We start from the raw sequence: 72,089 nt of genomic DNA, 5'->3' as shown, positions 1-72,089 counted from the left end.
TGAAGGTATTCGATTGTGTCTCGTATGTTAAAGTTAAAAACTCAGAGAGAGACAAACTAGAGGCGAAGGAAAGGGAGTACACCTTTATAGGTTACGGGTTGGATGGATGGGGTATCGCTTCTGGGATAACGAGAATAAAAAGGTTATCAAAAGTCGGGATGTGGTGTTTAATGGAAGTGCTCTATACAAGGATGAAATTGCAAAGAGCTCTGGCAGTGACAAACAACCAGAAAAGAAAGATCAAGTTGAGTTAGAATAAATATCAGATGATGACAACGTTGTAAAACCAATCAGTACTCCAGAGATAGGTGAAATTTCAGGAAGTAGTGGGAGGGTATCATGGAGATTCTAGATGAGCATTTGGGCGATTTTCGTTATGAGATGGTGGCGATGATGGGAGCTCAAATTTTGACCTTCCATGAGTTCTAGGCATGTGGAGCCCCAGAGTTCTTCGGGAAGAAGGACCCAATTGTGAGCAGGCGTTGGTTGGATGACATCAGGAACACCTTCTGATCTAACCTCTGTATCGAGGAGGCGAAGGTCCGACTTGCATCCTGTCTTCTAAAAGAAAAAGCTCAAGACCAGTGGGAGGAGGTTGGAAACACCTTGGGAGGCAAGGTGGTTGAGTCGATGACTTGGAAGGATTTCGTGACAAGGTTTCAGGCTGAGTTTGCACTGGTGATTGACGTCCAGTAGTTGACATGGGAGTTTCAGGACCTTTTTCAGACTACTGAGACGGTGGCAAAGATCACTATTATGTTATGAGAGAGGGCGTTACTAGTTCCATAGTATGTGGCGGAAGAGGAGATGCGGAAGGCGAGGTATCATGAGATGTTGAGGAGCGATATCAGACAATTTGTGAGTAGATCCAGTTGCAAGACACTCGATGACATGATAGCACGAGCCAGAGAGAGGGAGATTACCCACTCTTATTTTCTTCTTGAACACCCTTGAAAGGGAAATTTCCTTCATGAAAATTGAATTCTCTACTAACTATTATTTTTCTGGTCTCAGGTCAAGAATTTTATAACCTTTAGTTCTAGGAGGATATCCAAGAAAGACCCCCAACTTCCCCCTCTCTTCAAACTTGTCTCCTTTCGTTTCGGTGTTTTTAAAATAACGTAGACATCTAAAAACTTTGAGAAAATCATAACTCGGTTTTTCATTCCAAATTATCTCAAAAGGAGTTTTGTTTTTAATGACCTTAAATGGGAGGCGATTAATCACATATGTCGTGGTCAAAATGCATTCTCCCTAAAACCTTTTTGGAAGATTTGCACCGATTCTTAAGGTGTGAGCAGTTTCGAGTAGGTACCTATGTTTCCTCTCAACAACACCGTTTTGTTGAGGAGTATGGGGACATGTTGTCTCTAACAAAATTCCCAATTTATTGTAAAACTCAAGCATGTCGTTAAAGGTGAATTACCACCATTATCACTCTTGGCCCTTTTAATTTGTTTCTCAAATAGAACCTCAACCATTTTGTGAAGTTTTTAAGACATTGGCTTACCTCACTTTTGTGTTTAAGAATAAATATCCATACCGCTCTACTAAAATCATCAACTATTGTAAGGAAATAGTTAGCTTTTGTATATGATGACACTCGATAACCTCCCCAAATATCACAATGATTTAATTCAAATGGAGCACTAGTTTTAATAAAACTGGAAGGAAAAGGTAATCTAGTATGTTTTGCCTTAGCACAAGAATCACAAAAATTACCCAGATCATCACTATTTGTGTTGAGAAAATCCATTTTAGCAAGCTTTCTGTTAAATGTGACTCGAGCATTTGGATCATGTTCATGGACCATTTGGAGCACTTAAACCTCAATGGAGCACTTGGGTTTAATGGATCATGTGACAAAGGAACGGATCTTTTGAGAAATGAAAGAATCATCAGAAAAAGGAACGGATCAAGTACCAAAGGAACGGATGATGTACAAGGGGGTTTCAAGCACGTGGAAGAGGTTTGGAGCACTTGGAAGTGGTGTGGAGCACTTGGGAGGGATATGGAGCAACAAGGGGTCCTTGTTGTGCCATTTGATAAAGGGATGGCCCAAGAGGGATGCTCTTGCGCCATGACACTCCCTCTTGAGCCATCTTGTTCTCTTTTTGCGCCATGATGCTTCTTGTTGTGCCATGCATGGCCTTGTTGCTCCATGCATGTGCCCGTTGCTCCATGGTGATGTTGTTGCTCCAATATTGATGTTTGTGTGCCATACTTGATGCTCTTGCTCCATTTATATCCCTGTTGCGCCATCTAGAGTTGTTGTTACACCATCATGGACCATCTTGGTACATGCGCCATATTGATTCCTTTGTTGTGCCATGTTGATCCAAATATGCCTAGAAGATGATGATGCTCAAGAATGTTTAAGAAGATGTTGCATGGCGGATTGTGATTGGTTGATACCTTTCATGGGCCAATGGGCTTGGCCCATTATGGTTTTAGTTCTGATCCCTCAAGTATAAATAGGGATGAATGCTAGGTCATTTTGTATCTTGAAATATAGAGTGATAGGCAAATTTCTATGTAATTGTACTTGTAACCTCTATTTTAGAGTTTTGAAATAGAAGAATACTCCCCTCTTGCCTGTGGACGTAGGTCACCTTGCCTGAACCACGTAAATACTGTGTCTTGTGTGATTTTATTTTTGCTAGTTATCTGTTTTTCTTCCAAAAAAATGGTATCAGAGCTGCAATTTGTATTTATGTGATTGAAGATGTCTACACACTTGTTTGATTTGGAGAAGTTCAATGGTGCAAATGACTTCGCTTTGTGGAAGGTAAAGATGGGGGCTCTTCTCGTTCAACAAGGATGTGCGGCAGCACTAGAAGGAGAGGAAAAACTGCCAAAGGACATGGCGGCTGATAAAGAAGGTGGACATTCCGACGAAGGTACATAGTGACATTATGTTGAGCTTAACAGATGAAGTACCGAGGTAGGCCGTGGATCAAAAAACTACTTCTGGGCTCTGGGATAAAATTTATGACAAGTACCAGAACAACTCTTTGACAAACAGGTTGTATCAGAAGCAAAGGTTGTACACTCTCAGAATGTATGAAAGTACCCAAGTGAAAGATCATTTGGATAACTTCAATCACATGATCTTAGATCTATAAGGTGTTGATGTGAAGATTGAAGATGAAGATCAGACACTCATTCTCTTATGTTCTCTTCTTAACTCATATGAGAATTTCGTTGATACGATGCTCTATGGTAGGACAAAAATTATTGTGAATGATGCGAAGGACTCTCTGATGTCCAAGGAACTGAAAAGAAAAGTTTTAGGTGGAGAGGAGGTGTCCAGTTCTAGTTTGTTTGCAGGGAGAGGAATGAAAAGATAGAGGAAAGGGGAAATAGAAGGAGATCACGTTCTAAATCGAAGTCTAAAGGTTCATCGAATGCCAAGTGTTATAATTGTAAGGAGAAGGGGTGCTTCAAGAGAAATTGTCCATAACTACAGAATGGGAAGTCCAAGAGTGAATCAAGCAACAATAACACTGCTGCTGTGGTTCAGGAAAGTTCTGATGAAGGGGATGATGGTGATGTACTGACTGTATGCACATCAAGTTCTGTTGATGCTTGGGTCTTGGATTCCAGAGCATCCTATCACATGATGTATAATCGTGACTGGTTCAACTCCTTCAAAGATTGGGATGGCACAGTCAAGATGTGTGATGATTGGGTGAGCAGTATCAAAGGTAGTGACATCGTGCATCTTGATCTGCACCATGCCACTACCTTTGATACTACTCACCCAATCATTACCCATCTTGACTGTGTCATCCCACTCTTTGAAGGAGTCGAACCAGTCATGTTTATACATCATGTGATAGGATGCTCCGGATGAACCAAACATTCATGCAACATACAAGGTACACACCACAACAAAATGGAGTGGCAAAACGAATGAACCAAACATTCATTCAACGTACAAGGTGCATGCGGATATTTGCTAACTTATCCAAGCAATTCTGGGCGGAAGCAGTTATCACTGCTTGCTATCTGGTGACTAGATCACCATCAACTGCTATTGACTTGAAGACTCCTTAAGAGGTATGGTCTGGGAAACACTCTGACTATTCTAGTTTACATATATTTAGATGCCCCGAATATGCTCATGTGAATAATGGTGCATATTTCTAGGATATGTGATGGGAGTAAAAGGTTATCGACTATGGTGTAGAGAAGAAGGAAGAAATACTAAATTTATCATGAGCAGAGATGTGACCTTTGATGAATCTGCCATGGGTAATTAGGAAATAGGTGATACAAATCAATTATGGAACAAAGATTAGGGTGATAGCCAGAAGGTGGAGTTTGCAACTCAAAATCCAGGCAAAGTTGTGATAATTGACAAAGAGCAAGGCAGCAGTGAACAACCTGGATAAGATGAAACCCAAGAGCAACCCATGGTATCTTCGTCCAGTGGTGATGATGTCGGGAATGATGATGGGTCTGAATCAATAGCAAAGAGAAGGTCAAGTAGGGTCATTTGACAACCTGATAGATATGTAGAATGTTTGAATTCAGGTGAACTTGACTCCATTGCTTTTGCTTTAGCAACTGGAGAAAACATTTTCATTGAGGAGCCTCAATTGTATAAAGAGGTTGTGGCGAGTAAAGAAGCTAATGACTGGTTGATGGCCATGAATGAAGAAATGTACTCTTTAGAGAAGAATGAAACATGGGATCCTGTTCCATTACCAAAAGGAGCGAAGCTAGTGGGATACAAATGGATATTTAAGAAGAAGGAAGGGATACCAGTAGTTGAACCAGCTAGGTTCAAGGAAAGGTTGGTGGCGAAAGGGTTTTCTCAAAAAGAAGGAATGATTATCACGAGGTGTTCTCACTGGTCGTGAAACATAAGACAATTCAGGTTCTTTTGGCCATGGTGAGTGCATTGGATCTGGAGCTTGAGCAGCTCAATGTGAAAACTGCATTTCTTCATGGGAATTTAGAAGAGAAGATTTATATGTCCCATCCAGAAGGGTTCCTTGATTCTAAGAAGGATCATATATGTTTGTTGAAGTAATCCATGTATGGTTTGAAGCAGTCTCCAAGACAATGGTTCAAGAGATTTGATTCATTAATGATCTCGAATGGCTACACTCGGAACCAGTTTGACAATTGTGTTTACTCATAGTAATTGTCACCAGCTTCCTACATATATCTGTTGTTATATGTTGATGATATGCTCATTGCAACCAAGGACATGGATGGAATAAATGACTTGAAGGCTACCCTGAAGGATGAGTTTGAGATGTAGGATTTGGGAGCAACAAAGAAGATACTGGGGATGGAGATTCAAAGGGACAGAAGATCAATGCGGTTATGTATTTCTCAACAAAAGTACATTGAGAAAGTCCTGCAATCCTTTAATTGTGATCATTCCAAGCCAGTTGGAACTCCTTTGGTGGCTCACTTTAAACTTGGTCCAAGCACTATACCCACTACTAATGAAGAAAGGAAGTACATGAGCAGGGTTCCATACTCAAGTGCTGTTGGAAGTCTCATGTATGCTATGGTCTGTACCAGACCTGATTTGGATCATGCAATTAGTGTGGTTAGCAGGTTTATGAGTAATCTAGGGAATACTCATTGGGGAGATGTAAAGTGGATCTTGCGATACTTGAAGGGAACAACATATGTTTTCTTGGTGTATGGAGCAAATACAGAGAGTGACTTGGTGGGATATGTTGAATCTAATTATGGTGGTGACTTTTCGAAGCGCAAGTCACAGACGTGCTACATATTCACTTTATTCGGATGTGTGGTCAGTTAGAAGTCAACATTACAAGATATCGTTGGTTTTTCCACAACTGAATCCGAGTACATGTCCATGACGGAAGGAATAAAGGAGGAGATATGGTTGAAAGGGATTATTTAGAGTATTGGTCTAAAGGTGGAGAGGCCTGTCTTGTATTGTGACAGTCAAAGTGCTTTAAGTCTTGCAAAAAACCATGTGTATCACGGGAAGACGAAGCTCATCGATGTCAGTCTGAATTTCATTTGGGATATTCTGAAAGGAGACAAGTTTTTAATACCAAAGATTGATACCAAGGTCAACCCAACATATATGTTGACAAAGTCGTTGCCCGCAGAGAAGTTCAAGCTTTGTTTGGACTTGATTGATGTTTACAGGAGATAGGTCCCTTCGGGGACGAATGGCAGGAAGGGAGAGGAAGTTCTTGTTCGAGGTGGAGTTTAGAGGATGCTCAAGTCAAGGTGGAGATTATTAAATGTGGCTCAAGCATTTGGATCATGTTAATGGATCATTTGGAGCACTTGGACCTCAATGGATCACTTGGGATTCATGGAGAATGTGACAAAGGAACAGATCTTCTGAGAAAGGAATGGATCATCAGACAAAGGAACAGATCAGGTGACAAAGGAATGGATCATGTACAAGGGGGTTTGGAGCACCTGAAAGAGGTTTAGAGTACTTGGAAGAGGTTTGGAGCACTTGGGAGGGATATGGAGCAACAAGGGATCCTTGTTGCGCCATTTGATAAAGGGATGGGCCAAGAGGGATGCTCTTGCGCCATGGCACTTGTGACATCCCCATTTTCACAGCCAGAAAAGACCGATTTTGTTTTTGCTTTATAAAAATCAGAGTATCTCTTTTAATCAAAATGTTGCAGAATTTGTTCCCAGTAAAACATGATAAATACGTTATCAAAGCATTTTCGAAGAAAAGTATTTTTATTAATTTTAAAACATTTGGGATGTCATTGTCAATACAGAAACATAAGCATAAACAGAACTTACATTCATTATCACTAGTGACCTATATCTCCTAAATCTCTTAGTGTAATGTGACTTCTTATCAACATCTGTGATATAAATAAACTGAGTGGGTCAGGTTGGGAAACCTGGTGAGTACATAGGGTTTTCAACCCACAATAATATAATTATTATGTTTACTTGTCAAACAGTTAACCCAATTACCCATCCTCATTATCTTCTTTACTCTTAAGGGTCTACCCTAAGAATCAGCTACTCCTCGTTAATTCATTCCTAAGAATCATCCTATGGAATCGGCACAAAATCCATCGTTGCCAGGGTTTACTCAACATGCACTAAATCCATAGCTTCCAGGGCTATTTCATTTATCGACAGTATCCGCTCGCAATACATGTCAATGAGTTTTTAGAGTACACCAGTGAACACATCGTTCACAACACCTACAGGTTGCGAGCCTGCTAGTGTTCCACTAGACTGTCTAGAATAGTCTGTGGTTGTCATCCATACTCTGCTGAATGACGGGGCCATCATTTGGGAAAAAGGCTTCTCACATCGTCCACCTCTCACCCTCACCTCACGGTCTATTTCATCTCTCAACGCATCATCCAACTCATACTCCATCTATTACATCTACCCATGTTTTACCCCCAACATTATCATAGATATAAAATACATATATAGTTTAAATCATTTAAAACATGTATAAAATCATTCATCCAGCATAGATAGCAATTATACAGATAATATTCACACATAGCACGTAGTTTATATAAAATACTTCATATCTTTGTGTAAGATGAAAATAACTATGCACTCATTTGATTAGGTGGTGGTTCCGAACTCAGACAACACTTCGTTATCTCAAAACAATTTTCCTCGACAAAACCTAGTATCAATACCACTAGGGTTTAGTTTTTAACGTTAACCGCGACTAATTAATAGTCTAGCTATTATTACTATTATATAAGCGTTAAATAACACTCAATATAACTCATAATAATAGCCCAAATAATTATTTTAAGGTCCTAATAATGTTACTATAATTAAATAAAAGCTATATTAAAAATAGTATAGGCGTAGCTCACTTACAGCGGGTTTTTATTAAAAATCGGGCTTCTCTGGAGCAGCGTTTCCGAGCCGAAAGCTTTTCTTCTCGGAGCCGTCGGGTGCTCCGGGGCTTTCTTCTCATGTTAGGGAGGTTACCTAGACTTGGGAGGGGTTTAGGGAGGTTAGAGAGAAATTAGAGAGAGAAAGAAAGGCTTATGGTGTGAATAAATTATGAAGAGTTCATCTCTTATTTATAGGAATTTTATAGTAAAGTAGTCTCCAAGCTTCGTCCGTATCTTTCGCGTACGAGCTCCGTTTTCTACGTTCTTTATATACACCCATTGGCATTTACGAGTACTACACCTTTCATTTAGACCCCGTCGGCTAATTCTCCTTCTATCTCATATTTACAAAAATTGTATCGAATTCGCCACGCTCGAAAAGTAGAGACTAAGCTTCGTTCATAACTTTCGCATACGATCTCCGTTTTTGTCGATATTTATATCCACGCGTTGGTATTTACGAGTACTACAACTTTCATTTAGACTCCATTGGCTAATTCCATTCTATCTCGGATTTACAAAACTGTACCGAATTCGCCGCGCTCGAAAATAACTTTCACATACGAGCTCCATTTTTGACGTTATTTATATCCACGCGTAGGTAAAAATAAAATCTACAACTTTCCTTTTTACTCCGTTGGCTAATTCTCGACCGATCTTAAATTTAACAGTAGGAGGTGATTACATTGTTAAATGTCCGCGTAAAATTCATAACTTTTACATACGGACTCCGTTTTCGTCTGTCTTTTTGTCGTTGAGTTCCTATTAATGAGATATTAAACTCTCATTTAGTTCGCGTAAGCCAAAAACCGCTCGAACTAAAATTCGAGTTTCGGACCATGCACCGCTATGCCAAATCTTAGAAAAATCATAACTTCCTCATACGAAGTCGGATTTGGTCGTTCTTTTTATGGACACTCTCGGTTTAACATTTTCTACGACTTTTGTTTAGATCGCTAAGGATAAAATTCGCTCTATCGTAAATTCACTATTTACACTTCCCGGTGCCGTGCTGGTTCCGTCGCGAAACTTCGACGGGTCATAACTTCTTCGTTATAACTCGGATTTCGGCGCTCTTTATATGTACGGAAACCTTGTAACATATACTACAACTTGGTTAAGATTATTTATTCTAAATAATCTTTTGCCGAAAAATCATTTTCGACCCCTATTATCTCTAAATTGACTAGCCCGGATCTACGGGCGTTACAACACTCCCTCTTGCACCATCTTGTTCTCCTCTTGTGCCATGATGCTTCTTGTTGTACCATGAATGGCCTTGTTTCGATATGCATGTGTATTTTGCTCCATGGTGATGTTGTTGCTTCAAGATTGATGTTTGTGCACCATACTTGATGCTCTTGCACCATTTATATCCATGTTGCGCCATCTACAGTTGTTGCGCCATGAAGAAGTTGTTGCGCTATCATGGAACATCTTGGTACATGATGCTCCATATTGATTCCTTTGTTGCGCCATGTTGATCAAAGTATGCCTAGAAGATGATGATGCTTAAGAATGTTCCAAAAGATGTTGCATGGCGGATTATGATTGGTTGACACCTTTCATGGGTCAATGGGCGGGCTTGGCCCATTAGGGTTTTAGGTCTGATCCCTCAAGCATAAATAAGGATGAATGTTAGTTCCTTTTGTATCTTGAATTCTAAAGTGATAGGCGAATCTCTGTGTAATTGTACTTGTAACCTCTGTTTGAGAGCTCTGAAATAAACGAATACTCCCCTCATGCTCGTGGACGTAGGTCACCTTGGCCAAACCACGTAAATACTGTGTCTTGTGTGCTTATAGTTTTGCTAGTTATCTGTTTTTCTGCTTAACACTTTCATTTAGATGCATGCCTAAGTCTTCTATGCCACGTCTCAATGGTAGTAGCCATTGCCTTTCTTCCTTGACACGTCTTCATTTGGTATAGTCCCCCTCAATATCTCCCCGCACCAATCAATTTCATCTTCTATAGACCCTGTATGACATAAAAATCAGGGAAAAACGATATGGAACATTGAAGATCATGACTAAGGCAACTAAGAGAAAGAAGATTACATTTGAATTTTGGAATATAAAGGACTCCATTCACTTTTGTTACCCCTGGAAGGATGTAGTCCCATTTCCCTTTAACTGGGATGGAATCCCCATTAAGAATAACAACAGAATCTTCAGAGTGTGTGTCTTCCTTGTTAACAAGAATGTTGGATAAATAAGTAATGCATTCGGTGCATCCTGAATCAAGGATCCACTCACCTTCTTCGTCTTCTTTATAAGTCATGTTAACAACGGTTTTTGTATCCTTGATATTACCTTGTACCAAAAAATGCTTCAAGAAAATTTGGTAGTCTTCATTTGTCAAACCTGAAATGGGACTCGTCTCTATCTCGACACACTTTGCCTTCCCTTTTGTTCTTTTTCCTTTTATTCCGGGCCACCATTCTGGATACCCGATCAGTTTGAAGCAACCCTCACACTTATGACCATCTTTGTTGCATTCAGTATAATGTTCAACTCCTTCTTTCACAGCCTTGGTTCCACTTCTTTATTTGTTGGAACCAGGAGGTCCATTCCGCCTTTGAAAGGCCTTGAATGCAATTGATTCATGTGAACTTATATTTTCATTTGAGACAACTCCTTTCATGTCATCCTCAGCCACCATGTGATACGTTGTTCTGAGTGAAGGAACTGGTTTTGTTGCCAAGATTTGGGTTCTAATGACCGTGAATTCAACATCCAAACCTATCAAAAATTCATAAAGACAGTCTTTTTCTTGATGTTCATGGATCTTTTTTGTTAACATCACATTCATACTTGTTACAAGAGCATCTAGGAAAGGTATATATATATATATATATATATATATATATATATATATATATATATATATATATATATATATATATATATATATATATATATATATATATATATATATATATGGATTGAGCTTCATCCCATATGGATCGCAATTGGGAAAATATGTTGATACATAAGCGCCACCTTATCGAGTAGCAACAATCTTTTGTTTTAATTCGTACGCCCTAGGGGTACTTTCCTTTCCAAAGCGTTCATTCAGATCTGACCACATCTCTGACGTTGTATCTGCATATCTAACACTATTTTGTATGTTCTTCTCCATAGCGGCTAAGAACCAACCCTTTATCATAACATCAACTCACATCCAAGGCATGTAGTCCTTGGAAGTTTTCTCAGGTTTCTTGATCGTCCCATCAACAAACTCAATCTTGTTTTTGGCAAACAAGAAGTTTGTCATCTCTTGGCTCCAATCGGCGAAGTTGCTGTCAGTAAGGACCTTGTTTACATGTAGTTGTTTGGGGTAGTCCGATGGGTGAATGTAATAAGCAGTGAAGAATCTAGAACAAAAATTCATGTGGTTCCCAAATTAAGTGAAGCCATTAAAAAAAATCAACAGCACTTGTGGGGGTCGGGTCGGTTACCTTAAAAAACTGGACCAACCAATTCAACCCGATTCAACCGATCAACCACCACCAATTAAAAATTTTAAAAAACCAATTGAAATATAATTGCAAAAAACCGTACGGTTTAACGAAAAACTAAAACGGAGAGTGGAAGTCTTTGACATGTAGGCTTTTTTTAGTAGAGCAATTTATTTATTTATTGATATTTTGAAAGTGCTGATTAAGAATGGTTAATTTTTTGTTATCAATCCCATAATTTAAAATAACAAATTGCCTTTAGTAGTTTATTTTTTCTCCTTTTAAAATGGTTTTTTAAGACATTTAAAAAAAACAAACTCAATGTATGTTCTTTATTTTTTCTAAGGTAATTCCTAATTTTTCTACTATATATATTCTAAATGAAATTGAAAATTTAGTAGGTCCTAGGACCTGCTTTTGCCCTTAGTAGATACGCACCTAGTAATAAGGTGATCCCACTGCTAGAACCGTCTCCATCCTTGTTTTTTGTCTTGGTTATCATCTCCTGCCATCTTTCTGAATCAAGATCAAGAGCTAGGTTTGTGAAACCCATTCTGATACCATATTGGATTTTACAGGAGGAAGAAGACTGAAAATTATTTCTCAATCAACCATTCAAAATACAATGGAAATAAATAAGGATGCCCTAGCCTACATCTGGTAAATAAATCCTCTAAATATGAGAGGATAGCAATTAACAATAATAATAAAATATAAGATCGTATACTAACTTAATCATTACCAATTTGTGGATACTACCTACAACAGACGAATTAGCACCTCAAAGTAAGTGTGTTTCAATGTCTAATCCATGCTTGTTATAAATTGTGCTATTATTGTATATTGATAGATCTAATGGCAGACAAAGATCAAACAGAATCTCAACAATTTTTTAGATTGATTAGCAGTTGCTATGGTGAATTTGATTGGTCCATGTAAATTTTGGTGTTTTTGTTCATTGGTCCCACGTAAATTACATTTTTATTCCCTACAGCTGGTTTCTTCAATTTTGGTTCCAAAAAGTTTTCTCTTGCAATTTTGCTCTTTATTTGAGGTCCTTGTTTCAAGTAAAATGATTATTTTTTGGAACAAAATTGCAAAAATTAACCATACTCGTTAATAAAAAATAGTCATTTTACAAGAACTTCAAATATGGACCAAAAGATCAAGGGGGTAATAAATGCAAACAAATTCGCTCTCTTATAGGCATACCAAGTACCTGATTTACATAATATAGAAAAATACATAATACATAATAAACAATATAAACATGAAATGAAACTTATTTATTATATCCAACCACCTTTCTTTGTCACTATACTTTCTAAAAAGTAGCTAAAATACCAATACGTTACCACTTAAGGTGGAGGCTGGAGCTATGCAATTATTATTATTATTATTATGGCACAGGGCATGCCTCTATCTTCCAAATCTCCTTTGCATATTGAGAGATTGTTCTGTCACTACTAAACTTCCCACTGCCAGCTGTGCTCAGAATCGACATCTTTATCCATCTTTTCCTATCCCTGTAATGTAGCACAATAACAAAATCAGTAAAGTAAAGGGTATTTTGGTCATTTTTATAAACATATATAACAAGGTTTGAAAGATGTTTACTTATACGCTTCATCCACTTTGGCTTGAATGTCTATGTATGTTGGGAAGTCATGTCCAACAAGAAAGTAGTCCCCACGCCCATACCCTGAGTTCCCTTCTAGAGAATCAAGAAGCGGATTGTAGTCATAGTTTCCAAATGCCTTTGATCTTATCAACTCTTTAGCCTCTTCGTATCGAGGATCCGGTTTAAACTGCATATTCAGAAAAACAAATAAATTATACTAATATTTAATTAACCATACACAAACCAAATGTTTTTTTTTGTATTCTCACCAGTCCATTTTCTCGGTCTTTCCTGAGCTTGGGAACTTGATCTGCTGTTGCTCCAAAAAGGAAAAAATTGTCCTCTCCAACTTCCTCCCTGATTTCAACATTAGCCCCATCTAATGTTCCTATAATCAGGCATCCATTGAGTGCAAATTTCATATTACTTGTCCCACTGGCTTCCATGCCAGCTGTACTTATATGTTGTGACACCTCACTTCCTGGTATAAGTACCTCCGCCACAGATACATTGTAATTAGGCACAAAAACCACCTGCAATAATACAAAATTACCCTCTAAAAAAAAAATGAGATATGAAACCATTTTTACCTTCAAGTATTCATTAACTTCAGGATCGGTGTTCACAACAGCACCAACATCATCCACAAGTTTGACTATTCTTTTAGCATTTGTATATGTTGCAAATGCTTTCCCTCCAATCATGATTGTCCTTGGTGTTGTGGCTTTTCGCTCTTCAGGGCTCATTTCCTGTTTCAGTATGGAATGTTCTAGAATCTTCTTCTATGATACAGTCTATCTATTCAGTATTTAACTAGAAATGATGGTGTAAACTGTAATGTAGGTACCTTTAGTTTCTTGTACCTATAAACAGCACCCAAGATATTCAACAGCTGTCTTTTATATTCATGGATGCGCTTCACTTGAATATCGAAAAGGGTATTTGGGTCAATTGTTTCGCCTGTTACTTTCAGTATGTACTGTGCTAATCTCTGTTTGTTGGCCATTTTGGCTGACTCCCATTCAGCTTGAAGTTCTGGATTATCGGCAAACTTTTGGAGAGAGAGAGGATATGAATCAGCAGGAAGTATGTAGATGCTCACAGTAGAGGGCATTTTGGTCATTTTTTACATTAAATAGAAAGAAAATGAAAGCAGCATACCTCCCGAAGACCCACAAGTAGGTCTAGGTTGGTGACCCACTTGTCTGTTTTTAACCATTTTGTTATGATCTGACTAAGTTCAGGACTACAAAATCTGAGCCAACGTCTAGGAGTAATGCCATTGGTCTTATTTTGGAATTTGTTTGGCCATATTGACACATAATCTGCAAATAACTCTGCTTTTAAGATGTCACTGTGCAATTGTGCTACACCATTAACCTGTTAAAATAGATAAAAACAAATGGGATTAATTCATGGAGCCTAAACTATCCCTCAAAAAAAAAAAAACACAAAATAAAATTAGTTGGCTTTTCGTACATTTATAGTATTCAAACAACTTACCGTATGCCCAGAAACCACACACAAGTTTGCCATGCGGACAACCGGCTTATTTGGGTTGTGATCCAAAATCCGCATATCAGAAATCTTATTCTCAAGGTCAGGACGTGTTGACTTTATCATTGCAATAAACTGAAGAAATTATACAAACATATATTATATTTGAAAAGTATATGTTATTTTTGAATTCAAGAGAAAAAAAGATGTTTAAAACTAAATACCCGTTTGTCGATTTCTTCTATAATTTCCATGTGGCGAGGAAGAAGCTTTGACATCACAACTTGTGACCATTTCTCCAATGCCTCAGGAAGAACAGTGTGATTTGTATAAGCAATTGACCTGGTCAACACTCATCAGCAACCTCTTTGTTATTATTTAAGGCCAAAAGCAAAAAGTAACATGTTTTTTTTTTTTTATAAAATTTATAAAAGCACCTTGAAGTCACATCCCAGGCTTCATCCCACCCTAGCCCTTCTTCATCCATCAACAATCTCATAAGTTCTGGTATTGCAAGAGTAGGATGTGTGTCATTCAGTTGCACTGCAACCTTTGTAGGAAACTCTGACCACTCACGTTTCGTTCCTTCTTTTCTTTCCTTGAATCTTGAAATAATGTCCTAAAAAACATTAACATTCAAACTCTATTATCTTTAATACTTATAAATCATCAATTGTCACAAATGCAAAATAAAAACATTGTCAAACCTGCAGTGATGCACTGCATAGGAAAAATTGTTGCTTTAGTCTAAGCAGTTTTCCTTCTTCTGTAGCATCTCCAGGATAAAGAACAGCACAAATCTGGAGATAAAAAAAAATTTAGTTATAGTATTTCCATGCTAAAAAGACAAAATTTCTATCGAGTTCGGAAAATATGATTCAAAATGTGATTAGGTTTTACGCAAATTACATAAAAAGGGCAACATACTTTACTCTTTTTACTTATATAGGCAACATACTTTATTGGCAACAAAATGTAAGTACATTGCTATTATAGGTAAAAAAACAACCAACCTGTTGAGCTCTAGCATGTAGCTCAGCAGCAGACTGATATTGCCCATCATTAAACTGAAACAAATTGAAGTCCTGAGCACTTGCTTTGGCTTCCCAAAGGCGAAGACTATTTGTGTTTTTAGTTTTGTATCCAGGAATTGGGATGTCATATGCTAGGGCTTGTAGAACTTCTCCATCAACCCATTTTCGGCTGCAACATATTTAGCCAAATTCAAAGTCAAAGTCAAAGTCAAAGTCAAATCAAGATATTTGTAGTTATGCTTACGATCCTGTGGGGAGGACTTCAACACGACCAAAGAATCTGACAGGAAACACAACATCATGCCTGACAACTTCCCAAGGACTAAACTTCTGAAATAATAAAGAAAATTAGAAATGATTAATTGTAGAGAAATAAGTAAAAGGGAAATATGAGGTGGGGTGGGGTCCGGACCTCGAGCCAATCTTCTGCCATTTCTTCTTGCCCTGATTTAGAAATGCTCTGTTTGAAGAGGCCATACCTGTACCTTAAACCATACCCCCATGCTGGTAGGTTTAAAGTTGCCATGGAGTCCAAAAAGCAAGATGCAAGTCTCCCTAAACCACCATTCCCAAGTGCCATATCTTTCTCCTACAATTGTTATGGTGAAATAGTTTAAAAAAAAAAAAAAAAAATAGAACAGATTAATCATGTTAGAAAGATTTTAAAGGATTACCTGCTCAGTGATTTCTTCAAGTTCATGTCCCAGTTTGTTCAAAGCACTGGAATATGCATCTTGAATATCAAGATTCCCAATGGCATTAGTCAATGCTCGCCCTTGAAGAAACTCCATGGATAAATAGTATGTTTGCTTTGGATCAACTTTGTGATAATGAAGATAGGTCTCATTCCATTGCTGAAGAAGCAGTGAACAAAAAAGGAAGCATGGTTAGGTTAGAAGATAGATAAACATGTTTTTTGGGAACATTCATAAGATCAAATAAAAAAAAAGATGCAACATGTATGATTATGAACGTGTTATGACTTATGATATGATAACAACTTCAAGGATGAATATTTTTACTTGTATCAGGCGATCACGAACACTTTCTGCAGCTGCATAGTATGCTTGCTCAGGCTCAAATTTGATAGGAGAAAAATGTGGACTGTATTGAGAATGATACTTGATATTGGATGCAATATCTGTTGGATCTTCTGCTAGGGGATGAGCAGCAACAGGGATCTTATCAGGGGTCTTATTGAAAGAACCATTGGACTTTGTGGTAGTCTCCATCCCTGGAACTTCCAGAGACTATTCTACTGTATATACTGCAAAGTTGTTGGGGAAAGAGGGGAATTAGGGATGAACAAATGAGACTTGATTGAAGATACTGGAAAAGAGATATCTGTATGACAATAAAGTAATAGAATCATGGAAATTCGTGGTCCTTGATGCTTCAAAAAAGTTGTGTACTAATTGAGTTTGTAACAATGATATGATGGAATATATATGTTGGATCTTTTCCCTATAAGGTATGATAAAGCAAATAGCAACAACTACAAAGATAATGAATGATCTACTAAGATGTTAACTTGGTAAGTTATATTACAGACAAGAATGTAGAAAGAGAAAGGCAGTCATTCAGTCAAACATAACCATTGTTCATGAACTTTCGTGCACATACATGAGAGGGGTGTTTGGATGTGATCTTTTCAAATGATTTATTGCAAATATTAGAGTCAATCATATAATCAATTGACAGAAGTTGATAGATAGTTAGGTAATTGTACACTAGTCTCCAAATCTGGTAATCAAATGATAGTTAGTAATCAATTAATAGAACTTATAACATTCGATAAGCCAAAAATCATAATCGTAATCTTTTTTCTTGACAAACTCAACTGAATTTGAACCCGCATCTAAAATTCTAAACACCACAGAAGTCTATGTTTACCATAAGTCAAAAATGATACACCTCATCACACTAGAATTGCAGGTTTCACTCAATATGACGTTGATAGTTCAATAAAAAGCCTGAAATACCTTTCGTTAACTAAAAAAGCGATTAGCATACAATGATTGTGGGTATATAAAAATATTAACTCCGAATTTCACAAAAAAAAAATAAAAAAAAAATATACGAATGCTAGCAATTTTTGGGGGACATCCGAAACAAATATTGTTGAGATTTTCATAAACCGCTGGGAGATACATATGACAAACCCAAACACAAGCGAAATCAATTTGGAAAAATGATATAGAAATATAGCAAATTAAGTCAATCACTAACAGAACTAACAAAAACAAACTAGATAATTATAACTCGGAGTTAGGGTCAAAAGCACTTACACAGTGTAATCAACCTTCGAATACACTTACAGAAAAAAGCAAAAGCCTCTCAGGGATTGCAATGTAGTCTCAAATTTGAAACTATACTGACAAACAAGTCTATTAATAGCAAAAATCAAACAGATATTTTGATGGAAAGTTCCAAAAAGCGATTTCAGAAAAGTACCCGATGGGATATGCTTAGTTTTCTGCAATGTGTAATGTGTGTGTGAAAGAGAAAGAGAGAAGATAAGTAACGGAGGTCGGTGAGGTCACGTATGATTGTGTGGTGGTCGAAAGTGAAGACGACGATGATATTTTGAGTGAGCTGAGAAATTATAAATATGTGATATTTCGCGTGGCACGTGTGGGATGACACGTGGGAGTTCGTTGTAAGGAAAGTGAAAGCGCGCATAACAAGATTTAAGAGCATAGAGATCCGAGTTCGCATAAGGTTTTTGAGATTTTCATTTTAAGCCCTTGAGATTCCGTAAATGATCATTATACCCCTAATGTTTTCACAAATACGGTACCCAATTACCCATTTATCCTCTTAAACTTTAGAGTTTGTTACAACAAGCTGCCATGACTCGAGACAACAAGTCATATACGATGTAAGAGTAGCATCTTTCATTGTTTGAAGAGTGCTTTTCAAACCGACTATTAGAAGAATATAGCATGGAGTATATTAAATAAATTAACTATTATTTATATTTTCAAAATACTCAATAACATAATAATATAACGTCATGTTTTAAATAATATGCTAACCAGGGATAGACGTAAAATTTGATAGTAGGTGTTGTCGGCAACATTTTTTTTTTACGTAGTGACACAATAATAGAAAAAACGAAAAAATTCAAATTTTTTTTACACTGTCTTTAAAAAAACATGGGTTGTCAATGTCACTATGATCACCATAGTGGAACTGCGCGTCCGCGCCCCCTGATACTAACTTTCAAATAAATATTATTTATGCAAATTAATTTATATATGCTTTGTAATCATGCTAATAAAATTGAAAAGGAACGGAAACTTCTAGTGATATGGTCTTTCTTTCGTGAAAGATTTGTGTATCGTGAAATTGAAGGTTAAATTTGTTAATTTCATAAACAACGAGGGGGTGTTGGTGCAAACAAAACCATCTTATCACGGGCTCGCCGTGAGTTGTGTTCACGGAAGAGCCGGCCCGGGGACATGGCGTGGACTCCATTACTACTTTTTGCTTGTTTCTCAATCACATGATCCACTGATCCCTCCCCAAGAATGTAATATACTTAATTGATGGCAAAAATACATGGTTTTTTCTTAAACTTAATTTTCATTACCCAATATTAATACTTGGAAGATTCAAATTTTGCGTTGTTTAAATCTCAAATCATCACTGTGTAAAAATTGATGTTGGCGTGGACCACATGAATTACTTGGTTATCATAGTAACAAAAAAAATGATAATAAATAGTTACCAAAAGTCATACAGATTGTTTGTTTGGTTGATCGAAACTATAAAATATAAGTCAAATTGGTACGAGCAATGATATTTAAAAAATTACATGCAATTTTCTTAATCATTAATCGATCTACTACGAGTATATATATATATATATATATATATATATATATATATATATATATATATATATATATATATATATATATATATATATATATATATATATATATATATATATATATATATATATATATATATATATATATATATATATATATATGAAATTGGGTATCACGTCGAAGGTTTGACTTGTTTTGATATTTTTATCGCATTTCCCCAACCGATAAGTGGTTTACTTCTCTCAACATAAACATAAATGCAGACCGTTTGTGTTGACAATATGTGTCCATCAATTAAAGATTAGAAGAACCATTTTTTTTGGTGAATGTTAGGCATGGGCTTCAGTCCTACGTATGGGGCCAATGATGCAACCAAATCATGGAGGGAGATGGATATGGACGACATATAGAGAATGTGGGATCTTCTTAAAGTAAACTTGTGGATCCAAGACATGTCGATTGCAAAGATAGCCTCATGCCATCATAAACAAAGGATGTGTCTTGGGATTAAGCTCCGACGCCTAAATTAAGGTGAGTACTTAAGAGAATGTTTAAGAGCGATAGATGGAATTTAGGAGTGAATTGTCCTACTGATGCCTCTTATAGAGAAGGTTTATATAATGTTTACGAGGAGACACAGTGTTTGTGTTGTTCATGATGCATGCATTAACTCTTTTTTTCAAATGTTTTGTTTAATATTAAGTTTGTGGAGGTGCACTATCTAGTAGTAAAGACATGGGCGCCAAGTATGTGGGTAGATGTTTTGACGCCTTTGCCGTGTTCCAGGCTAAACCATGTTATATTTAGGTTTGATCTCAACTATATAGGCTCGAAGTTGGAGTGAGGTTATCCATGGCGATGTGGGAATCCATCAGGATGCTACACGACTATAAGTATGTTTGACATTCCTTATTGAAAGTTCTTAATAAGTTATTGCAATTTGGTGTTGATAATAAGAACTTTTAAGAGTTTGGATAGATTAAAGTGAAAACAATTATTGATTTAAATAAATTTTTTTTTGATAAATTACATTCTACTTACTCATTTGGAACTCCTTAGATAGAAGCCAAATTACCTTTTTAACCTAATATCATAACTTTTCAAAAGATTAAAAAATGAAGTTTTCATTGTGGAAGAGTAACATAAAAACAAATAGTTATAGAGTATTTTGACACCTTTTTTTATTTATTTTAAATTTTGGTAAAAATAATCAAATTCAAAAAATAGATTCTATAAGTAATTTTTATCGATTCAATAAATTTAGATCCCATTGTGATAAAATTCAAATTGACTAGGTAGAGAAATGATTGTCCGAATCTTTAGAATATGATTATGAAAAAAATATAAATTTATTGTTTGCATCAAAAGTTGTATGGGGCTTATGTAGATTGTTGAATCTTGGAAGATGAGACGATGGTTTTGGTGGCTATTATCACTTGACAAATTTTTAGTTGGTATTGAATAAAGAGAAGTGACGCTGACGGGTAGTTTTGGATGTATGAAAGAATACAAAAAGGAAGCAGATTGAAATTTACCTAAATCACACACCCAACAAAGGTTCTAAGGGATAATTACATGTTGGTCAAGCTCTCTTCGATTGTCAATAATGACGTCGAGACAACAATGAACCCTTTTATTGTGTATATTGTAAGAGTTATATTGAATTTTTTTTCCCGCTAATACTAGATGTAAGGCTAGAGAGAATGATAACGCTCCTAACACATGCTAAACACATTGCTACAATATATTTTTACTTTCCACCTAAGCTTTTATCTTAATCACATATACACTTGGATTTAGAAAATAAAAAATAAAAAAACCAAATAAAAAAGAACCAATCAAGGGCTTGGATTAAAAAAAACAAAAGAAAAAGGCCCAATCAAAGCCAAATTTCCTCAACTCTCTCATCTCTCTTCTCGTTGTGGGTGTAACGAGTCATCGTTAGCGAGTCTCCTAACGAGGCTTAAGGGGTGGTGTAGAAACTTATGGCAAGGGTTGTAGCGAGAGGGATGACAAGGCCACTCCCTCGAGCCTAAGTCACAAAACTATTAGTGTATATGTATTATTATGTGTAGCCCATTTGTATTAGTTTAGCCCATGTAGTTGTTGTAGCCCAATACTTGTATTTGTATATATTCTTTTGAGTAATGAAAATCACGTCAAGGGGAAAATACCAATCTGTCATGGTATCAGAGACTAGTTCCCAGAAAACCTACTTTCCTTCTTCTCCATCTTCCTCTCGATCCTACTGTTGTCGGGCCTAAACCTAGCCACCGACCAACCCACCCTCCATCTACTTCCCCATCTTCTTCTCAATCTCAACAATGGTTGGTGAAACCTCCAATCCCAAAAATCAGAAACCCTATGGTGCTCTCAATATCAAGACTTATGTTCCTATAATTCTTGATCTCAATGAACCCAATTATGATGCATGGCGGGAATTATTTGAAGCCCATTGTCGTGGCTTTGGTGTTCGTGATTTTCTTACAGGTGATTCCAAACCCACTTCTGACAAAGATGAAGAATGGTTCACTCTTGATTATGTGGTTAAAACGTGGCACTATGGCACCCTCACACAATCCCTTCTCAACATGATTCTCACAAAGAACTCCACATCCCACACGGTTTGGCTAAGTCTTGAAAATCTCTTCCGGGATAACAAGGACGCCAGAGCAATTGAACTTGACAGTGAACTAAGAAGCATGACTCTAGGCGATCTTTTCATTGCTCAATATTGCCAACGAATGAAGTCCATATCAGATCTCTTGGCGAATATTGACAACCCTATACCCGAGAAAACACTCGTTGCTCGTCTTCTCAATGGCCTCTTTCCTCAATATGAACACATTGCCACCCTCCTACGCCACCGAGATCCTCTACCCACTTTTCTTCAAGCTCGCTCAAAACTTTTGGTTGAAGAACAAAGGTTCAAGAATTCTCGCCCTCCTCAAGCATCCCACTCGGACCACCCATCATCCCCATCTATTCTACTTGCTAGTAAAAACAACCGCAACAGCTCCACCTCATCCCATGGAAATCGCCGCCCCAGCCAGCAGCGATGCCATGGCAGCCACAACACCAAGCAGCAGCAACGCCGCCAGCCTCCTGCTGCGTCTTCTGCAAGTCATCAGTCATAGCAGCTGCCTTGGTAGCCATACCAACTGCCTTGGCATCCCTTCCCATGGAGTTACCCCCCATTCTAGCCCGGATACCCACCTAGCAGCCTCGGTCCTCAACAGCCTCGTCGCTTCTCTGCCACAACTCCACCAACTACTAAACAATCAAGCATCCTTGGCCCTCCACCATCACCCTCTTCTGCTGCTACTGCACCTGGACATGTCGCTGCCCACACTCTCCATACCTCGATCTCTCTTACCCTTCAACCTCCGTGGCAATGGTTCCCTCCAATGGCACAAGATCAACCGACTGATTTAACTCAAGCTTTCAACTCCATGTCGCTGAATGATGGAATCGACGCAAACCGGTACATGGATACGGGAGCAACTTCACACCTCACCTCCGATACAGGTAGTCTCTCGTCTGTTACAAATAATTGCAATATAAATTCCGTTTTTGTTGGCAATGGACAATCTATTCCCGTTACTCACTCTGGCCAGTCTAAATTACACACTCCTCATAGACCCTTACATCTTCATAACATCCTTGTCACACCCAATATTATCAAAAACTTAATCTTTGTGTGTCGTTTTACGTCTGATAATATAGTTTCTATTGAATTTGACCCATTTGGATTTTCTGTGAAGGATTTGGCAACCTATCAGGTCCTGCTTAGGTGTGACAGTTATGGCGATTTATATCTTGTTCCTTCGTCTCTCAAGTCTTATGTTGCCCTCGTCGTCGACAACTCATCTTTATGGCATCAACGCCTTGGCCACCCGGGCGCTAGTGTTTTCAATAAATTGGTTTCCAGTCATTTTATTTCATGTAATAAGACTTCGTCTCATATCAATTGTCTTGCGTGTCAGCTTGGAAAACACATTAGATTACCTTTTGTTAAATCAAACTCAAATGTTTCTGCTTGTTTTGACATTATACATTCTGATTTGTGGGAATCTCCGATTCCAAGCACCAGCGGCATAAAGTACTATATTATTTTTCTTGATCATTTCTCCCATTTTTTATGGGTTTACTGTTTACGATATAAATATGATGTTTTTGGTAAATTTTTACACTTTCACAATTTTTTTTGATCAACATGGGATCTCTTTTCGTTTCTCATGCCCTCGCACTTCCCAACAAAATGGAAAGTCAGAACGTATGATTCGAACTATAAACAACATAATTCGTACCTTATTATTCCAAGTTCATCTTCCACCCACGTTTTGGGTTGAAGGGCTCCACATGGCCACCCACCTTCTCAGCATCACACCCTCATCCTCCATAAATAATGACATTCCCTTCACCAAATTATACCAAAAACCTCCACAATTCTCTCATCTTCGTATCTTTGGTTGTCTTTGTTATCCACATATTCCAACTCCTTACAAACTTGCTCCAAGATCCACCCCTAGCATCTTCCTTGGTTACCCTTCAAATCACCGTGGGTTTAGATGTTTTGACCTTACTACTCGAAATATTATTATATCTCGCCATGTGGTCTTCAAGGAAACAATCTTTCCTTTTAAATCCTTTTCTCCAAATCATCCACCCTCATACTCTTTCCTTGATACATCTCCTTCTGACATTCCTCCTTCGTATCGTGACATTTTTTCCAACATTTCTAAACCCATCCAACGCCTAAATCTACACACCACTACCGAATCTCCCATGCCTAAATCTCACCTCCAAGCCCTTCAAGACCTTAATTGGTCCATTGCCATGCAAGATGAATTTCGAGCTCTTATTGATAATAAGATGTGGACTCTTGTTCCGAGGCCCCAAGGAGCCAATATTGTTCGCTCTATGTGGTTATACAGGAAGAAACATAAGGCGGATGGCTCCCTTGAATGCTATAAAGCGAGATTGGTAGCGAATGGAAAAAGTCAACAACCCGTGATTGATTGTGAGGAGACCTTTAGCCCGGTAGTTAAACCGACTTCCATTCGGACTGTTTTGAGCATTGCTGTCTCTCGACAATGGCCTATCCACCAACTCGATGTCAAAAATGCATTTTTACACGGCCATCTCCATGAGACTGTCTACATGCACCAGCCACCAGGATTTCGAGACTCTACTCATCCTGACTATGTGTGCCACCTTCAGAAGTCTCTTTATGTTTTAAAACAAGCACCTCGTGCATGGTTTCAACGCTTTGCTTCTTACATCACCAACATCGGCTTCACACACAGCCGTTGCGACTCTTATTTGTTTATTTTTTGCAGGGGCACTGAAGTAGCATATTTGCTACTATATGTGGATGACATTCTCCTCACAGCTTCCACCACAGATCTCATGCAGCGCATCATTTCTCTTCTAGCATCTGAGTTTGCCATGAAGGATCTAGGAGACTTATCATATTTTTTTGGGTATTGCAGCCACTCGTGACAACAAGGGTATATTCCTCTCTCAACGCACATATGCTATGGAACTTCTTGAGAGAGCCAACATGACTAACTGCAACCCTTCTCACACACCCGCCGATACTCAGTCCAAACTGGATCCTTCCGGCCCTCCAGTTTCGGACCCTTCTTTATATCGCAGCTTGGCGGGTGGTCTTCAATACCTCACATTCACCCGTCCGGACCTCTCTTATGCCGCGCAACAGATTTGCCTCTTCATGCACGACCCCAGGGAACCACACCTTCATGCATTAAAGCGTATTCTACGTTATGTACGTGGTACCCTTGATTATGGACTCCAGCTACACCCATCCTCAACTACGGGCCTCATTGCGTACTCTGATACAGACTGGGGAGGGTGCTCATCCACTAGACGCTCCACTTGGTGACAATCTTCTGTCATGGTCCTCAAAATGCCAACCGACCGTCTCTCGTTCGAGTGCACAAGCTGAATACAGAGGTGTCACCAATGTTGTAACTGAAACCTGCTGGCTACACAATCTACTACGAGAACTTCAATCTCCGCTTGCTAAAGCAACCATTGTCTACTGTGACAACGTCAGTGCTGTGTACTTATCATCCAATCCTGTTCGGCACCAACGCACCAAACATATAGAGATGGATATCCATTTTGTTCGAGACAAGGTTGCTACAGGTCAAATCCGTGTTCTACATGTCCCTTCATCTCTACAGTACGCCGACATCTTCACCAAGGGACTGCCATCATCTCTCTTCACGGATTTCAGATCCAGTTTGAGCATTTTGCCTCGACCTCCTGCTCAAACTGCGGGGGTGTATTAGTGTATATGTATTATTATGTGTAGCCCATTTGTATTAGTTTAGCCCATGTAGTTGCTGTAGCCTAATACTTGTATTTGTATATATTCTTTTGAGTAATGAAAACTACGTCAAGGGGAAAATACCAATCTATCAAAAACAAACACACGCATAAAGCTAAAACCATTGGGAGGTTTCTTTTCTTATTTTATTTTATTTTATTATTTGTAATTCTTTATTGATTTGTTGAAAGACGAATGAATCTAATCCCAAATAGATTTAGAACCTATCAAAAAACTAAAACTATATATTAATTAAAAAAAATCATTCTATTTAGGAATAAACAAAGCTTTCGTCATTTAATACGAATGAGACTTTTCAAAAACTTAGGGTGCGTTTAGTTGCGGAAAAACATACCGTTTTTTGAGAAAATTTTCCAAGAAAAATGAGAATTTTGAAAACGCATTTAATTCATCTATTTTTTTTTTAATTTTCACGAAAAATGAAAATTTTCTGTTTTCTAAACATGTTTTCTAATTTTATAAAACTGAAAATGAAAAATGAATAAGTTTTAACTAAACACGTTTTCTAAATTTTCCAATGAAAAATGAAAAGGGAAAACGAAAAACGGAAAATGAAAATTGTTTTTCCGTAACTAAACCCAACCTTAAAAATTTGTAAGTCTAAAATTTGATTTCACAAATTTTATGTTGCAAAATAAACGACTATTTATGATATTTGACCGAGTTATTCATTAAAAATAAATATATTTGAAACTTATACATACCTCGAAAACTAATTATTTTTCAATTATCAATGAATGACCACTTACCTTGTTAATAACCTCCCTAGTCTCATAAGACCTTCCGGTATACCGAACACGAGGCTCGTCGTGGTCGACGTGGTCACGAACAACGGTCGTGCACTCTATCCCGACCCTCCGTGGTTGCTCGTTGTTGTTGGTGATTTTAGTGTCACTATGTCATTTTAAGTAACAAGTAACTGTATCTAACATGTGAGCTAAAAGGCTTCATAGTTTGTATTCTAATATATGTACGGGGTTGTGCAGAATGCATGCATGAATAAGATCGAACTAGAAGCCTGTTCGACGACTAGTCGGGGGGTCCGGGGGCAACGCCCCTGGGTCCGGGGATGATGTCACAACTAACATCTTAGCTAGGAAATTTTATTCCTGTGTAACCATTCAACTATTGTAAAACATATACTCTAAGTAAATCTCACTCAATGCTCATTTAGATTCACCATTTATGTTCATCAAAGAGTTTGAAGCCTTAAGAACCATGGTTTAAGTCCATATTGGACTAGGATTTCTTTATTGGGCCTAATGGACAAATAAGCATCCAATTCAACCATTTTGGGCTTAGAAACCTTATTTGGAGTCTAATTGGACCCACTTCCATAAAACTTAGCCTTTTGGGCCATTTTGGGTCCAAAAAAAATTAGTTTACCCTTAATGGGCCTTATGTGCCCTTAATGAATTAATTTGCCCTAATGGGCCACAAACTCCCTTTTTCTTTCAAAATGGGCCATGAGCTATCTAATGAGCCTAATGGGACGAAAATTTTATGTTTAGGTTCCAAAAATCCTAGCTAGATGTTAATGGGCTCAAACTATTCCATCCCTACCCTTCTTGGCCCAAACTCTCGGCCCAACACCATTTAACAAAAAAAATGAAATGGTGGTGGGGGGGGGAGAGTTGACTTTGGAGGTGCCACCTCCATAATACTCGCCATGTATCAAGGCATAGTCTCTCATATTCCCATACAAGTCACCTCACTACCTCTCTCCCCTCTCTTCCTCTACTCTCGGCCGAGAGCCAAAAACACACACACACACTCAAAAATTCTCTCCAAAACATCTCTAAAATCATCCTCTTCTTTCATCAAAGATCTCAAGGTTTTGCTTGTGCTCCAAGAGTAATCTTTAAGGTTTCAACTTCTTGGTAAGTGTTTATTATATATAAACACATATTATCCATCTTAATGCTAAAAATCTTTTCTTACATAACCTCCTTTCATGTTCTAACTCATTAGAATCACCTAAGTTCGAAAACTACTCAAGGGAATTTGCTAGGGCCGAAAATCACTTCATCTCTTTCCATTCTTCTTCAAAAACCGAAACATCAAGCAAAGGTGAGTTCATACCCCCTTGTTTTAGGTTTTCATATGATTTTTGGGGGAGAATGCAAATAAAATGTGTAGATCTATGTGTTATATGTATGTTTTATGTGAATTCTTAGTTTATTTGGTAAAAATGCATTAGATCTTAGCAAATCTCGAAATTTTAAGTAATATTGAGCAAAGATCTATGAATTATGACATTATGTACATCACATTATCAAGCCAAAAGTGATTACATGTTTAAGATACAAAAGATTTCAACAAAAACCTTGTTAAAGGTAAAAAATTGTCAAGAAAACAAAAGACAAGGACAAAAAGTGACATTTATGTTTTTATAGGGACCAAACAGGTCCTACTTGTATAAAAAGGGATTTTTATGATAAACTTACTTTCCAAAAGGCCAAAAATGTAAATTTTAGCTTAATGGGCCAAATTTTTGGGCCTCACGGTTTTAGGCCCAAAATTGCGAAAAAATGAGGTTTTGGGGATTAAAAATGTAAATTGGCCAAAGTTTCAATCATAAATGTAAATAAACCAAATTTTGGGGTAAAAATAACATTTATTCCTAAATGGGACCAAAAACGTAACTTTTATCTAAGATTGGGCCGAAAGTGACAACTTTTACAAACAAGAGGCTGAAAATGCAATTTTCTGCAAAACTAGGCCATAAATGTCAAAATATAAAATTTTGGACTAAATTTGTGAATTTCTAAACATTTGGGACAAAATTGCAAATTTTTATAAATTATGGACTAAAATGTCATTTTTACAAAACTTTGGGCCTTAATTGAAAATTTGTAGGATTTTTGGCCAAAAATGTCATTTTTACAAAAAGAAAGCTTCTTATCATCAAGCTAGTAAACCTCGAGCTAAAACAAACAACGAAACAAAACACATGAACGAAATACGTCGATAACTATTTATTGGACCTAATATTCACGTTACTTGGCCATTGGGCCCTAAGGGCCCATTTAAGTGTATATTGAGCCCAATGTTTTCCATGACATGTTTATTGGGCCTTGCGACCCACTTACATGTTAATTTGGGCCTAAGTTATGGATTACATGTTTATTGGGCTCTTGTGGCCCATTTACATGCATATTGGGCCTAAATTATCGTCTTACATGTTATTGGGCCTTTGTGGTCTAATTACATGCTAATAGGGCTTGGAATGGAAATTTCACATGCTAGTAGACTGTAACTATACCTTTGCGTAATCATTAAACTTCATATACTTATATATGTACCTTTCGAATACGAAAACATACCACATATACGTAAACATTAAACATAGTACAAAAAGGGGTTGAGAATCTAGTGAGACATGTCGGTTGGCACCTCTGAGTGTACAATCGTAGCCTGTAGTTATAATCAGAGTTTCCTGGTAAGGAAAGCGGGAGTTTGTGTATAAATCTATACGGGGTGACCCCCCACGCCTTAGTTGTTCACTACAGCTAGACTGGGCCAGTCTAGGGCGACAAAATCTTGAGCAATATCGCATTTGGAAAATGCCAAGACGGGCAACCTAGTCATTATCATGCATGGTTATAACGGCTCATATAGGGATTCAATACCAAAAATTTAACCTTTCGAAGATAAACTCTTCGATTGTGTCAATACAAAACGACTTATTTAACGATACAAGAAACTAGACGTTGTTATAAAACAGAAAATATCGGATTTTCTGGGGAAATTATTCATATACATTTATCATTTATTCACAATACAATGAATCTAAACTACACTCATACAAGTTATAACTATGAAATTCACACATGCATTTATACTTGATTTTCACATCATTTTCAGACAATTTACAGAAAATATCAGATTTTCTGGGTTTTTACGAAGGATACAAATACTTTTATTAAATCATACTTATGAACTCACCAACATTATATATGTTGACTGTTTTCAAAATAACTTGTATTCTCAGGTAATCGTTAAGCATAAATGATTTGCAAGAATGTATGGATTTATTTTGTGTAACATCATTTATCGTACTTTTAAAACTTGAAACTATGTAACTTATAACAATGTACTTGATGTGAATAACACTAGTTGTTATATGTAATGTTGGTGATGAATGTGTTATGTTTCATGTATATTCATTGTGATGATAATTCAATTGTTAGTCTCACGAGCCCCTGTACGTTTTCGCCGTCTGGTTCAGGGGTGTGACAGTTTCCAAAAGGGCAGCGCCCCTAAATCCTCATTAAATATGGATTATCCTGGCTTGCTTACAAAACAACTAATGACGACCCAACCCTAACCCTAATCTCGTTTAATATATAAATGACTCTTCCTTCTTAGAAGAGGGTTACGAATTTTAGCTCTCGTTTTCATCAAGCTCTCACAGAATCTCTCTAGCAAATTGGCTTACAATTTCTGTGCCTAGAATCGTAAGTGTCCACTTTGATTATCCTAAGCTGAATTTCTTGCAACCAAGACATAGGTAGAAATATCAGTTTGGAAAGGGTACTCAAGATCCAAGTTGGTATCCATATCTCCACCACAAACTCTAAAAATCTTACCGTTGTCGTGGAGGATCGTGGTCACCACCACATTTGACCATAAACTATTCATCTCTGCCTTCTTTCTCCTTCTCTATCCTTCTTTCTCGCTTTGATCACGATCTTCACTCGTACACACCATCCCGTTGCAAGGGGAAGAATTGTGGTGGTGACATGGAGGTTGAAGAAGGTCGTGGTTGTAAAGACCATTATGCACCGTTTGGCGGATGGACAAGATGGGACAAAATTGACCGGATATAATTGAACAGGATTAGACTACTGAACAACTTATTTTTGTAGTGTTTAGTATGAATAGAATAAAACACAACAAAATAATACAATTACTAAATTGTCCATAATACAAAATAACTTACGTTTCCTTAAGATTAAGCTACAAAAAAACCTAAATCTCTATCTAACTGTTGTGAAATCTTTTTTTTACTTCAATCAGTGATTCACAATTATATACTCCTTAGACGTGATCAACATCTTAATTTCAAACATATCACCCAAAATTAAATCAAATTTTGAGGAACAATGATACATTTTCTATACTGAAATATCTAACCTGAATAACATATTAGTTTATGTATTTTTGTTTTATCAAAACACTAGAAAACACCGACACAGAGAAACGTCTTCATTGCGGTGATATTTGATGAACAAAAGCCGCCGTTAAATTTTTATTACAATCAACAATTATTTATTTTTATTGTCAGAAGGCGTGCCTAATTCTTTTGTATGTGCAATCAAATAAACTATTTCACTGAAATTATTAAAGAACTTCTGTCGTCATGGAATGACGAGGAACACCAAAAGTTTATTTCAGTAAAGTAAATATCTAGGTGCTAGGATTTTGATTTGTGATGAGAAGTAGAGGGTTAAGGAATTATTCTTTAGAAATCCATTATATTTAATGATATGGATGGCTGTGTACGTATCCTTTTCTTTGAGTTCGAAGCCATTGATAAATGAAAAAGAAACGAGGGAGACGTGAGAAACAAAAGACACGGGTGTTTTTGTCAAAAAAAAAAAAAGTTTCATCTATTTCCATCATTTTGGGTGGTACTAAAATATAACAAAATAGTCTCATTGACTTGGTCAAGATTTTATATTGTTTTTGTGTGAGTCATGCTAAACCCTATTTGAGAGGAAATTGTTCTATTTTGTTGTGTCTCCGGTCATACATGTCAAACGTTACCTTATAGATGGTCTAAGAGGCATGACCTACATAACCTTTTTACATTTTCTGACATAATACCTAACAAATTAATTACCATTAGCGAGCATTGCATTTTTTTGCGAGTAATTATTTAGTACAACTTGTAAGAATCTATGGTCCTTATGCTAGATGTCTCGAGTTATATTCTTGGAAGTGTGTTTTTTTAAAGAATACCCATGCGAGACTTATACTATTTTTAAGGTCATGACATTTTCATTTAACAGCAACTACTTAGCACAACTGGTTAGTGCTTATTTTCTTTATGATAGAGGCCACAAGTTGTAACCTTAGAAGTCTCGTTTTTTTAAACTCTAAACAATACCCACACATGATTTATTGCTTTTAAGGGTTTTTTTTTTTTTTTTTTTTTTTTTTTTTTTTTTTTTTTTTTTTTTTTTTTGCAAGTAACTGTTTAGCACATCATGGCCATTTCAAGGAGGTCGTGAGTAGGAATGTCAAAAATTGGGGACGGGGACGAGAGCAAGGTTAACCTCCGTTTTAATTTCGGGGTGAGGACGTGGGTAGGCAGTCCCGTCCTGAACCCACATGGGGGCCCAATTAGTATATTATATGTATTTATATATATATATTAATTACATAAATATACTACAATAAATAATAATAACAATGATTTTGAGCTTCCAAAAGTCAACAAAAAAATCATGTTTTTTAAGTTGTTATTATAATGTTTTTGAGATGTGATAACATTTTTATTTTTAACATGTAAAATTATGTTATAGATAACTATTTTTAATCTAAAAAAATAACTTCTTTAAGCTCAAAAAACAACTTATTTTAGCCCAATAAAAAATATCCCAAAATCAATGATGCCTGTCCTGTTTGCCCCCGTTGATATCCGTAGTCGTGAGTTCTAATCCTAAAAGTCTTGCATGAGTTCTTGTTTGTTTATGACGTAAAAAAAATAAGTTGTAATAATCGAACTCAAAACCTCCAACAACATAGGCCCTTAACCAATTGTTCTAATTTCCACTCGTAAAAAGAATTCAATGCTTGCAAGTGCAAATATTAATTAATTTGTAAGAAATTAGGTCAGAAAAATAAATGAGTGGCTGTATAGGACAAACCCACTCGCGAAAATTTCAAGCTCATTTAGAAAGGTAAGTAATCATTCTTTGATATTGAAGAAAAAAAGATAACCATATATGCAAATAACTCGATTTGTTCAAAATATAGTCACTCCTTGATAGTTTGATGACCCATCCAATTTGATCAATTAACTGATTAACATAATTCATAACATCAAACACAACAAAATCCAATTGTTAGACGGTGAAAAATATGTACACATATTATCCTTTTTCTAAAATATCATAGACATCATTATAGTTGCACTTTTAAAATTACTTTGATGTCTCATTTATTTGTATGTATTTTTTGTTACATTTGTTTTATGGATGGTCGATCAATTAGCATTTTATCGAATTAAGAAAAAAAGACCTCGAACTCAAAACTTAAAACTTTAATGTATGTAATCAACTTTAGCTTTAATTACTATGATTCACTTTTATTCCGAGGTTTAACTAGGGTTTCTATAGGATCCCCTTTCGTCATCATCTCTCTTGTTCTCTATCTATTCTGGTACTAGGCTACTAGTACAGCAGTGACTCAGTGAGAGTGAGAGGGTGTTTCCCTTCGATCCATTTAATGCGCCATTTCTCAGTTGTTGAAGCACCATACCTGATTACCTTCCTCTAATGCCGCTGGATCACCAAATCCGTACCCACGTCCGAAACCGGACCCGCACTCGCCGTCGCTCCGCCTGTCATCGCCATCCTAATGAACCTGTCACCAATTTCTGCGCATTGTGTCTACGAGATCGCCTCGCCGGTCTAGACTCTTCTACCGATCAACTCGAACTTGAACTTGAACGTGAAACTATTATCTCTTTCCCCTTAAGTCGCCGGACCAGAGGCCATGCCGGTGCTTCATCGTCAGGAGCTGTACCTGAACTGCGACGGAGCAAGTCTGTAGCGGCTGAGAAATGTGAGGTTTTGAATGGATCGAGTCTGGATCTGCGGCGGAAGTCGTGTGATGTAAGGGCTTGTAATAGGCTATCGGATCTGTTCGACATTGATGATACGAAGATCGGACGGAATGGACCTGTGAGGGTTCAATCAAAGAATATAGGGTTTTCCGGCATTCCAGAGCAGCTGTTGGAGATAGACGAAGAAAATGGTGGTTCAAGTGGAGTTAGGATTTCTGATGATTTGTTTGTGCGGGATGAGATCGGAGAGGAAAATGATTTGAGAACGATGAAGGAACATATCGAAATGGAATTGCAGAACAAAAAGAGGAATTTCTGGGATGCAGCTTCGGGTTTCAGTCAGAAGCTACGGAAATGGAGGCAAAAGCATAAGGAGAAGAAGCAAATCGAGGTCTGCAATGCCGGAGCTGATAATAACAGATCAAATTTGGAGCAATCTAAGGATCCTCAAATCCAATCTGAGCTTCCAAGCTATGTACTGGGAAGAAGATCTTGTGATACAGAACCTAGATTCTCCATTGATGTACATCGTATGTCTGTAGAAGATCCACGATTTTCATACGAAGAACACAGGGCTTCTTGGGATGGATACATGATTGCAAGAACAATTCCTCGGCTTACACCTATGCTCCCCATTGTTGATGATCTCATGTTGCCTCCTGTAAACACCAGAATCACAGTGAGTAATCAACAAGTTCAACGGATCAAGGAAGAGGGTTCAAGTTCTGGCACATCAGCTCAGTTTAATTCCGACACTTGTTCTTCAAATACAGAAAGTAGTTCAAGCTCAATGAAGAGTTCTAGTTCCAAAACAACACGATTCCGAGGTGATGATATGAAATCTGCTTCAAATGGTCAAGAAACGAAGTTGGTGATAACCGAGAGAGAATTAAAAGATTGGCATTTGAGTTCTATCAATGCTTCAAATGGATCCATTTCTGCTTCTACAACAGTCAAGAACGGGCACAAAAAGGAAATGAGTAATAGATGGAGAAAGATGTCTAATCTATGGAGCTATAAATACAAACCTGGTGACAAAAGTAACAAAGATTCCATCAATGGAGTTTCTTTGAATCAAAACAATGACATCAATGGAGTTGAAAAAGAGGATTCAAATTCAAGTGGTAAGCTTGTTAGAAACAGTAGCTATGTGGGTTCAAGAAACAAAAGTGAATTACATCACATTGGTGAAGAAGGTGGTAGGCATTCTATGAGTGATCTTGACAGCAGCTTGCTAAAGCTGCATCTGCCACCATTTGTGAAGTCCAGGAAGAAACTGCTTCCACCAATGGCGAATATTTAGAGGTACTCTCACAACTCTTTAAGAGGAGTATCAATGTAGCATAACCCTGTAGAGCTTGTTAATTTGTTCTTTTCTTTGTTTATTTGCAAAAAGCATAGCATAATCTTAGTGTTCGTATGCTTGGTGCTTTATTTTGATGCAATAATATAAGTTGAAGTTTTACTCTTAATATATTACAGATTTAATGATACCTTTTTAATGATTAATTGCTAACTAACAAATACAAATACAAATACAAAGGAATTACATTCTCACGATATATGAGTTTTTACTTGTATGCCACTTGGCAACAGCCACAAAAACCCCAAGATTCACCACACTCAAACCACCCAAAAGCCAAAAAAACTTGTGTAATTCCCCATAATTCAAATTATCCGGAATCCACCCTGGCCCACCACCTTCGGTAGTCACTTTTATAACAACACTCACAAGTAAAGAACTGAAATAACTCCCTAAAGCAATAGTCATTAGTCGCATAGCTGACCCCAAACTCCTCATTGAATCAGGCACTTCCTCATAAAAAAACTCCATCTGTCCCACAAGTGTGAACACTTCCGCACACCCAATAATTAAAAACTGTGGAACCTGCCAAAATATGGAGATTGGGACAGGTTTGGTTTCATAGTAATTGTGTCTTCTAACAATGTCTAGTCTAATGAGTTCCAAGATTCCGGCTGTTAACATTGAAAAGATTGAAATGAAGTGGCCGGTTCCTATTCGTTGGAGCAGGGTTAGTCCGTTTGGGTGACCGGTGAGTTTTCGGGCAAGTGGGACAATGATTTGGTCATATAGTGGGACCCAGATTATGACACTTAGGGTACCAAATGTACCTAGTGAGGCTGGTGGGATTTTGAAACTTGTGTTGGGGATTTGGGTGTCCATGAAAGAGCCTTGTAGGACGAATAGATTGTCCATTTGGCCACGTATGGTGCTGAATATGATGCCCGTGATCCAGATTGGTAGCAGACGTAATACGGTTTTCAGTTCTTCAACTTGGGTAACCGTGCAAAGAGTCCATGGGTTCGTTGATCCTTTTGTGTGATCCGTGGGGAGCTCCACTGCCGCTTTGTCTAAGAATCTAAAATCAAGAAAGTTCAAGTATATAAGATTAACATCCCCGGACGCACGTGCCAAGATATTGTCTGCTTTGAGTAACCTGGCACGGATTTGCTATCGCCCAAGAACGCTTAAGTACTGTAGAGTTCTCATGGGATCTGCTGTCCTCACGACTTTAAAACACATCTTGGAACGAAAAAGGTATCCACACCCTTATTGCCAATCTCACATATCACATAGACAGAAAGTCATTCAAAACACTCCTTACGAGGGTGGTGGGTACTATCCTTTCAAGACATGTTTTAAGACCGTGAGGGCATCAGATCCCATGCCCATGAGAACTGTATACGGTATAGTTAAGCATGCTCGAGCGAAAGCAGGATTATGATGGTACCCCTAGAAAGGGCCTCGTTGCCCAAAGTAGATAATATCTTGGTACGTGTGTATGGGGATATGTTACATATTTTGTCCACTTTATTAGAGTTTAGAGAATAGATATCGACCTGAAATTTCTTGTATGATTAAGTTTGGTTGTAGAATTAGCATGATCATGAATCTCGTACAAAAGCGATGAATCCGGTGGGATGTTGATTCTTTTCTTTCTAAAAGAAGCAACAACTACTTGGAAGAAACGTGTGAAAGGGCTACCTTTGGGTTTATGGTTCCTATAAAACCAAGTACCAGAAAAGAAACAAAATACAGCCATTCCCATGGCTAAAGTAGGAATCCCAAACCCCCAATCCCAACCCACATTATCTTGTACCCATACTATCAAAGAACGAGCAACAAGGGTACCAATATTCATCATCTGATAATACCAATTAAAAAAAGAACTCTTGAGCTTTTTTTCAGCCTTGTCATTATCATCAAATTGATCTGCTCCATAAGCCGACACACATGCCTTGATTCCTCCACTTGCAACTGCTACCAAGTAAAGCGCTGTGAAGCACACTATCGTTTCAGCTTTTGTTGCATCACAAATGTTTGTTTTGGAGCATGTTGGCATTAGTTGAGGCATTGTAGCTGATAATGTCAACAATGTCATCCCCTAAAATTAAATAATATAATAGTGGTTAACTTATTTGTGATTTCATTATGTTGTAATCTGAGTATAAAGTGATGTATACAAACTATTGTTGAAGAACTGTTATAAAGTACATTTATCGTAAAAAAAAAAAACTTAAATAAGTAGACTTACAATGGCATACAAGATAGAAGAGGTTGCAATTGTCCAATATTTTCCAATATAACCATCAGCAACAAATGCTCCAAATAATGGGGCAATGTAGCAAGCCCCAGTCCAATTTGATAAATTTCTTGAGGCTGTAGCACTGTGTTGATTGAGTTCAAGCTTAAAATACAGCAACAAATTTGAACTCATCCCAAAAAACGCCAATCTTTCAAGACTTGCAGTTGCTGCAATAAGTGTTACAAAATCTTTTTAAGTAGTAGTATTTTCTTTGATATAAACATAAATGGATGAAGAAAATATGAAAGTGGATGTATGTAAGTACCAACTACAAAGAAGCATGCTTTCCAGTTTCCTGTTTTTAACTTGTTAGCTGGGCTGTTGAGGTAATCCACTGTTCCATCTCTAGTGTACAACACACAATCTTCTCCTTTGGTCTCAAGCAAAACATAAGTGTTGTGTTCATCATCTAGATGAGATAAGTAAGAGTCAAATCACTTCTAAAACCAAGTAAATAGCCTAAACTGATCATTTGTAGTAGTTTAAAAGTTACTGGAGTATTAACATAATCATAGTAAGATAAGAACAGGTGTTATAAGAATCAACTTCAAAACCTCATCTTTGCATCCAAAAACTTAGCAAAATTTTTGGGGAAATGCAATTAGTTATATACTGGTTCTGTTTATAAAATCAGATGCAACTTTGAAGAAAGAGAAAGGAAAAGAATACTAGATTTGAGGAAGCTAAATTCATTGCACTGAACACGAAGGAGCTACATTCCGGAAGCAATTCACATGTTGCACTTCAAAACCAGAATGCGATTCATACAAACTCCGCAAAACCCTAGAAGATGTACGCTATTCAATTTAAGTAATTTAAATGAAATACAAACAGGGACCCTGAATTAGCAACAAAATCATAATGAAATCGCATCTTGAAACAACACGTCTAAAATGCAAAGTAAATAATACAACGAATCTGAAGTGAATGAGTACGCAAATTTAGTAGAAATATTCAGCAAACAGTTGCATACATTTCGCCCAAAGTCAAATCAAACAGAAAGAAAGCACACAATTTCTGAGAAAAAAAAAACGGTATCAAAAGTCGGAGGACCTGAAGTGATGAAGGGAGGAGAATTTTCCGCCATGAATGGGTGAAGAGAGAGAAGATGTGGTTGGCATGTTGAGTGATGTAATACGAAGACGATGATACTGGCGCCATTGCTGCAAATACAGTGCAAGCTCTCCAATTATTAGCGTACATTTGTTTCTTTTTGGGGTTTTAGTTTCCACATTTGTCATCGTTACATTATATACATTTTGGGGTGGGGTAGGTTTGCATGTGATTGTAATAAACATTATTTGTGTACCATCAACTTTGGCAAATAGTATATGTTTTACAAAATTGTTGCATAAGTGTTTTTTTTGGATAATAAAAGATGGTGATATCATTATGTAAAAGAAAAAATAATTTCTCAAAAGATGATTTACAAAATAAATGGTATTTTAATATGGTTATTTTGTGATAGGAATAGTTAATTCTTTATTTTTTTTTTAAATATAAGTCATTTGTTCACTGATTTTTATTCGGTTCATGTTATCCTTACATTATATACATTTAGGGGTGGGGTAGGGTTGCATGTGATTGTAATAAACATTATTTATGCACCATCAACTTTGGCAAATATGGCAAATAGTATATGTTTTACAAAATTGTTGCATAAGTGTTTTCTTGGATAATAAAAGATGGTGATATCATTATGTAAAGAAAAAAGAATTTCTCAAAAAATGATTTACAAAATAAATGGTATTTTAATATGGTTATTTTGTGATAGGAATGGTTAATTCTTTATTTTTTTTTTAAAAAATATAAATCATTTGTTAAGAACTGATGTATTCACTAATTTTTATTCGGTTGATGTTATCATCACATTATATACATTTAGGGGTGGGATAGAGTTGCATGTGATTGTAATAAACATTATTTGTGCACCATCAACTTTGGCAAATAGTATATGTTTTACAAATTTGTTGCATAAGTGTTTTTTTTGGATAATAAAAGATGGTGATATCATTATGTAAAGGAAAAAAGAATTTCTCAAAAAATGATTTTACAAAATAAATGGTATTTTAATATGGTTATTTTGTGTTACAAATAGTTAATTCTTTATTTTAAAAAAAATATAAATAATCATTTGTTATTGTTAAGAATTGATATATTCACAAATTTTTATTCGGTTAATGTTATTAATATATATATATATATATATATATATATATATATATATATATATATATATATATATATATATATATATATATATATATATATATATTAAAGTTATCCACCTAAGGTTGGCATAAATTGTCCCTTAAGTATATGTTTTGTTGCAGTTTGGATTGTTTTTCTATATGAGTGTTTTATGTAATTAGTTCCTTTCTTTGTATACGTGATGATCATCGTTGTTGTTGCGTGACTATATTTCATGTTTATCTTCTTTTCTGTTACTCTATTTCCTTTCTCCATCGCTTCTCGATTCTTTTTTTCGGTTAAACCTCACCGCCATCACCCTACATGCGATCGTTCACCACCACCAGCAATCTGCTTCGTCACCGCCATCGTCTATCCTCTTATACCACCTCGCTTCTCCGCCTCTTCCTGATTACGCGCTCCACTGGACATCACCCCTCTATTCTTTTTATCTCTGAATTTGGAGTCGATGCTCCGTGGAGGGTTTTCGTTTCTTTTAAACAAATAAAAAAAATTGTTCATTCTTCCAAAATCCTTTCCACTCCCCACCTCTTACCTCCGACCCATCCTTCTCCCCTTTCTTAAAAAATTCAGCGTATTTCTTTCGCTTTTGTGGGATATTTGCTCTTATAATTAGAGAACTGGTTGAAGATGTAGAGTCGGATAAGAACCCAACGCCGGTCACTTACATATTTGTGATGGGTTTTAACCATATGAACATCCCTATGTGCACATGCAACCCTAATGCTTGGATCTAGGTTTCTCTAATTGAACATACATTGAATCCAAGACTTCTAATGGCTAATATACAATAATAACAATATGAAATCAGAGATTAGAAGCTTACCTTGAATCACTTGCTTGATCTTGTTGTCCTTGAGGCTTTAGAGTCACAATTGTCACTCCTCTAATGGCTTACAAACACCAACTAGCAAGAAGATGATTTAGGAGAGAGGAGAGGGAATAGAAATCGGTCAGGGTTTCTTTTTAAAGCACAAGTGCCGATTTCCTTAACCCATGGGGTCTATTTATACTAGTAAGGCTCCTAGGGTTTCACCCTTAAACCCTAATTGGATAACTTAGGCCCTAAGCAATCCAAATCCTTTCCATGATAAGCCTTGGACAATTTTATGGCTATCCATAGCCCTAGAAATCGTCCACCCTTTATCTTTAAAGGATATATAGCCCAAAGTGCAACTATCAAACAATTGACAGTTTATACCCCTTTATTTAATTAATCTCTTTAAGTCACCAAATTAATTCCTAATTAATTTATGACTTATATTAATCAAATAACAGTATTATTATTCCTTAATAATATTCCTTCTCTCATTATAAATCATCCTGTCAAGTTGCTATGGTGAAGGCAACCCAAAAGGACCATGCACAACCGGATCATATACTTGCCTAATATAGTTGCAGCCTTAGACACTATTCCAACAGTCTCCCACTTGGATAAGTCTAGTAACTATATATACAAGTATATTCCGATTAGCAATCGTAGCTCCCAAGGATACTGTCAAACTCTGATCTAATCAATCTTGTCCTTTAGATAAGGGATCGTACAGTCCTCTGTTTAGATATCATGCTGACATTTATATGGAACTAATTTGTCTAGCATTTGGTTTCTCGATCTCCGATTTATTTGACACAGAACTTAACCGAACACATCAATTCAGTTCTGACCGGGCCCGGCACATAAGTCAAATCAAATCATCAAGCGGCCGAGATATCGCTTTTACCTCCTTGGGATAAAAGTAACAGATAAACTTCGACTTATATGCATTTACTTATTCATTAATCAATTATACACAACAATGCGTTTTATAACATCAAGTTACTGATGCGGTTTCACATTATCAATGTACAATCAATTAACAAATAACAAACCATATATCTAGGTTTTAAGACTATATGATATTATCGTCTTGCGATCACCCTTTTTCATCATATTCCATAAGGTGATTCCAGCAAGCGCGGATTTGTTCCAATGCTCAAAACTAGTTCATAAGCACTCATGAACATTGCAGCAAACTTTTGCTATGTCTAATACCATTTAGACAATCTACACACCAATTCATGACAATCTTTATTCATATCTACTTCCAACATATGAACGATTGTGGACAATTTGAACAATTCGATTATTCTTAATAAACTAAATTATTCTGGAAGTCAAAACATGCAAAATGAAACAATAGTTAAACAATCAACATAAGACAGTAACATTACTCATAAATAATACTCTTTTATTTAATCATCAAATGTTAATTACATTTATCTATTACACGTTTCTACTACTATCTAATCTATGCTAATATCATCCTTCAGCCCAATACTCCTAGCATGCTGCAAGTGCTTAACCCTACTCAGTCCCTTCGTAAGCGGATCTGCTGGGTTATCTTCTGATGATATCCTCTTCACTACGAGTTGTACTTCTTCTACACGATGTCTAATAAAGTGATATTTTCTGTCGATGTGTCGAGATCTACCATGATCTCTCGGTTCCTTGGTCAAGGCAACCGCTCCTTCATTATCACATAAAATCTCCATGGGCTCCTTTATGGCAGGTACAACTCCAAGATCACCGATGAAGTTCTTCAACCATATCGCCTCCTTCGACGCTTCGCTCGCTGCAATATACTCTGATTCTCACGTTGAATCAGCTACGGTTTCCTTCTTGGAACTTTTCCAGGTCACTGCTCCTCCATTCAGGGTAAAGACCCAACCCGACTGTGAACGGTAGTTGTCCCTGTCGGTATGAAAGTTGGCGTCACTATACCCTCGCACCTTCAAGTCATCACTCCCTCCGAGGACTAAAAACCATTCCTTCGTCCTCCGAAGGTACTTAAGGATATTCTTCACCGCAATCCAATGTGCTCTGCCAGGATTCCTTTGATATCTGCTAACCATGCTCAAAGCAAAGGCTACATCGGGGCGAGTACAAGTCATAGCATACATGATTGAGCCAACTGCGGAAGCGTATGGTACTCAGCTCATTTCTGCTATTTCAGCTTCGGTACTCGGACTTTGAGTCTTACTCAACTTGACATTACTTTGTATCGGTAGTTCTCCCTTCTTCGAGTTTTCCATACTAAAGCGTTTTAGTACCTTATCTAAGTAAGTGTTCTGACTAAGTCCTATTAGTCTCTTACTTCTCTCTCCTACTATCCTTATTCCCAAAATATAGGAAGCCTCTCCGAGGTCCTTCATAGCGAAGCACTTCCCGAGCCAAGACTTAACTTCCTGCAGAGTCGGTACGTCGTTTCCTATGAGTAGTATGTCATCGACATACAAAACGAGAAAGCTAACTATGCTCCCACTAGCTTTGACATATACACACGATTCATCTTCGCTTCGTACAAATCCAAACTCTTTGACTTTCTCATCGAAGCAAAGATTCCATCTGCGAGATGCTTGCTTACGTCCATAAATGGACTTCTCAAGCTTACACACTCTATTCGGATGCTTTGGATCGACAAAACCCTTTGGCTGAACCATGTAAACATCCTTGGCCAACTTCCCATTAAGGAAAGCGGTTTTGACATCCATTTGCCAAATCTCATAATCATGAAATGCGACAATAGCTAGCATCACTCTAATAGATTTTATCTTCGCAACTGGTGAGAAGGTCTCATCATAGTCAACTCCGGGAGTTTGAGTAAAGCCCTTCGCAACCAATCGCGCTTTATATGTGTGTACGTTTCCATCCACGTCGGTCTTCTTCTTGAAGATCCATTTGCACCCAACGGTCTTGCGTCCGGGCACATTATCAACCAAATTCCAAACTTGGTTATCATACATGGACTAGATCTCGCTGTCCATTGCCTCTTTCCATTTCGCAGACTCCGGGCCTGCCATGGCTTCCTTAAAGTTATTAGGTTCATCTAAATTTATTAGTGTACCATCACTAATATACGTGTCCCATTCGGTAGTAATATGGAAACCATAAAACTGGGGTTGAACTTTAACTCTTTCGAAACGTCTAAGAGGTAAGGACTCGTCAATCGGTTCAACCGGAGTTTCCTCCTCGGGTTGAGTGCCAGCGGTAGAGGTTCCTTCATCTATCGACTCTTGAGTCTCTTCAAGCTTGATTTGCCTCCCACTGTCTCCTTGGCTTATGAGTTCTCGCTCCCGGAAAACTCCTCTCCTCGCAACGAAGACAACATTGTCCTTCGGTCTATAGAAGAGATATCCAAAGGATTTCTGCGGGTAGCCGATAAAAATACATCGCTCACTACGAGGTTCGAGCTTGTCGTGAGTATCTCGTCTTACGAAAGCCTCACAACCCCAAACCTTGATATGTGCCAACGAGGGAGCTTTCCCTGTCCACATCTCGTGAGGTGTTTTGGCAACCTTCTTAGTAGGGACTCGGTTAAGGATATGGGCGACAGTATCTAAGGCATACCCCCAAAAAGAGATAGGTAGTGAAGCACGACTCATCATAGAGCGAACCATGTCCAACAAGGTTCGATTACGCCCTTCTTCCACACCATTCAATTGTGGTGTCCTAGGTGGCGTCAATTGTGAAACTATTCCACACTCCTTGAGATGATCGTGGATTTCAAGACTTAGGTACTCTCCTCCTCGATCGGGTCGAAGCATCTTGATTTTCCTGCCCAATTGATTCTCCACTTCATTCTTGAACTCTTTGAATTTTTCAAAAGTTTCTGACTTTTGCTTGATTAAGTAGATATACCCATATCTACTATAGTCATCGGTAAAAGTCACATAGAATCGGTTCCCATCCTTCGTGGTTGATCTAAATGGTCCACATACATCGGTATGTATTAGGTCCAATAGACCCTCACCCCTTTCACATGTACTTGTGAAGGGTGACTTAGTCATCTTTCCAAGTAAACAAGACTCGCATGTGTCATCTTCCCTAAGGTCGAATGACTTTAACACTCCCTCCTTTTGGAGTTGGGCTATGCGCTTCTTGTTGACATGTCCAAGACGACAATGCCACGAGGATGCTCTATCCATACCATTGGAAGAATCCATGCATAAAACATCATTTCCTAAGTTATCTACAATCATAACGGTTTCATAAATTCCATTACATGGTATAGCTTCAAAATATAAGACACCATTTAGATAAGCAAGAATAGAACCATTCTCATTATTAAAAGAAAATCTAAAACCTTGTCTAAACAAACCATGAAATGAAATGATGTTTCTAGCCATTTTTGGCGAATAGCAAGAATTGTTCAAATCTAAAGATAAACCATTCCTAAGCACTAAAGAATACACTCCAATCTTGGTCACAGGCGACGATCTTCTGTTCCCTGTGATTAGATTTATTCTTCCATGCTCCACGTCCCTATTTCTTCTTAGTCCCTGAAATTCAGAACAAATATGGTAACCACAACCGGTATCAAGGACCCAAGAAATAGAATGAGATGAATCGTTAGATTTAATTGTATAAATACCTGCGAAAGATGGCTTGATCTTTCCTTCCCTTATGGCTTGCAGGTAGTCTGGGCAGCTTCTCTTCCAATGCCCTATTTTATGGCAATGATGGCACTCTGCCTCCTTAGGGTTAGGACAGGGTTTAGCAGGATCAACTTTGGTCCCACTAGAAGAGGAACCATCTCGGGACTTTCCCTTGCGGTGGCTCTTAGACGGAGCCTTCCTCTTCTTGCCCTTTCCTTGCCCAATGGCCAAAACAGGAGCAGCGGTTGGGTTGGGAGTGGGTGCAACAAACTTGTCCCTTAGGTTGCTTTCAGCAACCCTAAGGAGACCTTGGAGCTTGCTTAGGGTGACCTCTTCCTTGTTCATGTGGTAGGTCATCCTAAATTGATTGTAACATGGAGGCAAAGAGTGAAGCACCATGTCGATCGCCAAGTCTTCCCCAAAGTCAACATTCAACTTGCGAAGACGATCGACATACCTTTGCATCTTTTGCAAGTGCACGGTAAGAGATTCTCCATGACCCATTTTAGCGGAGATCATGTTAGTGAAAATCTCGTAACGCTCTTGCCTTGCGTTTTGGTGGTATCTCTCCAACAAGTCTTGGTGCATTTCGTACGGATACATGTCCTCATAGGACTTTTGGAATTCGGCATTCATGGTGGCAATCATGATGCAATGTACCTTTGTTGCATCACGCTCGTGAGTTTCAAAAGCGGTCATTTCAGCCGGAGTAGCGATTTATGGGTTGATCTTCTCGAGCTTCTCATCGAGGACGTACTCCTTGTCCTCATAGTGAGCAATCGTGCGAATGTATCTTTTCCATTCGCTAAAGTTCGTCCCATCAAAAGTGACCTTTTGACAAAGGCTCATCAATGTGAATGAACTAGCAGCAGCGTTGTTTGCGTTCGACATCTACAAATAGAAAGGACAAAGATAGATTAGAATATGAATCCCTAATTATCACCCAATAAGAAAAATTAGGGCTAGGATCCAACAACAATATTTACATATTAGAAAAGGGATGCCGTAATCCAACATGCAAATAATATGAAGGTAAGTGAATGACGATTCACAAATTCTCCACCATAAAACATAACTTTAAGTCCTAAATGTATTGAGAATTTGTTGGGCTGAAGATTATTTTGAAGTGTTGCGTCGTTGGGCTCGATAGTTTATTTATTTAGTTTGTATTCCGGTTTGGGCCTGTCCAACCGCGAGCCCATTATGTTTAATATATAAGTATATGCTTGCATGCATATTAGGTTAACATTTAACAAATTAGAACGATAGATCAGAGCATAACGATAGTATTTTCCAGATTTCTTTAATCGTTCTTGTAACCTACCAATCCTCTACAGTTGATGTTCTTAATCGAGCTCTTCTGAGGATTTTGTTTAATCATTCGACACGTTTGATTCAACCTTGTCTCGTTCTTATTTTCATGTTCTTACAGTTTTATATTTAATTACTTGTTCAAGATCTATTCGATCTTCATAGATTAAAGATTATTAATCTCATCAATTGGTATCAGAGCAGGAGGCTGTGTAATCGATACACATCTTTTCTGTGAAAAGGTTTCAATTAGGGTTTTTCCGCAATTACTAATATTTATTGAGCCGTCATCTCATTATTGACGTATCTTGATATTTATTGTTTTGCCCTAATCTGCTTTATTACAAGTCTGATCTTTGAACAGGTTTTTTCGATCATAATGGACGAGTCACAATCAAATCCTATTAATATTTCCAACAGCATCGGTTCAACGACAAAGATTCCAATCCTATATACTCATGACTATGAAGTCTGGGCGCATCACTTCGAAGACTACGTGATAGGATCTGAGGATAATAGGTACCTCATATGGGAAGCCATCATTAATGGACCGTTTTCTCATTCTGCAACGTCCAGGATTATCAAAACTCAAAAGGAGTACAATGATCTGCTGAAGGACAAATTCCAATGCAATATCAGGGCGTTAAGGTTAATCAGATTCGCCCTTCAGTCCGACACTTTTAGGTTGGTCAGCTCATGCACGACAGCAAAGGAAGTTTGGGATAGACTTCGCGAACTGTACTCTACAGACGAAGACCTTGAACATTCTATCCAAACCTTGCTCTTATCTGAGTTTGGAGAATTCAGGCAAGGAGCCGAAGAAACGGTGACCCAGACGTTCGATCGCTTCAATCATCTTCTCAGCAAGATGATCAAACATGACATTGAAAGGAAGCTTATCGAGCAGAAGGTTACTTTCTTAAATGGTCTGAGGTCTGAATGGAGAGCAGTGGTGTCTACAGTCAAAGCCCATGAACAGTTTAAATCATATTCTCTGGCGAAACTGGTGGGTATTCTCAAGTCCCAGGAGAAGATAGTACTGCAGGAAAAGAACGTTGTGTCAAGCCTTGGTTCGTTGGCCCTCCTATCAAAGAGTAAAGCTGTGATGGAGGATGAAGACCTTAACTTGGAGGAGTATGACCTCACGTCTGAGGATTATGCTATGATGGTGTCTAACCCCAAGAGGTTCATAAAGAAGAGATTCCCCAGCAATAAAAACCGAAACTGGCAGGGGAGTTACAGTTCAGAGAAAGTTAACAATGAACCGAAGGTTGAAGAGCCCAAGAAGGAACCGAAGGTGGATGGCGATTCCGGAGTAAGCTGTTACTACTGTGGTGGGAAAAACCACTATGCTAAAGACCGTGTGCTTAAGAAGATGGCTGAAAAGGATGAGGAAGCTATGTTGCAGAAAAGGCTGGATGAGTTGAGAAAGAAGAAGTCTACCGCTAACCCTTCTATTAATGCTCTTATTGTGCAGGGTTCGATTGCTGATGGTGAGTTCGGTAGCACGGAAGTTTGGTCTACCGACTCAGAAGACGATGAAGTAAGGAAGCCTACTCATGGAAAGGCTTATGTGGAAAAGGAGGAGAGCAGTGGAGGAAGATGCTTCATGGTGACTGACATGTCTCAGATGAGGGGATACAACACCGATAGTGGAAGCAATGAACCGAAGGTGCAGGAGGACATGTGCTTTACGGCCAAACCACTCAGCCAGCAGTTCAATGAGCTTGATGAACTGATAAAGAAGGTACAATCGGTTTTTGTTTCATTTAAAGTACCACAATCCTCATATGAGAAAGAACTTAAAAATGTTAATACAAGAATTTCTCATTTAGATAGTAGCCTAACTCAAACTCGAGTCACCAATTCTAACCTAACTGATCAATTAAGCAGGGTGGCGTCGAAGAGTGAGGAGCGGCGGATGTGGATCGAGTTGAAGGAGTCTGAAATAGTTAAAATTAAAGACGAAAACATTTATTTGCAAAGAGATAATTTAAAATTGTTAAAACAGCGGAATGTTTTCTGTTTAATTGCAAAACGTCTATATTCTAATATTACTCAGCTTCACTTGGACTGTGAAATAAGCCAAAAGATCCATCGCATGATTTTGCCCTTCCTTGAGTTTAAGGAGGATGAAATCGATGCTGAAGCTTATAATTGTGAGAGTGTGATATCGTCTGATGATGTCAATCCGACCTACATGTATGGACTGGACAAAATTGAGTCCTTCATTAAATCCAAGGACCACAAGGACATGCTTAAAAATATTTTGGATGAAAATGATAGACTTAAACTGAGAACCGAAACCATACAAAAATTTGACTCTTTAAACGCCAACGTAAGCTCAGAAAACAAAATTGATGTTGAAAATGCATCTGTGCTTAACGAGGACGACAACTTGAGTGAAATTTCTGTGGAGGACATGGTTGACTGCTCAGAATTTGTTAAAAGCGAACCTGAAAACCACAAGAATCTTATTTCTGAAAATTCAGTGAAGTTCGCTCGATTGTCCCAACAAAAGTCCCCGATATTAGCAGAGAAAGCAGTTGTGTATCAAAAGGTCAGGACCACTCCGAATCAAGTATACAAGGTGACTGGAGTAACCGAACATCAGGCGGCTGAACTCACAGCTATTGTAAACGAAGACAATGCTGATGGCTGTGATGAGTACTTCTGGTCAGCACCAATAGATAATGCAAACGAAACGGTGGGCTTATCAGAAAGAACCTCTTGGATGAGTAAAGGTAGATACATACCTGAACCCTTGAATAAGCCAGATAATTTCGATGAGCCAAGCACCAGTGGTACGAAAGACATTCCTAAGGAGGATGAAAGTTCGGCAAAAGAAGACGTTCCCTCTACTCCCTCAGCTATAAGTGAAACTCCTTCAGTTCAAAAGGAACCAGCCAAGGAGAAACCGAAAACGAAAGCTAATGTTCATCATCAACCAAAGCAGATGAGGAATAAGAAGCGAGAAAGGAACCAAAGATACAGGAAGAATCTCTCTGAAAGGAGACAATTCTGGCAATCCCAGAATGCATACTTCTCACATCAAGACAAGAATCTGAAGTATGAAAACAATCCTGTCGGAAAGCCTGAGAGTCACAACAACCGAAAGCCAAGGTTCGGTTCACAAGAAAATACCAACCGAAAGCAAAGGTTCGGTTCTGAGAAAGACTTCAACCGAAAGCCAAGGTTCGGTTCACAAGACGATTCCAACCGAAAGCAAAGGTTCGGTTCTGAAGTCAAAAGAGATCAAAACTCTAAGGTCAGTCCCTCCAATGATCAAAAGCAAAAGGGTCACCTAGAGTCTCCAACCAAGATGCACTCTCAATCTAAACCCACTTCTTCTAGTTCTTCTAACTCTTCTTCTTCCACCAATTCATCTCCATCTTGCTCTAAAGCTAATTCTGTTTGTTCTCAAAAATCTCATTCGTCAGCTGAACAAAAGGGCAAACAGAAGGTCAATGAATCCAAACCAGAGTCCAAACCAAACGCACCCAATCCTAATAAAATAAAAGTATTTACCATTAAAAAGAAATATGAAACAACGCTTATAAAACGAACATATCTTGTTGATATCTCTCTTACTGTTCCTGTTCCCATGAAAAGCTCACGTGGACCCAAGAAACTTTGGGTTCCTAAATCTGCTTAATTTTTGCAGGTTATTAGTGACGAGCAGTTCGACGAAGAATGGTACATCGATAGTGGCTGCTCACGTCACATGACAGGGAGGAAAGAGGAGCTCAGGGAATACAGATCTCTTGCAAATGGTGGTAACGTCAAGTTTGGAAATAATTCTTTCGGCACCATAAAGGGATACGGGATGATACCAAATGGTGACTTTACTATAAGGAATGTGGCTTATGTGGAAGGACTCCAACACAACCTCATCAGTGTATCTCAGCTTGTTGGAGGTACGGGTCTCAAAGTCTCATTCGATGATGAAGGTTCTGAAATTATTGAGAAAAAGACAAAGAAGGTAATTCTCAAGTCGGAGCGAAAGGGTGAAATGTTTCCTCTAAACCTTAAACCCATCAAAGGAAACCCAGCTATATGCCTGCTATCAAAAGCTCAATCTGACGAAAGCTGGTTGTGGCACCGAAGACTCTCTCATCTCAACTTTAAAGATATCAACCGACTTGTCACTAGAGGTCATGTTAGGGGTCTTCCATTGCTCAAGTTCAACAGAGATCATTTGTGTGCTGCATGCGAAATGGGGAAGCAGAGTCGTCAAAGTCACCCATCTGTAATTAACACAAAAGTTGTTGAACCACTCGAATTACTTTATATCGATTTGTGTGGTCCTTCATCTATCGAAAACATCGGTGGTAGCAAGTATATTCTTGTTATTGTTAATGACTTTTCACGATTTACATGGGTGTTCTTTTTAAAGCTCAAATCTGAAGCGACTCATAAGCTGAAAATGTTCATCAAGCAAATTGAAGTACAGCTCAAGAAGGTCGTTCGAAACATCAGAAGCGACAATGGTCTTGAATTCAAGAACAGGGAGTTTGAAGAGTTTCTTGCAGATAAGGGAATAAGTCACAACTTCTCAGCTCCCTATACACCTCAACAGAACGGAATTGTCGAAAGACGAAACCGATCTTTGTGTGAAGCTGCCCGAACTATGCTAAGTTTCGCTTCCTTACCTCTTTATTTTTGGGCTGATGCTATTTTTGCTGCTTGTTTTACACAGAACAGGTCTTATCTCAACAAGCGATTCACGCTCACACCTTATGAGATACTAAACAACAGAAAGCCCAATGTGAAATTTTTCCATGTGTTCGGCTCACGGTGTTTCATCTTTAACTCTAAAGAACACCGCAACAAGTTCGATGTCAAAGCCGATGAGGGAATCTTTCTGGGCTACTCTCTCACATCCAAGGCGTACAGGGTCCTAAACAAGCGTTCGAGAAAAATCGAAGAGACATACTACGTGACCTTTGACGATGACTATGTCAAAAAGCTTCAAGCCAAAGGAGATACCGCTGGGGAAATCTTTCCTCAAACTGGCCAAGTCACAGTCTCGATCGCTAACTTATACGATAAATTTCTGGAGCTCTTTGACGAACCAGAGAAAGCTTCTCTCTCAGAAGCAAGTGCAGCAGACAACAAGATCGACCACATGAAGCAGATTGTCGAAGAAGCTGCAAGGAGAATGCATGAAGGAGGATCGACTACTGATGACCCTCCATCTAACAATGCTTCAGTCGAGGGGGAGCCAAGCTCACAAGTCGAGGGGGAGCCAAGTTCTACAATTCCAACCAAAGGGACTTCTCCAACCAAAGGTGCTTCTTCAACCGAAGGTGCCTCTCCAACCGAAGGTGCTTCAACGCCTGAAAGTCCAGCACCACAAGAAACCCCTGAACCTCAAGTTTCTCAAAGCTCATCAATTGAGGGGGAGCATGATGATATGACGCTTGATTACGATAGCCAATCTGAGCCAGAAGAAATGATCAATGCTGAACTAGACCCAACCTTTGATCCAAATTACCCTCCTCTTACCAAATGGACCAGAGATCATCCTATCTCTCAAGTGGTTGGTGATGTCTCTGAAAAGGTTCTGACCCGATCTCAACTGAAGGCAAAACAGACATCCTTATTTTCAAAAGTTGAGTTTTGTATGTTTAACTCATTCGTATCAAAAGTTGAACCGAAGACAGTTAACACTGCCCTCGATCACTCTGATTGGGTTCAAGCAATGCAAGACGAACTGAACGAATTTGAAAGGAACAAAGTCTGACGCCTCATTCCAACTCCTCCAGATGCTTCGGTTGTTGGTCTCAAATGGGTCTTTAGGAACAAATTGGACAAGGAAGGTAATGTTATAAGGAACAAGGCTCGTCTAGTGGTAAAGGGATACTGTCAGGAGGAAGGGATAGATTATGAAGAGACTTTCGCTCCAGTAGCTAGGCTAGAATCTGTTAGAATATTTCTGGCTTATGCTGCTCACAAAAACTTTGAAGTTTTCCAAATGGACGTCAAGTGTGCATTTTTTAATGGAGAACTCGAAGAAACTGTGTATGTGGAGCAACCTCCTGGGTTCGTGAACGAAAAGTATCCAAACCATTGCTATATTCTGGATAAAGCTGTGTACGGCCTCAAACAAGCTCCGAGGGCCTGGTATGAAACGCTAACTAAATTTTTAAAGATGTCTAAATTCAAACAAGGTTCGGTTGACCCAACCTTCTTTCGCAAAAAGGAAGGTAACCACCTTATGATAGTTCAAATTTATGTCGATGACATCATCTTTGGCTCTACGAATCCCAGCTTAACAGCTGAATTCAGAAAGTTGATGGAGACTAAATTTGAAATGAGCTCAATGGGTCCTATTAACTTTTTCCTTGGTTTAAATATTAGACAGGGACCACAAGGCATCTTTATCAATCAGGAAGCTTACACGAAGACTCTCCTAGCAAAGTTTGGCATGATGGGAGACTCCAAAGTCAAAGTCCCAATGGCATTTGGCACCAAGCTAACTCCATCCCTAGACAAACCGGCTGTTGATATCACGCTCTATCGTCAAATGATAGGCTCACTAATGTATCTCACTGCTAGCAGGCCTGACATCATGTTTTCTGTGTGTTATTGTGCTCGATTTCAGGCGAACCCACGCGAACCTCACATGCTTGCAGTGAAGAACATCTTGCGCTATCTCAAGCGTACCACCTCCTTAGGTCTATGGTATCCATCCAACTCAGGCTTCTTCGTTCAAGCCTATTCTGATGCTGACCTTGGAGGATGTGGACTCGACAGAAAAAGTACAACTGGAGGCTGTCAATTCCTTGATGGGAAGTTGGTCAGCTGGCAATCTAAGAAACAAACGTGTGTATCGTTGTCTACTGCCGAAGCGGAATACATTGCCGCTGCATCCTGTACATCACAAGTGATTTGGATCCAGAGTCAACTTCGAGACTATGGACTCAATATGAAGAAGATCCCACTATATTGTGACTCTAAAAGTGCAATTAGGATCTGTCATAACCCAGTGCAACACTCTAAAACCAAACACATAGCACTGAGGTATCACTTCATCAAAGATCATGTGGAAGATGGAAACGTCGAAGTTCACTTCGTAAGAACCACTGATCAACTGGCTGACATCTTTACCAAAGCTCTTCCTGAAGCACCATTCAACAGAATACTGCAAGGGCTAGGTATGATGGAATCAGAGTCAGTACCTCATACTACCTCGCAACTTCAAACGTAAGAAGCGAAACCAACCGAACGTTAGGGTTCGGTTAAACCATCTAACTCGCTCATCACTTCAAAGGTAGTTTTTCTCTGTTGTATATTTCTTGTACAAAATTGTTTTTCTTAATATTGAAAGTATTTTCTAATTGCATGTCTAAATCCCTTGGTTTCTCACAATTTTCCAAAACCGAAACCTACCGAAGGTTCGGGTTCGGTTTTTCAAAATTTTGTTGAACCGAAACCAACCGAAGGTTCGGGTTCGGTTTTTCAAAATTTTGTTGAACCGAAACCAACCGAACGCTCGGGTTCGGTTTTTCAAAATTTTCTGGAACCTAAACCAACCGAACGCTCGGGTTCGGTTTTTCAACTTTTTCCAACCGAAACCAACCGAACGTTCGGGTTCGGTTTTTCATATTTTTTTTTCCAAAGTTTTTTTAAGTCTTATTTTTTTTCTTTTCTTACTTATTGGTTTTATTTATTTTTTTTTTATTCCTTTAAAGAAATCTCCAAAACACCAAAAATAAGTTTCTCTTTTATTTCTTGTTGTATGTTCGTTCGTTTATGGGGATATAATTGATGACTTACTTAAGTGTCCCTAGAAGCATGCTGCTGTATGTGTCCCAAGCCTCATAAGATTTTGAATAATAGCCTTCATGACCTGGTATACACAAACCTTGTCTTCCCAATAAGGCTAACACATTTATTCTAATCGTGAGCTACCTCTCTCTCTTCTCACATGAGTTCAGAGTTTCCTGCTTGGTCCTTATTTTCGCAGCAGAGGTACTATGTTTTCTTACACCATCTCCATTAAACTTCTCCATTACATTCGTTTCATCAATGTAACCCTTGAAACTCTCAGACATTACCACTGAGGTTTATGGTTACACAACATCTGTGTTTATGATCTTAGTTTCGTGTCACTACGAGCTGAGTGAAACCCAAAATTCAACACCTAATGAATTGACGGTGAACAATTAATTTGCTCAAGTTTTCACCAAAGAATTGACGAATGTACCTTCATGAAATCTCAAATTTTATTTTGTGTGATTCCTATGAAATTGTTAAACACCATAACATTTCTTCCCTTGGGATCCAATTTTAAATTTTTTTATCTGAGATTTTATATTTTATACCAAGCCAATTTAAAATAAATTCCTACCTACTTGTTCAACAGGCTACACCGGTCTCACAAGTACTTTGTTCACTTTCTTTCTTATTTCAAGAATAGAATTGTTGAATCAAAGCGAAAGCCACCCTTATTTAGCCTAATTAAAAGAAGCCTTTCAACATTTATTAATAAGTGTTTGATCGAAATTCAACGGGAATCCACACTAACACTTTAAGGTCTCTCTTGACCTTGAAGGAAGAGATTCGTGCCCGGGATCATCAGTTTCGTGTCATTATTGACATCACAGAAAATCCTTAAAAGAGTTGCTTTATTTCTTTTTCTTTTACACTCTTTGCACGAAAATCTTTGATTTTCCAAAATTCCGTTACTAATTTTTACAGGCTGTATTATTACTTGGCGGTTAATTATGCAGTTGTGGTAAAAAACAATCCACGTGGGCATTTAATTCAAAAGATGCAGGTTGCTGACTCGGCGGGAGTTAAAAGGATTGAAATTCAAACGACGGTAAAAAGGGGGCGCGTGTGAATTTGAAACGCCCATGCTTTTACTGACATTATGGACGCGTGTGCGAAATCCAAGAGCCATCCCTCTGGCATTTAAAGGCGCGTGAGGATTTGAACCGTTTTTCTTCTGAAACGGCGCTTGTTGGGTGGCGTGATCCTAGGAATCTGACACTATCTCTCCTACGTGATCATCGCACAGAAGATTTGAAACGATTTTTCTCTCTCCAATCCCTCACTATAAAAGGCAGTCTACAACAGCATTTACCTTTTTACTGCTTCCGGATTTTCTAGAGAGCACAAACTCCCAAAAGCTTCACTGTTCATCTTCTTCTTCTACTACCTTCAACAATGGCAGAATCTTCTTCCGTTCATGCTACATCACAAATCCTTCCCATTCGTCCGCAACAATGCCTGGTGATCGATCTCAACCCTCTGGCGTATGACTCCTACATGTCGTCGATCATCGAGTGCCTGAAGTACTCCCAAATCGCCACCGCTCTCTCCAGGATCGATTCTTTGCCCATGGTGGCCCTATCGCAGGTTTATGCGACTGCATATTACGACAAAGCAGTCGACCGGGTGTTCTTCGAGATTGCTGAACACAAGACATCTGTTTCTTGACAGCGTTTCTGCACAATGCTAGGGTTGGCTGTTGACCCATCGAGAATAAATCCGGAGACGATTCCGGTTGGGTATCTGTACAATATGTTTTACAACATGGGGTACACGGAGGTCCTCACCTCCGTCGCTAAGTTCAAAAAGTCCTGCCTGCCGCCACAGTGGAACGACATGTTCACAGTCCTCTTCAAGGGCTTGTCGGAACGGAGCTCAGGGTCCGACGGTGCTAGTCGACTTTTCTTGTCGATCATGTATGCCGTCTACAACGGGGTTAACTTGGATTTTGGGTTGGTCCTCTGACAACAGCTTATCCAGAGCCTTTCTTCATCATCACGACACTCCGAGGTGTCGTTGGCCCGGTTCTGGATTTTGATTACGAAGTGGGCGATGGACAAGTTCAACATTCCAATTGCTGCAGGTGCATCGATGTCTTCTATCGGTACGTTTCATACCAAGAAGATCATCGTCTCGGATGCATCTAAATTCTCATTCATTGGATCCATTCCGGAGACAATGTGTGGCGACGTGCCCTCTGACAGCAGACTGATCCGGACGATCAAGGAATTCAGGGCAACTGGTCCTAGGGAACTTACACTGGATATGCTCAGGTCCATCCACGATGCTGACAAACCGGTGAACAGGGGTAAAAAGGCGGACAAAGGGAAGCAAGCGACCAAAGCTCCTACCGGTCCTTCTCCCAAGAAGAGGAAACAGACAAAGGATGCACAGTCCCCACAACCGAAGAGGAGGAAGACTCAACCGAAGCGAAAGCTTGTTATTCCCTCTTCTCCGAGTGACTCAGGAAACGAGAGTTCGGGTTCGGACGGCTCTCAAGGAGGCGAAACCCCTCAACGAGGCAACACACCACCTCGGTCTCCTACCCCAGAGATGGAACATCATAATTCACCAGTTCCTTCACCTCCTCCCACCATTCCTACTTCCATTCCGACCATAATCCCCACTACCACTATTCCACCAACATCTTTCCCTATACCACCACCCATTTTCACAACTGCAACCGAAACACCACCAGTAACCGAAACCCCACCCATAACCGAACCACCACAAACTGAAACCCATACAACCGAACCTACCCACACTCAACCACCACCCAAAACTACCCCACCCCATACTCAACCTCAACATACCCCAACCACAACACCCCCAGCTTCACCACCCCCTCCATCTCCAGAAAATGCCTCTGATGGAGATAACCCTTACCTTGGCGGTGATAACATGAACTTCGATTCGGTCTACTATAGTCCGTTTCAGGTTCAGAGTGATGAAGAGGATGATGCTCCAGTGACAAAGAAGCATCTTAAGGAGCTCAACGAGAAGGTTGATCTACTTCTCGCCTCATCTTCCAACCAGCAGTCCTCTCTTTCTGAAGCTGCACTTCAGAAGATTGTTGACGCCTTCTCCAGGGCTCAACATGATTCGGTAGCCTCAGCCACTGCTGCCATCGAAGCCTCTACCAAAGCCTGTGAGGCTGCGACCGAAAAAGTCGATAAACTATTCTCAGACGCCTCTTCTTTGCTGAAGTCATTGCAAGAGAGTGCGGATGCCACCAAGACAACTTTGGAACCGATTGTTCAGCAATTGGCCAAGTTCGTCTCAACGGAGTTGACTTCGTTCGCTGCTCTTCGCCAAACCATAAGCGACGACAACTCGGCCCTTCGTGCCTCCATCGATGAACGCCTTGCTAAGCTACAAGAGGATCTTGCGGCTGAAAATTCTTTGATGGACGTTCTCGCGAGCAAAACAACCGCCCTCAAGATCAAGAGCACGCAGCTTTCAAACTCACAACAACAACTTGAAGCTCTTCGATCCGAAAGGGAGGTTATCAAAACTTATGTTTCGGATGTACACGCTGCCTTATCAAACATCCTAGAAGCACATGATCCGATTCTAAACCACTCAGTGAGGTGAACCCTTGCTGAAAAGCTCTCTCCGGCCATGAACCTTCTCAGCAAAATCGAAGGCCTTCCGAGTTTCGTGTCCATTCCGAAACAAGGGGGAGATGAGAAGAAGAACGGATCGAAACCACCTCCTTCCTCCAAAGCTACTCACACAACCGAACCACCTCCGACTGGTCAAGCTTCGGATTCGGGTGTGAAGGACAAAGGGAAAAACATAGCTGAGGAAGAAGATGAAGATGAAGATGAAGACAGGGAGACCATTGCTGACATGTTGAAACGAAAGAACAGTCGCAATGTGGATGAAGATGTAAATCGTGTGGCGCGAGAGGCTGAAGAAGCCGAACGCAAGCAGAAGGAAGCCCACGATCTCCTCGAGAGCAGGAAGACTTTATTCCCTGCATGGACTCGGGAGAGAATGATCAAAGAGGCCATAGATACTCCCAGCATATTATGGCTCGAGCCGGTGATCTCGTTCGACTGCAATAATACTGTCGACTCGCAGTTCGACATGCCGCTGACTCGAAAGGCGTTTATCTTCCACGCCTTCTCAAACATCTTTGAAGTCCCTCATCCGAACGCTGAGCTTGACAGGGAGCTCATTGACTTCTATCTGGCGGCTGCTCGTCCTCAATACCTTACTTGGAGCGCCCAGAAGATAGTGAACGTTCGGGTACTGAAGCCTTACACCGAAGGTCGATTTATAAATGTTAAATTCAAGGTGATTCGGGGATCTGCAAAGACTGCTCATCACATCTCCCTGGCAGATCTACCAAACTTAAATCCTCATGATTGGATTGTCCTGCATAATATCCTTTTGACTGATGAAGCCGAATATGGTCCCATTATAGACAATATCAAAAGGATGTTAGTCTGCTACATCATGGAGGTTGCCCTAATGGATCAGGAGGTCGCCACAGTCTTCAAGAAGAAACCGAAGATAGCTCCTGTGGGATCGGCCAGTGATCTCAGCCAAATGCAAATAGGCAGAATCGACCCAAGACGCAACTCGGTTATGTTTACTAGAGCAGAAGGACAGAAATGTCTCTTTGCTTTAGCTGACAAACACCTTTACACCACCGCTTGTCTGGAGCACGTATTATCGATCATCAAGAGGTGTAAAGAGAATTCGGCTGATGATGTCAAGTACTTCGACGACATGATCCAATGGTACATCAGGTTTAGACAGATAATACTCTCGCTCACCAAATGTCTGTTTAACACTGTGAAGAAGAAGGTACCTGCTTCAGCTGCTGGTCCAAGTAACAAGTGAAGGTCTCGCTCCAATTGACGCAAAGGGGGAGATTGTTGGGCTGAAGATTATTTTGAAGTGTTGCGTCGTTGGGCTCGATAGTTTATTTATTTAGTTTGTATTCCGGTTTGGGCCTGTCCAACCGCGAGCCCATTATGTTTAATATATAAGTATATGCTTGCATGCATATTAGGTTAACATTTAACAAATTAGAACGATAGATCAGAGCATAACGATAGTATTTTCCAGATTTCTTTAATCGTTCTTGTAACCTACCAATCCTCTACAGTTGATGTTCTTAATCGAGCTCTTCTGAGGATTTTGTTTAATCATTCGACACATTTGATTCAACCTTGTCTCGTTCTTATTTTCATGTTCTTACAGTTTTATATTTAATTACTTGTTCAAGATCTATTCGATCTTCATAGATTAAAGATTATTAATCTCATCAGAATTCCTAGGTTTGGATGAGATTCATTGAAACTTTTTAATGGCATGTTTAAATCTCGATATGCCCCTCTCGTTTGTGACTGGGATACCGAGGATCACAAAGTGGGTGTGAATTACCATGCAAATTCACATGGTGCCTTCATTGTAACGATCACCTATTCGATGTGCCGGTAAACCACACACGCTCCATCGAACTATGATAACCAATGAATCACCCTTTGCCGCCTTTGCTTAGAACCAATTAGTGTGCCGGTAAACCACACACGCTCCACTAACTTCTTAGCAAGGGTGTAAAGTGTAATTTCATGGGATTGCATCAATTCACTTTTCCAAAAGTAACTAAGATTGGGAATTTTTTTTTTAAAAACATGTAGTTACTTTGTATTTCATATTATACTTTTAATGAGGAGATGAGGTTGCCCTATCCTACCCGTTCGGCTAACGACCCTCCACCGATCAAGCAAGCGGTGGGTGTGAGTGTACACCCATTAAGCGCCATTTTATAGGCAGCGACCTTATACCTACCTTATAGACCGACTTCGTGAATGAGGCCTACTAACGGTAAGACTAGCATTTTAATTATACATATATACATATTAATCTTGTAATATTATATTTGTATAGGGTTGGATTTTAAACTTGTAAAATTCTAGGGTTTGAAATTTAAATTGTCTAAATCAAACTTTTAATCACAAAACATAAATTTCAAAACTTGAGGGAAAGTTTTAAACATTTAAAACATAGATGATCAAATAACAAATAATCTTAATTAACAATTAATTCCATAATTATCCATATTTGATTTATTTAATGATTTCTTGCAAAACAATTTACCAATTAAAATAAAATAATGAATCAATTATCACATAAGGAAACAAATATTTTATTAATTGATAAATATCTTCAATTAGGTCAAGAATATACTCATATATATATATATATATATATATATATCATAAAATCGGATTTATATTGATCTAATATGATTAAGGCAAGTATTTCAAAGATAAACAACAAGAAATCTCGAAGTTTCCTCCTTCTGACGCTCGAACTCGCCGAGTACCAAGATGGACTCGCCGAGTTGAGCCTACTCGCCGAGTACCACCATGGGACTCGCCGAGTTCATCAGGCAGAGGACAAAAAACGATTTTTTAAGTAACAAACAAGCAATCAAAGTATCAATTCAATAGAAACCAATCTAGGCTCTGATACCACTGATGAGTTTTAACCATATGGACATCCCTATGTGCACATGCAACCCTAATGCTTGGATCTAGGTTTCTCTAATTGAACATACATTGAATCCAAGACTTCTAATGGCTAATATACAATAATAACAATATGAAATCAGAGATTAGAAGCTTACCTTGAATCACTTGCTTGATCTTGTTGTCCTTGAGGCTTTAGAGTCACAATTGTCACTCCTCTAATGACTTACAAACACCAACTAGCAAGAAGATGATTTAGGAGAGAGGAGAGGGAATAGAAATCGGCCAGGGTTTCTTTCTAAAGCACAAGTGCCGATTTCCTTAACCCATGGGGTCTATTTATACTAGTAAGGCTCCTAGGGTTTCACCCTTAAACCATAATTGGATAACTTAGGCCCTAAGCAATCCAAATCCTTTCCATGATAAGCCTTGGACAATTTTATGGCTATCCATAGCCCTAGAAATCGTCCACCCTTTATCTTTAAAGGATATATAGCCCAAAGTGAAACTATCAAACAATTGACAGTTTATACCCCTTTATTTAATTAATCTCTTTAAGTCACCAAATTAATTCCTAATTAATTTATGACTTATATTAATCAAATAACAGTATTATTATTCCTTAATAATATTCCTTCTCTCATTATAAATCATCCTGTCAAGTTGTTATGGTGAAGGCAACCCAAAAGGACCATGCACAACCGGATCAGATACTTGCCTAATATAGTTGCAGCCTTAGACACTATTCCAACAATTTGGACCGATCGTATAACACCAATTGGAATTGTGTCTGCAACGACTTCTAGCCCTAAAAATCACCATTCACGCCTTTAGAGGGAAACATCGACACCTTCTCTACATCATTCATTATGTTCGTCGATGTTTCTACTCATACTTCCAGCTAATCAGTATTTAGTCTTCATTGATTTTCATTTCAATTTAAGCTTTCTACTAAAACCCAAATTGAAATCAAAACTTAATACATTAATTTAGCATGTTTGATTTATAGTTATGGAAATTTATAGCTTTTACAAGTTTCATTTTGCACATAAAGATTTACTCATTTGGTGATTTATTCACCTATACAGACTTGCTTATATACCATATCTCCATCTTATGTTCCTGTTGCCTGCCTCATTGATCCTTCTCATTCTAGGTAAATTGATTGTTGGTTTTTTTTTTGTTCAGATTGGTGCATTGCATTTTTTATAGGATTGAGGTGTTGATTGAGTGGATTGGGCAGGAGTTTGATCTGATTCGGGTTTATAGGATTGTACAACTTAAATTTAAAAGGTTGTACCCGACAACTTACTTCATGTTTGTGATTCTTCCGGATGCAAAGGGAGCTTATCATAAGTCTTCTATATCTTAATTTATACATTGATTATTTATATATTATTGTTTTTTCTTTTAGCAAGAATCAAACATGTATGTGAAACAGATCTAGGAATCATTTCCTAATGCTGCTAGTCAAAAAATGTCATGAACCTTCGCATACAGTACTTTGAAAATGTGGCAATGAAGATCAATGTTAAGGTATTATTATGTTATCAACTTATCAGTTATCATCATTCTTTTTTTTAATAACACAATAATAATAATAATAATAATAATAATAATAATAATAATAATAATAATAATAATAATAATAATAATAATAGTAATGTACTCAATTGTAGGAGTATATTATAATTAGGTTGGTGGAAGAAACACAGTTTTGGCTGCAGCTCTTTCTAATAGACTTCATGTTCCTAGGTTAGAAGATTTGCCTGTTATGCCAATAGAACAGATTGATTTTATGCTTCAGGTAATTATCTACTTATTATACCGAGCACTTTGATGCATATTTTACAAATTTCACTAAAGGTGTTGAAACAATTGAAAATTATGTATGTATGCATGAAGATGATCATGCAATCCTCTCGAAGCATCAAGACTAGAGAAGTGGCTTAGCATGTGACATCCCCAAAATCTCGACCAGAAAAGACCGATTTCATTTATGCTTTTTAAAATAATTTCAGAGTAAATCCTTTTGATTTAAAAGTGTTGCAGAATTTGTTCCCAAAACAAAACATGATAAAGTAATATTTATCAAAGCATTTCATCAAAAGATGCATTTTCATTATATAATCAAAACTCGGGATGTCATGTTCCGATACAGACCATAAAGCATAAACGATAACATTACAAGTCATTCAACAAATATATACATATACAGACTTGTAAACAAAACAACTTGATGATTCATCTATCTTACGCCCTTGCGCCACTTCCTGTAATACAAATAAAACTGAGTGGGTCAGGCTTGGGAGCCTGGTAAGCATATAGGGTTTTCAACCCACAATAAATTAATTATATTTAATTTCACCAACCAATCACTATCCCGATTACCCATTCCCGTTATCCTCAGTTTACGTCCCTAAAACAACATCTATCTCAAGGGAACTAATCTAGGATTTTCATCGGGACGGACATTACTGCTAAGGGGTTTCCTCAACAATAGATATCCTAAAGGCAACCATGAGGGGGATAGAGTACACCGGTGAACACATCGTTCACAACACCTACAGGTTATGAACCTGCTAGCGTTCCACTGAACTGTCTAGAAAGAGTCCGTGGTCGTTATCCATACTCCGTTGAATAACTAGATCAACAACAACATCGAGGCCTCTCATCTGTTTATTTCACACCAACTATCTACCCATGTTCTACCCAACATATTAGTAGATAAAAATATATATTCTCATACATAGTTTAAAACCTGTATAGCATTTTCATTCAATATATATTCCACATAACAGATGAGGCATACCCACATAACATGTATTTCATAGAAAACAAATCAGATCTATGAGATAGAAGAGAATGAATATACATTCACACACATAACAACAAAATTATATACATAACACGTATTTCGTATAAAATACTTCATAATCATGCGTTAGAAGAAAGTAACTACGCACTCGCACTTATAAACAACAATATACTTAATACACTCGAACCATACTTGTATTATTATCATGTTTATGAAAGGTAGTATACACTCACTTGATCAGAAGATGATCAGACAGCACTACGACTTGCAGACGTAGTAATCCTCAGCAGATCTGGAAGATCTTTACAAAAATCGAACTTCTCGCGGGCAGAGCTTCGGCTCGGGAATCTTACTTCTCGGGATCGTAAAACTTCCCTCTTAACTTGGATATGAGATCCGGGGTGTCGGGATGGCTTCGGGGGTTTACGCGCAGATCTTCGGCACAAAAACGAGGAGAAATGAGCAAATAAGCCCGGAACCCTCGCATCCTATTTATAGGAGGCTGGAGCCTCGGAGTACGCGGGGCGTACTCGTCCAAAATCATCATGGCGTTCGACATCCGAAGAACTCGAGTGCGAAGGTCGTCATACGAACTCCGTTTTCGACGTTCTTTATATCCACGTGAAGGTAAGTCTACGCTCTACAACTTTCGTTTAGACTTCGTCGGCTAATTTTAACTTTATTTTTATTATTTATTTTTAATAGGCCGGTACAGAAAAACTTCGTTATAAATTCATAACTTCTTCGTTTGACGTCCGTTCTCGCCTAACTTTTCATCGCTTCGATCCCAACAACGAGACCTTCGATTCTCGTTTAGCTTGCTTCGGCTAAAAACCGCTCGATCTTAAATCGAGTATTTCGGGCTGCATACCGCTAAGTCGAAACTTCGGTAAATCATAACTTCCTCATACGAAGTCAGATTTGGGCGTTCTATATATATATATATATATATATATATATATATATATATATATATATATATATATATATATATATATATATATATATATATATATATATATATATATATATTCGGAAACCTCGTTTCAACTACTACAACATTATCCAAAGATATGAAGTTTATTTTACACTTAATTTTTGATGCTTATTTTTATTCTTAATTAATCCAACCATATAATTAAGCAATTAAGCACAAAACACATAATACTCAAATAATACATTTCTATTATTTCAAAACGGGTTACAAAGGTTAACCTAGACTATTATATCAACATTAATGACAAGCCTAGAAACACAGGCGTTACATAGCAGAAGTATGAAGATCTCGATGTCTTATAGTGACATTTGTAAGTACTTTAATTATGAATACGGTTTCTATTGGCACTTTCACCAGGTAATTTTCTTATATACATAATTCAAACCCCAATTATGAACTTCCACTTATTTAAATGATGGTTATGATTGCAGATGGGAAAGATTGAAGTTGAAGTTAAACTTACGGGGATTTTGAATTTAGGGGCATTGTGGCTTGGGAAGTTCGAAAATATGAGACAATAATTGTACCAGTATGGTTGTTAATTACAACTCCGAGGAAGCATATGTGACATCCCCATTTTCACAGTCAGAAAAAACCGATTTTGTTTATGCTTTATAAAAATCAGAGTACCTCTTTTTAATAAAAATGTGCAGAATTTGTTCCCAGTGAAACATGATAAATTCGTTATTAAAGCATTTCTCAAGAAATGTATTTTTATTCATTTAAAACATTGGGATGTCATCGTCCATACAGAAACATAAGCATAAACAAAACTTACATTCGTTATCACTAGTGATCTATATTTCCTTAATCTCTCAGTGTAATGTGACTTCATATCGACACCTGTGATATAAATAAACTGAGTGGGTCAGGTTGGGAAACCTGGTGAGTACATAGGGTTTTCAACCCACAATAATATAATTATTATGTTTAATCATCAAACAATTAACCCAATTACCCATCCCCATCATCTTCTTTAATCTTAAGGATCTACCCTAAGAATCAACTATTTCTCGTTCATTCATTCCTAAGGATTTTCCTAAGGAATAGGTACGAAGTCCATCGTTGTCAATGACACAACTGTCAAGCACAACTGCTAGTTCTATCACTTAGGCGCAGCTGCCATAGTTGTGACATTCTATATGAGGCACTTCTGCCGGTATTGTCCTTTAGACGCTACTGTCAAGGTTATAATGCTCTTTATTAGGCTCAGCTGCTGATATTATCCTTAGAGCAGCTGCTAGGATGTTTATTGTAGATCAACAACATCTACATGTTGTCGCGCAGCTGCCAGTGCTCTTCTATAGGGTACTAGGTCCATTGCTGCCAATGTTCACCTATAAGGTACTAGGTCCATACCACTAATATTCCTTTATTTCAGCTTTCACCCCTCGTCCTTCATCTACCCATGTTTTACCCAACATATTTTGTAGATATAAAAATACGTATACAGTTTAAAACATTTAAAACATGTATAAAAATCTCTCACCCAGCATAGATAGCAAGTATTCAGACAATATGCACACATAGCACGTATGTTATATTAAATACTTCATATCTATGTGTAAGATGAAAGTAACTATGCACTCACCTGGTAAGGTGGTGAATTGGCACTCGGACAGCACTTCGTTACTCTTAAAACAATTATCCCTTGACGAAACCTAGTATCATTACCACTAGAGTTTAGTCTAACGTTTGACGAGACTAATTTAATAGTCTAGCTATTATTACTATTATATAATCGTTAAACAATACTTATATAACCCATAATAATAGCTCAAATACTCCTTATAAGGTCCTAATAACATTACTATATTGGAACATAAGCTATACTAAAGATAGGGTAGACATAGCTCACTTACAAAGGGTTTTTCTCGAAAACTGGGCTTCGCTGGAGCAGCGTTCCCGAGCCGAAAGGCTCTTCTTCTCGGAGCCGTCGGGCGCTCCGGGCTTCCGCCTCGTGCTAGGGAGGTTCCCTAGGCTTTTTGGGAGGTTTTAGGGCTTAGAGAGATGTTCTAGAGAGAGAAAGAAGTGGGGAAAGGAGTGAGGAAAAGAGGCAGCCTCGAGCCTCTACTTATAGGCCTCCAGGGGCGTCGCCACATCGTGGTGCCTCTCACCACGTCGTGATGTTGCGTAGGCTCCAAGTTTTCACCTGGTGCTGACACGTGGCATCGCACACAGGGTGGAAATCAGCTGATTTTCAAAAATTCATAACTTTGGCATACGAGCTCCGTTTTTGACGTTCTCTATATCCACGTATAGGTAAAAATAGGATCTACAACTTTTATTTTGACTCCGTCGGCTAATTCTCTACTGATCTTAAATTTAACAGTAGGAGGAGTTTAGACTGTTAAATGATCGCGGAGAATTCGTAATTCCTTCACACGGACTCCGTTTTCGTCTGTATTTTTACCGTTGAGTTCATATTAATGAGATCTTTAACTCTCATTTAGGTCGCGTAAGCCAAAAACCGCTCGAACTAAAATTCAAGTTTCGGGTCGTGCACTGCTAAGCCGAATCTTAGAAAAATCATAACTTCCTCATACGAAGTCAGATTTGGGCGTTCTTTTTATGGATGTTCTCGGTTTAACGTATACTACAACTTTGGTTTAGATCACTAAGAGTAAAAAGTACTCCATCGATAATTCACTATTTACGTCTCCCGGTGCTGTGTCGGTTTTGCCGTAAAACTTCGATGGGCCATAACTTCTTCGTTATAAGTCGGATTTCGGCGCTCTTTATATGTACGAAACCCTTGAGACATATTCTACAACTTGGTTAAGATTATTTATTCTAAATAATCTTTTGTCGAAAAGTTGTTTTCAACCCCTATTCTCTCTAAATTGACTAGCCCGTATCTACGGGCGTTACAATTATCTCCCCCTTAGGATGATTACATCCCGGAATCATCAACAAAATAGGGCTCACATGATGACTCCATACGTTATCTCTTCATCCTAGGTAATAATCGTAACTTTCTATGTTTCTTCGAATATGTATCTAACTCCTGGTCTTCTTGACTGCAAGCGGTGCTTGATCTTGCACCCGTTCTCTATGTCTTGTTACACTTTCAATCATGACCTTTGTAACAACGTAATTTTTCAAAACAATTGTTCATTTCTTAAAAACATAATTTCATCCAAATCAACCCAGAAGAATCCAATATAACATAGTCATGATACAAAACATGTCAAATCCCAAGATCAACTAAATCCAAATCCACATGCGGGTGTGTGTACGAGTCATGCCAGCGCCTTCCCACGGTCCTCGCTAGTACCTGAAACACATAACACAAAAACTGTAAGCCTAAATGCTTAGTGAGTTCCCCAATATAACACTTACACACATACGCCCTTCCAGGCCATGACCTTCCGGTCTATGTGTCTCAGGGGACTTCCGTCCCGACCCGGTAAACCTTCCGGTCCCACCTGTGTCGACCTTCCGGTCCATAACTCCCTGACCTTCCGGTCTTCATCATAATGCCTTCCGGCCCATAACATAATGCCTTCCGGCCCATATCAAGCATAACATACATTACGCATACAAAACAGGCAACTTAACATACAATGCATATATCTTATAGCATACCAGACCTTCCGGTCACACATAGGTACCCTTCCAGGTACAGTATAGTGAGAAGACTCGCCTCATATGATGTCTAAGTCTCACGTGCTCGATATTTCTGAATCTTGTAACCTCGACCTAGCCTCACCTAATCACATCAAATAATCATTCTAAATCATTAACGGCTCGCAAGGCTATACTATATTCCTTCTAAAATTCCATAGAAGGGTAAAAGACCTTTTTATCCCTCCCTGACCCAATAGTACACATGTTGACTAAAACCCTAAAAGTCAATAAAAGTCAACAGCAAGCAGTACGCGAGGCGTACCAGCTCCTATACGCGGGGCGTACTCTTGCATTCCAGAAACGGGGTACGCAACCCCTTACGCGGCACGTACTAGGATTACGCCCGGCGTAATGCCCAGTTTCCTTGTTCAGCACATTCAGGTCTTAAACGGTTAAGACTTGCATCCAAACTTCAGATCTGACTCCTCGAATATGTCTTAAACCATAAAGTTGGAACCTTTAAGCCTTTGCATGGCTGTAAAGGTCACTTTGTGCTCAAAACACCTTTCCTCATTCCATAATGAGACTATAACTCATGCATGCCACAAGATCCACGTCCAAGACTCGATTTTTATGACTCCTCAACACATATTACACTAGAAAAGGTCGGATTTAAGCTTATGGAGACTCTTTGCACATAAAGTCTCCAAATTTGAACCAAAAACCCTAAAAATGGTCCAACAAGCAAAACTTATGAAGAACAAGGAAAGCTTTGAGCTTTTTACTTCAGGAAGGATCTCCAACCACTGTAGAACTCGGATCTACACTTGTTCTTCAACTTCTAGCTCCAACAATGGCTCCTTCTTCTCCTTCTTCACCTTGAAAAGACAACTTCAAGCTCAAAAACTCACACACAAGCTAAAGCACGAATCTCAGCTCTTCAAGGGCTCTCTCAAGGGTGTATGGTGGCTAGGGCAAAGGACTACATGTTCCTTTTATAGTGCAAGGCCACAAATTAGGGTTTTGCATCTGGGCCGGTTACGCCCGACGTAACCTTGGGTACGCCCAACATACCCGGATGACCCGCGTACAAATTAAGCGCGCGAGTACGCGCGACGTACACCCCAGTACGCCCAACGTACTCACCCATTACATCTTTTACTTTAAGGGACTAACTAGCCAATTTTCCAAAATAGAAGGGTTATAAAGCAAACCTGGATTTCGGGCCGTTACAATTCTCCCCCACTAGAACCAGACTTCGCCCTCGAAGTCTCATGCTGTGAACAACTTCGATTTGAGTTCAGACACCCCTGAAGGTGTGTCCGAATCCCTCAAACCAGGGCTCTGATACCAACTTGTAACACCCCAAAATATGGGCCAAAAATTTCATTTTTAATTAAGTGATTTGCAAAACGTTTGTAACAAAATATCATTCAACCATATCATTTAATAAAACATGTCTCGTGTCTGTAAACCAAAACGTAAATCATAATAATATCAGAGTACAAATCCCAGAATGTCTCATAGTGTGGAAAAACAAGAGTGTGTGTGATATGCCGCTACCGCGCCAGCTCCTTCCCCTTGGCTGAAGAGGTACCTGAAACAATAACTAAAAACCGTAAGCACGAAGCTTAGTGAGTTCCCCCACTGTACCACATACCATATAACCACATATCATACATATATTGTCAGGCATATTTGGGTGCCCGACCTACCCCTTCGGTCCTCTCGACCGGATATTAGCTAGCATATCTGGGTGCTGGCCTCCCTTTCGGTCCTCTCGACCGGATACTAACTAGCATATCTGGGTGTTGGTCTCCCCTTCGGTCCTCTCGACCGGATGCTGGAGACTATTTCACCCCCCCTAATACTACCATATAACACATATCACATAATCTATCTAGCATGGTTGGGCATGACTGCCCCTTCGGCCCTACCGACCGGTAAACCGGGGACTATCTCCCCTACTGTCACTAGCACATAGCATCATATCATACTAGCACATAAACATAACACAGGTAGTAGCAACCCTAGATGAATATCACAGAGACAATCATCTAATCATACAATTCCTACCGGTGGGCTGGCATTGTGGCCGTAGACCCACTGCTACTGGAAGGTAACTCACCTCGAAAGTAGCTACTGAAAATCTGCTTGCTGAGCGCCTGACTGCTGAACCGGTAATCCTCCATCTATAAATCACGAACATAGATTAGACACTCATAAATACCCTTAGTTCAAATGACTGACCCTCCCTTGGTCCAAGGTCAACTCCTTGGTCAAAGTCAACTTCCAGTTGACTGAACTCGCCGAGTCATGGCATAGACTCGCCGAGTCGTTCTCCTACTAACCCGGTCCTACTCGACAAGTCCTTCTTCCCACTCACTGAGTCACCCTTAACTCACTACTTGGGACGATTGAACTGACACGTGACCCAACTCGCCGAGTCCAGGAACAACTCACCGAGTCCCCACGAGTAGATCTCCTGCTCACTTCCAAATCCTCACTAGAGCATCTTTTTTTTTTTTTTTGAGGATTTGGGTTTCTGGGACTATTGCTACACACTAAATTGCTAATTCCGTGTGCAGATACGAAGGGTTGGACCTCCAACACTTTAACCCCTCTCACTCAGTAACAGTTCATCTGACTCGCCGAGTTTGAAGAACAACTCGTCAAGTACCAGGCAATCTTCATAGGACTCGCCGAGTTGTTCATCCAACTCACCGAGTCTAAGGCCATCTTCATAGAACTCGCCGAGTTCCACTTTGGGACTCGCCGGGTCCCTTGACCCATTTCCCATATAGACCAAATCTGAGACATGCAACGCTTCAAAACCATAGATCTATGTTCCTAGGTCATGCTTATCATGTAAAGTTGCAAACTTTACGTGCATGCATGGCCCTACAAGCTCCACAAGGCAAATCCAAGCTTTTTATGAGGTTATACACTCAATGGGGGACCTCAATCACTCCAACCACAGGAGCTTTATACTTCTAATACGTCCATAATGTCTAGATCTGAAGTCCTTTCGGATCATTAAGCACAAACACAAGGAGTATGGTGTTTTAGGGCTTGAAAACCACCATTTTAGGGACAAAAGGGAATCTAAAGAACTAGTGATCAAGGTAGGGGCTTTTCTACCTGAATGGAAGCCTCTTGCAGTGTAGATTCCGGATCTACCTTCCCTCCTTGCACACTACAATCTCTTTCTTCTTCTTCTAAGCTCCAATCCTTCTTTACAAAGCCAAAATCACTCTCAAGAACAAAATGGGGGCTAGGGTTTCGCTCTTCAGCTCTCTGGAAGTGTTAGGGAAAAAGGAGGCCAAGTTAGAGCGTTTAAATAGGGTGCAAACACCCGGATTAGGGTTTTTGCCCAAACAGGGTCTACTCGCCGAGTCCGAGAACCGACTCGACGACTCCAAAGTTCAGTCCTCGCGTCTTATCCCGCTCCTACTCGGCGAGTTGGTCCATCAACTCGCCGAGTCCAAGGCAAAAAAATGCATTATTTTAAAAATGTTAATTACAAGGAGTACGTACAGGTGCTACCTATATATTGGTGTTTTGTTTTTACCTAATACATATAAAAGTGAATTAATAGAGAAAGGCACTACCCTTAGATGTGCTACCAAAAAAAAGTATTAACATTAAGGAAAAGTGTTACATTAACCTTATATATTGCTTTTGATGATCAAATAAAGGGGAATTGAAGTCATACCTCAACTACCCTTCTTGCTACTTCATGTTTAAGCATTGCTTCCTCTGGCTCTCGAATCAAACATTTCATCGAACACATGGCATGAAAAACGAAATAAAATTCTAATTCACAAGAAAATCTTTAAATAGAAAAAACAATACAATGAAAATCTTTAAAATTCTTCACATCTTTAATATATATGGATTCATATGATGAACAGCCGCAAGCCAGTACTCTTATTTAGAAATACCAAAATATGAAATTAAAAAGAATCATTTGAACACCATACAATGAAGAAACACACGCATATGAAATAATTGTGATTGAATTTAACAACTTTAGATCAATGCAGGGGTTCCCAATGTGAATGCTTCCTTTTTCTATGTTAAAAAAAATTAAAAACCGATGAGACATAATAGATAATTAACATTCAAGAAAATAATCAAAACGTACAACTATTTGCTTCCTATGATCTTAAAACTTGAATAACAGTTACATGGGGATATCATTCATACCACCACGACCAACCACCACCATCATCTACCTTAAATATTGCTTCTAATTATTTGTTTAATTTGATCTATAATCAATAACCACCAACATGCCTATAAGAACAGTTTAAACTTTAAAGTAACAAAACAAAATCAAGACTACAATTCTCAAATTATTTTTCTAAAATCTATAGTCTTTATGATGTTATCC

General features: G+C 38.5%; 4 protein-coding genes across 5 annotated transcripts; 2 read left to right on the top strand and 2 right to left on the bottom strand.

Moving 5' to 3' along the window:
• Nucleotides 1-12,499: 12,499 nt before the first annotated feature.
• On the bottom strand, nt 12,500-18,055 carry LOC111880317 (alpha-glucan phosphorylase, H isozyme). The gene is made up of 16 exons (XM_023876736.3): nt 17,763-18,055; nt 16,497-16,741; nt 16,149-16,328; nt 15,887-16,063; nt 15,719-15,804; nt 15,454-15,643; nt 15,148-15,240; nt 14,878-15,059; nt 14,665-14,782; nt 14,447-14,575; nt 14,105-14,323; nt 13,791-13,994; nt 13,534-13,692; nt 13,213-13,476; nt 12,940-13,130; nt 12,500-12,848 (listed from the first exon to the last, which is right to left on the bottom strand). Exons 2-16 carry the CDS (start codon nt 16,704-16,706, stop codon nt 12,722-12,724), a joined length of 2,529 nt encoding a protein of 842 aa, XP_023732504.1. The 5' UTR covers nt 16,707-16,741; nt 17,763-18,055; the 3' UTR covers nt 12,500-12,721.
• Nucleotides 18,056-21,637: 3,582 nt separating this feature from the next.
• On the top strand, nt 21,638-22,450 carry LOC111880367 (uncharacterized). The gene has a single exon (XM_023876787.1). It carries the CDS (start codon nt 21,638-21,640, stop codon nt 22,448-22,450), a length of 813 nt encoding a protein of 270 aa, XP_023732555.1.
• A 10,561-nt stretch (nt 22,451-33,011) lies between these two features.
• Nucleotides 33,012-34,962, top strand: LOC111880352 (protein OCTOPUS). Its single transcript, XM_023876775.3, has one exon. The coding sequence runs from the start codon at nt 33,201-33,203 to the stop codon at nt 34,791-34,793; it is 1,593 nt and encodes a 530-aa protein (XP_023732543.1). The 5' UTR covers nt 33,012-33,200; the 3' UTR covers nt 34,794-34,962.
• A 58-nt stretch (nt 34,963-35,020) lies between these two features.
• LOC111880350 (protein NRT1/ PTR FAMILY 8.2) lies at nt 35,021-38,323 on the bottom strand. Of its 2 annotated transcripts, XM_042897108.2 has the most exons (6): nt 38,152-38,323; nt 37,364-37,507; nt 37,048-37,265; nt 36,353-36,897; nt 35,624-35,871; nt 35,154-35,378 (listed from the first exon to the last, which is right to left on the bottom strand). In XM_042897108.2, exons 1-6 carry the CDS (start codon nt 38,183-38,185, stop codon nt 35,308-35,310), a joined length of 1,260 nt encoding a protein of 419 aa, XP_042753042.1. In that variant the 5' UTR covers nt 38,186-38,323; the 3' UTR covers nt 35,154-35,307. The 2 variants fall into 2 exon arrangements, with proteins under 2 accessions (XP_023732541.1, XP_042753042.1); XM_023876773.3 differs by having other exon boundaries at nt 35,021-35,871; nt 38,152-38,322.
• Between the last annotated feature and the right edge of the window lie 33,766 nt (nt 38,324-72,089).

Source organism: Lactuca sativa, chromosome 8 (genome assembly GCF_002870075.4).
Source record: "Lactuca sativa cultivar Salinas chromosome 8, Lsat_Salinas_v11, whole genome shotgun sequence".
Classification (NCBI taxonomy): domain Eukaryota; kingdom Viridiplantae; phylum Streptophyta; class Magnoliopsida; order Asterales; family Asteraceae; genus Lactuca; species Lactuca sativa.
The sequence above is the reverse complement of the archived record's forward strand: the minus strand, read 5'-3'. Positions and strand labels throughout refer to the sequence as shown.

Excerpts from the sequence above, each read along its gene's own strand:
- LOC111880350 (XM_023876773.3), bottom strand. The coding sequence starts at position 38,185 with ATGGCGGAAAATTCTCCTCCCTTCATCACTTCAG. Across the intron at positions 37,508-38,151 it reads TCCTCCCTTCATCACTTCAG|ATGATGAACACAACACTTAT; the intron begins GTCCTCCGACTT and ends TATCTCATCTAG. Across the intron at positions 37,266-37,363 it reads AGCATGCTTCTTTGTAGTTG|CAACTGCAAGTCTTGAAAGA; the intron begins GTACTTACATAC and ends CACTTATTGCAG.
- LOC111880352 (XM_023876775.3), top strand. The coding sequence starts at position 33,201 with ATGCCGCTGGATCACCAAATCCGTACCCACGTCCGAAACCGGACCCGC.
- LOC111880367 (XM_023876787.1), top strand. The coding sequence starts at position 21,638 with ATGGTTGGTGAAACCTCCAATCCCAAAAATCAGAAACCCTATGGTGCT.
- LOC111880317 (XM_023876736.3), bottom strand. The coding sequence starts at position 16,706 with ATGGAGACTACCACAAAGTCCAATGGTTCTTTCAATAAGACCCCTGAT. Across the intron at positions 16,064-16,148 it reads TTGAAGAAATCACTGAGCAG|GAGAAAGATATGGCACTTGG; the intron begins GTAATCCTTTAA and ends TAACAATTGTAG. Across the intron at positions 14,324-14,446 it reads GTGTGGTTTCTGGGCATACG|GTTAATGGTGTAGCACAATT; the intron begins GTAAGTTGTTTG and ends CTATTTTAACAG.